Source organism: Ipomoea triloba, chromosome 4 (assembly GCF_003576645.1).
Source record: "Ipomoea triloba cultivar NCNSP0323 chromosome 4, ASM357664v1".
Taxonomy (NCBI): domain Eukaryota; kingdom Viridiplantae; phylum Streptophyta; class Magnoliopsida; order Solanales; family Convolvulaceae; genus Ipomoea; species Ipomoea triloba.
The window spans coordinates 11,483,906-11,555,780 of record NC_044919.1 but is presented as its reverse complement, the minus strand read 5'-3'; the positions used below and the strand labels follow the sequence as shown (position 1 = coordinate 11,555,780).

At 34.9% G+C, this 71,875-nt stretch overlaps 7 protein-coding genes across 8 annotated transcripts in view; 6 read left to right on the top strand and 1 right to left on the bottom strand.

Annotated features, from left to right (window-relative positions):
* LOC116016953 (mediator of RNA polymerase II transcription subunit 27) overlaps positions 1-2,812 on the top strand; it is a 6,721-nt gene extending 3,909 nt beyond the window's left edge. The window contains exons 3-7 of one of the 2 annotated variants that reach the window (XM_031257431.1): positions 878-1,322; positions 1,826-1,885; positions 2,012-2,080; positions 2,206-2,249; positions 2,324-2,812. In XM_031257431.1, coding sequence (XP_031113291.1) covers positions 878-1,322; positions 1,826-1,885; positions 2,012-2,080; positions 2,206-2,249; positions 2,324-2,501 — 796 coding nt within the window. In that variant the 3' untranslated portion in view covers positions 2,502-2,812. Of the gene's footprint in view, positions 1-877; positions 1,323-1,825; positions 1,886-2,011; positions 2,150-2,205; positions 2,250-2,323 lie in introns of both variants that reach the window. The other variant, XM_031257432.1, reaches the window with a different exon arrangement.
* Positions 2,813-4,612: 1,800 nt separating this feature from the next.
* On the top strand, positions 4,613-10,508 carry LOC116015434 (protein TIC 22-like, chloroplastic). Its single transcript, XM_031255500.1, has 7 exons — positions 4,613-5,208; positions 5,712-5,786; positions 7,285-7,344; positions 9,643-9,702; positions 9,787-9,867; positions 9,958-9,993; positions 10,212-10,508. The coding sequence occupies exons 1-7, from the start codon at positions 4,717-4,719 to the stop codon at positions 10,290-10,292; spliced, it is 885 nt and encodes a 294-aa protein (XP_031111360.1). The 5' UTR covers positions 4,613-4,716; the 3' UTR covers positions 10,293-10,508.
* Positions 10,509-32,126: 21,618 nt separating this feature from the next.
* LOC116016894 (xyloglucan endotransglucosylase/hydrolase 2-like) lies at positions 32,127-33,820 on the top strand. Its single transcript, XM_031257338.1, has 3 exons — positions 32,127-32,523; positions 32,770-32,963; positions 33,279-33,820. Exons 1-3 carry the CDS (start codon positions 32,239-32,241, stop codon positions 33,640-33,642), a joined length of 843 nt encoding a protein of 280 aa, XP_031113198.1. The 5' UTR covers positions 32,127-32,238; the 3' UTR covers positions 33,643-33,820.
* Positions 33,821-34,221: 401 nt separating this feature from the next.
* LOC116016677 lies at positions 34,222-38,462 on the bottom strand. Its single transcript, XM_031257041.1, has 7 exons — positions 37,842-38,462; positions 37,525-37,627; positions 36,884-37,413; positions 36,614-36,707; positions 35,453-36,486; positions 34,714-34,812; positions 34,222-34,584 (listed from the first exon to the last, which is right to left on the bottom strand). The coding sequence occupies exons 1-7, from the start codon at positions 38,418-38,420 to the stop codon at positions 34,477-34,479; spliced, it is 2,547 nt and encodes an 848-aa protein (XP_031112901.1). The 5' UTR covers positions 38,421-38,462; the 3' UTR covers positions 34,222-34,476.
* A 3,876-nt stretch (positions 38,463-42,338) lies between these two features.
* Positions 42,339-43,901, top strand: LOC116016678 (UDP-glycosyltransferase 75C1-like). Its single transcript, XM_031257042.1, has one exon. The coding sequence runs from the start codon at positions 42,414-42,416 to the stop codon at positions 43,809-43,811; it is 1,398 nt and encodes a 465-aa protein (XP_031112902.1). The 5' UTR covers positions 42,339-42,413; the 3' UTR covers positions 43,812-43,901.
* A 3,210-nt stretch (positions 43,902-47,111) lies between these two features.
* LOC116015808 (UDP-glycosyltransferase 75C1-like) lies at positions 47,112-48,236 on the top strand. Its single transcript, XM_031255976.1, has 2 exons — positions 47,112-47,510; positions 47,832-48,236. The coding sequence occupies exons 1-2, from the start codon at positions 47,112-47,114 to the stop codon at positions 48,234-48,236; spliced, it is 804 nt and encodes a 267-aa protein (XP_031111836.1).
* A 12,533-nt stretch (positions 48,237-60,769) lies between these two features.
* On the top strand, positions 60,770-69,051 carry LOC116014818 (receptor-like kinase TMK4). Its single transcript, XM_031254772.1, has 2 exons — positions 60,770-62,901; positions 68,422-69,051. Exons 1-2 carry the CDS (start codon positions 60,801-60,803, stop codon positions 68,892-68,894), a joined length of 2,574 nt encoding a protein of 857 aa, XP_031110632.1. The 5' UTR covers positions 60,770-60,800; the 3' UTR covers positions 68,895-69,051.
* Positions 69,052-71,875: the final 2,824 nt, after the last annotated feature.

Below are 71,875 nucleotides of genomic sequence, written 5' to 3'. Positions count from 1 at the left end.
CATTGGCCTTTAAAAAATAAAATAAAATAAAATATATCTGGGGATAGTTTCTGGTTAGATTAGATATGCCAAGTTTATGTTGACTGCAACATTCTAGATTGGACATTGTGAGTTTGTCACAGTTAGATTGTCATGTGGCAGTATACAATTAGTTCATTAGTTTTCACCAATTATTCTAGCTGGACCTTACAGCTGCAACTTTCTTTCTGTGGGGCATAATGAGGCGTGCAATCACGATATTGTAGCATCCATGTCTTATATGAATGATATATCATGGGTTGCTTTTCACCAAGTGATATAGCATTTGGATTTGTGATTAGAATTATGTATCAACTTATTTAATCTAGTTTAAGCTTATATCTCTTTCTTATAACAACTATTGTATCAGGCTATCAGCTTAAACTTTCTGTATTATAATACAACTTTATGTGTATGACTGAAGAACATATAGTTTAAACTAAATCTGGAAAGATCTACCAAATCATGCATAAGGAGATTGTTGACACTGTACGAATTTTTCCTTATAACATACCTAACTGGAGTCAACTGACAAAGATAATTACTTACACAGTTACTCCTTGTATTCCCTCTTCCACGAGATCATTGAGGAAATATAACAAAGAAGTAGTGGTAGCCAAAATATGTTGTAGAGGGGGTTTTGAATAAATGAATAGTAAATGAAGGCTTTAGATCTGACCATCAGGTATGGTTTTCCTCCGACTGTCTGACAGAAGGACTTCTTGCCTATGGATGAAATTTTCTGTGGATGGGCAAACATTCTGTTCTCTGTATCTGCATGGTGCAGTTTTGCTGCTTTTTATCCTCTTTCTTTTGATATTGTTGAGATGAATAATCTTTCTTTCTAAATGTGTTGTAGGTTAGCTCTAAAAGCATTTACTGATCAGAAAAGGCGGTTTTTCCCTCACCTTGATACTTGTGAGGAGGGATCACCAATGAAGAAAATCTGTAATCCAGTAGTGAGTGATCAAGATGATATAAGTGGCCTAAGAACAGTATCTGATATTTTGACGCATCTGGATAAAGTAATTCCAAACATGAAAGCTTTCACTTACCAGCGTTTGGATTGGTTAAAGCGGGCTTCCTCTTTGCCATCCTCTGTCAACCAAAATTCTGTTGAATCCCTGAAAGATCACAACTTTCATATTAGAAATAACTTAAGATCGGGATCAAATGACAATGCTGCTAGAGAAAAGATTACTGTGATTGAGTTGTTGATTCCCTCTGTATTCAGAGCTATTTTATCAGTACATCCTGCTGGTTCAGTGTACCCTGATGCCGTAGCTTTCTTTTCACCGGACGAGGTTGTTTTATTTTCTTATCACATATACATTTGCATCCTAATTATTCTTGAAGTAAATTTTCTTCATGATTTTTAAAGTGATCTTCAACATATTTATACATTTAAACCCAACTCCTGCTGTTAAATCCTCTGCTTATTTACAACTGTAGTGAGTTTTGTGAGTGAATTTAAGTTTCTGTAACATAAGAAGTACAGTTGGTAGTGTGAGTAGGGCTCATATGCATTGTCCTTGTTAGATGCTATTCACAAGCGTGATAATAAACATCTAATTCAAAGGCAAGGGGCAGGCATTTTAGTTGTGAACATTTACTTCAAAGGAATTGAAAAGTATAGCAACGAACATTCGCTCTGTGGTTCATGATACATTTTGTCTGAAAAGCAGTAGTTTTCATATTTCTGAGTATTGTATTTTGGCTAGGTCTGCCCATTTATCTACTTTTTTTTTTTATTTTTACATTCATTCCATCTTGCGCTCACTTTTGATGTAATAAATTGCACTTGTAGGGTGGCAGCTATATACATGCAAGGGGGCTTTCAGTTTATGAAGTATATAGGCACATTACGGTAACAGCTTTGATTACTATTTATAAAATTTACTCCACTATTGTTAGAAGGGATTTACAAGCATTGGCTTTAGGCAGGTGTTAAGCAGCTTCCTAGGATTGATATTGAATTTTATACCTTTTGCAGGAGCATGCTGGTATTGCTTTACAGCATTTTACTGGTGTGAATGCAGAAACAGCTTTATGTTCATTGTTGGTATGCTCCTTCCATTGCCTAATACTTGGATCTTTGCACTTCTTTTGGGATTAACATAATTCAAAACTGGTAAGATTATTTTATCTACAATTTCATTTTATTTTGTTTTTATTTTTTCCTGGCAGCTGTGGATCTACAGTTACCAGTCTTTGTTCACAAAGGTTTGCAGGTAAACTTCTATTCCTCACTTGTACTCACCATTGCATACTTTGCCTCAATGAGAATCTTGAAATTTCTGTGCAGCAAATGCGGCCGTCTTCTGTTGATGGATAAACAGTCTGCATTATTGCTACCTCCAGTGAATCGCTCTTACCGAAATTTTTCTGCTGCTAAGGTTTTATCAAAAACTTCCTCAACAGAGGATAAGAATGGGGATTCTAATCGGGCTTTTCACATCAGCTGCTTTTCTGAGGAAACCTAGAGACTGTAAAAAGAACTACATTGTAGGCCATATTCTGAACCATTAGTATTCTTACTTAAATTTCTTGCACAAGCGAACTTTTTCTGTGATGGTTCATCACAGGCAGGCAGGCTTCTTTTCGTCCATTCTGCTAGTTGCATTTGCTCAGTAACTGCCTTGGTATAGACTGTATTATGTTAGGACTTAGAGGAGTTCTCATCTTATAGAGCGAAAAATGGTAACCTTTATGTTCACTGATTGCCCCTCCCTATCTCATCTATTTTACTAACTATATTGTTGATCTATAGAAATATGGTAACTTATTATGTGAATTGGTAAAGCATTTCTTTCCCTTTTATTTTCCCATTCTTGACAACAAAATATTATGAACAAAAACCTTTTTGGTTTAAACTTTGACATTTTTGGATTTTGTTGTTAGGAAAACTCTCTTATTTCCATGAATAGTACTTTTGGGAGGTAATAGCCCTTAGGTGGATTTTTTCAAAACCCAGTCCTGCACCTGGTGTCCACTATGGGTACCTACTATTTATTATCTTATTAGTTTTTTAAAAAAATAATTATGTATACATAATAAAATTCATTAGTTATATTGAACACATAAAATAATAGAAATAATCATATATAATAACCAAATTATTAATTTTTAAAAAATTAACTTAAAAATAAAAATAGTAAAAAATTAACAAATGTTATAGGCGAATAGAATTTGAATTCAACCTGACTTACAACATGTTTAATTTTCTAAGACCCACCACCCAATCACCCACTATGTCAAAAAGAAAAAAAAAATCTCAAAATAGGGTAGATTTGGGTGAATATCCGTGCGATTCCTAAACTAAGCCCGTCATTTTTTCCTAAATAATACTTTTAATAAATAAATAACTCAAACGAAATTTCTGGCTAAAAGCTAGTGCTTCTTTACTTTAGCATTTAAAAAAAAAAAATTAGATTCAAAATTTTAATTTTTTTTCGAATACAACTGATCATATTACATTGTAGTATCTGTTCATCTATACTTTTTAACCTATAAATTTTCAGATTCAAAAATTTAAAAATATTTGATAGTACTTTTTTAATGTAATTTGTTTTTGATAAGTAATGCTAAATTAAATATTACAAAAAGTAATGATACGGTGTACATAATTTGAATTAAAAAATGGTTAACCAAACTACCAAAGTATATCCGTAAAATATGATAAAGGATAAATTCTAAAAGAAGCAAATAAAGTGTCATCGGCCACCATGAACTACATTGGATTATTCATGTCGCACCTTGAACTTTCATAAGGTCTATTTTGATACACAAACCATTAATTTTTTTTATCTAGCAATTTTTACAGGTTACTTACAAGTTATAGGTAATCTATGCTGACTTTGACTTTTTTTATGTTTTCTTCTTCTTTTTTTTTTTGATTTTTTTTTTTGTTTTCTTCTAAACCTTTTCCAGCCCAACAACCGGTACCGGAACCGTAAAATAATAATAATAATAATAATAAAATTTCTTATATTTAGGCATTTAGCTAGTGGCAGTAGCCAAAATAATAATAATAATAATAATAAATTTATAATATGGTTTTTATAATAACAAAACATATTATATATGATTATATATACTAAAAAAAAATTTCGGTTGAATCGTAACCGGAGGTTCTGGTTTGTGTAACCTTGGAACCGTGAACTGACAGTTCGGAACCGAAACAAACCGCGGTCACCCCTAGGCAGGTCGTCAATGAACTCAGCGCACGCCGCCACAAGCGAGGGGAGGAGCAGTGGATTGTGGAGGGGCTGTGGTGATTTGGTCTAGTGAGCACTCGTCCGACTGAAGGCAGAGGGGAGGGGCAGCGTGAGGCGTTGATTTTTGGGGTTTACTTAAAAATTTTGGGTTGACTAAAAAAAATCCACATAAGCTAATTACATGTGCCATGTCATCATAAAAATGCTAGATGAAAAAAAAAAATTAATGGTTTGTGTATCGAAATGGACGTTATGAAAGTTCAAGATGCGGCATGAATAATTCAATATAGTTCATGGTGCGGAATGACACTTTAGCCAAAGTATTTTGATTTGTAGATTATGTATTTTTGGAAATAATAATCATTTTCCAAAATTCCCTCCGCCACGGCGCCACCACTCTCCCAAAACCAAAAACCCCCCGAAAACCCTCCCTTTAGCAGTAGGCAGTAGCAGAGTAACAGTGTAGTGGGAGAAGAACACCATGAATTTCTTCAACAAACCCAAACAGCCACTCACCAATTCTTCTTCTTCTTCTTCTTCACCGCCCCAAACTCCTCACCTCTTTCTCCAGCAAGCCTTCACTTCCCTCCAAGCCAACGTCTCCAATTTCCTCCAAAACGCCCTTCCAAAACCCCCTTCTCCTTCCTCTTCCGAATCCCCAGCATGGGCCCGTGTTTCCAACTTCAATAACATTCTCAACACCGCCGCCGCCTCTTCGGCTACCGGTCGGTCCACTCGGGGGAACGATGCTATGTCTTCGGCGGCAATTAAGGAGCGATTGGCCGGAGTACCGGTCTACGCCCTCACCAGTCCTGGCGAAGAATTTGTGTTAGTTTCTCCTGTCAGAAGCGAAACAAGTCTCGGCCTTTTTTGCCTCAGTGAAGCCGATGCCACGGCTCTACTTAACCAAATGACCTCCATTGACCCTTCTATGCGCAAAGGCTCTAGAGTCGTCCCTGTGGCTCTCAACGAGGTAATTATTACTATCTTCTTTCACGCCAAAATGAATGTTCCAATTTTATTACTCTGCCCGCCCCATTTTGTCTTCTAATTCGGTTAAAAGGCTTGACTGAATTTAGTTTTAATTTTATTTTTCATATTATTAAGTTTAGTATTAGTATATAAAATTTATATATTCATAAACTAATTAAATTTAAAAGTAATTAAAAATTACTAAAGAAAATAAGCAAAGATGAAAGAGTTGGTATGAGTAATGAATAGTAAACCAGACAGGCAAAATGGGACAAAGGGAGTATTGTTTTCTGGTTAGCTTGGTTTATGGCTCCACCTACAAACTAGGCGTTAGTAATTTTGACAGTAGATATAATGTTATAATGATTTGGGTTTTTAACATTGTTTTGGACATTTGGCATGGAAAGTTGAAAGGTGTAATTGGGAGAATGTAGACAAGCAATTCTGTTCATTAGTTGCATGATAAGCTACATCATGATGTCCAATATGTTGATGGTAATACAGGTCGTCCAGCTTAAAGTTGATGGTGTGGCTTTTAGGTTGATTCCAGAGGCGTCTCAAGTAATGAATGCAATCAAGGTAAAACTGTAGCCTTATTTTGAATGGGGAATAGTTACCACTTGTTTCTACTTCTTTAATTTTAAATAAAGTTCCTTAATGTTGTTGCTAAACAGGGAAAGAAATTGATGCTAATGGACTCTGAATAAATCATAAATGTGGCATACAAATCATTCTTTATTTATAATGTGAATTTTGATGAAGGTTTTTTAGTTGTAAGAAACTAATTTTCTTACAATAGTATAGCTTGCTCTCTTTTCCAATATTCTTAGACTTGGGGGATCTAGAAGAAAAAGGAGCTGGCTAAGAATTCAGATGAGTTAATGTCATAATGTGTGTAAGAGCCTGATTTCAGCATTTTTAGTTTTGGTTTGGACATGAAAGGCAATTATTTTGTTGATCTGTCATCTAGTTATTGCCCTTATGAAGTTTTTGGTCTTAATATAATAGTTTGACCTTTCTGATTCTTTTGAAGTGATAAAATGTACTAAGTGCAGTAATGCACCACTGAAATTATGGGGTAAGGTGGTATAATTGTTTTAGGATGTACAATGTGGGTAACTGATGGAAGAAACATGAGGAGAATGTTCTAGGTCAAAATTCTACAAGAAGAAGATGAAAGTGGAATCAATAAAGGTGTTAGCTTTTTCCTTAACATCTCAGAGGTATTAGCATTGCATTATTCAACACACATAGAATGGGGAGAATATTGGAGAATACATCTATTCCACAAATTAGGGGTATAATCAAGTCAAGCTAGAGCACTGTAAGGTTGAAGCTTGGGCTTGGCTCGACTCAAGCTTCAAATGGTCAAACTGTTGTAGCGGCATTTTGTAAGTATATAAATATAATACGGTTAATTTATAAATTTATATTTATATTATGTATAAATATATACAGAATGCAAAAGTTTGGTTATGCTCATAAGCTGTTTGATCCAAGTATCAAGCATTAAGATACTTAAACTTGACTTGTTTCTTGAACTGCTCAAGCTTAGCCTGAAAATACCAAATTGACTATTCACATAACTTAAAATAACTGACTTGTTTCTACAACTGCTCAAGCATAGCTCAAAAATAAACCATCATTATGCTATTCATATACATTTAGTTTAATAGTAACTATTGACTCCGCTAGTGTAAAATTCTGAAAAGTCACCTCCTTCTATCATCTATTTTGTAATAACTCTGATTAAGAGTTTCTAGATCTATTTTACACAGTACTTTGCTGTTATTAATACTGTAGGATTTTTAACTTTAAGGATGAATTGAATACTTCGCTGTCCTGTCTTATGTATCATCTGGAATTCAATTTATTATTACTAATTGCAAGTTTCCTCCAATGTAGTGTGATGTGAATTGGACAATTGCATTTTCATACTTCAGCTTCTAAAATTTTATACTAATATTTGTCAAATAATGATTATTACTGTTAAATGTAGAATCAGTATCTTGCCAAATTATTTTCTTACTAAATAGATGTTTGACATCTAAGGATGATTTAATTTATTTTTTAATAGGAGCGTAAAAGGAATGGTACATCTGATAATGAAACCTTTCGTGGGGTTCCAGTTTTCCAGGTTTGTTTCCTAATCCTTCACTTGGCATTATTAATGATATTCGGTGTGCTTCTAAAAAGTGCCTTGGGGACCGGGGGTCCATGTCCTCGAAAAGTTTCCTTGGGGTTGGTTAGGTCGGTCTAGTACAGTGGTCCATAGATTTGGTTTGACTCAAAGTAAAGGTGGACACTCTGACATCACTTGGGATAAAAATTCCTATTTCGTTCTGTATGTTGGTCATATTGTTATTACCTGTGATGGCATAGAAGGAATAACTTGATTAAAGCAACACTTGTTTTGGCACTTTGAAACTAACACCTAGAAAAGTTCAAATATTTTTTTGGGGATTGAAGTTTCACAGTTGAAGCAAGGAATCTGTGTGTAACAAGATATACATAAAATGGACAAATATACTGGATTGCTAGCCTGTCCCCACACCCATGGATCCCAATGTTAAGCTTCTACCAGAACAAGGGGAGCCTCTATCTGATCTCAATAGATACCTAAGGTTAGTTGGGAAATTGCTCTACCTGACCATTACCAGCCCTAATATTTCATTTGCAGTGTGTGTTGTGGCTTGTGAGTTAGTTATTGACTTATCCATGTGAAAGTCATAGGGATGTATTTATTACAATTCTAAGATATGTCAAAAAGTCCCTTGATATTGGTTTGTTATATAAGAATCATGGAAATATAGAGATTGTTGGATACATGAATGCATATTGGGCTGGACGTTCTTGGGATAAGAGATCAAAATTAGGATATTGTCTTTGGCGCTAACTTGATTCTTGGAAAAGTAAAAGGCAGGATGTGATTTCAAGCTCAAACACAGTGGCTAAATCAATTAATGTGATTTGGAGTGAGTGTACTGATCAGGTTAAAGCACCTAATATAAGGTTAAAAGTTTTGTAATCTAGACTAGGATCTATGAAACTTTTTTGTGACAATTAAACAACATTACTACAATTGTATCCAACCCAATTTTTTATGAGAGAACAAAACACATTGAAGTTGATCGCCATTTCGTTCAAGCCAAGATTTTGGGAGATTATTACCACATTTGTTGGCTCAAATGACCAGTTGGCAGATATATTCATCAGCCTCTTAGGGGGCCTAGGGTTTAATACATTTGTAACAAGCTTGGAGTTTATGATATACATAGCTTGAGAGGGAGTATTGAGAATAAACATGTGATACTGTCCAACCTGTCCAGTTGTGTGTTCTCATATATCTAGATTGGATTGCCTAAAGGTTGTTTTCTTTCATACACACACACGCTCTCATTTGTGGAATACAATTTTAGAGTACTTCCTCTTATTCAACACTGTGCCTACTAAATCTTTTATTGAGAATGATAAATAAATTTCTGTCCATTGTGTACAAGAGGCCTTTGTTTTTTCTGTAATAAGTAATATTGCAGTGTTTTATGTGGCTCTTCAATTGTGTACAAGGAATGTTTTCATTTTATGAAATAAGTAGTAGTAGAGTATGTCATGTGACTCCAAAATGCAGTTCCCTACCTGGCAATGACACACTTTTAGTATTTTGAACTTTGAAGATAAACATGTTTAAAATGTTACAAATACCTAGTTAAGTTGGTTGATGCCATAACGTGTTAAAATTATGTAGAACTAGGAACAAGTTTTGCTTCATTATGCAAACTTCATTGTGTTGTAGTGTGGGTTCAAACATCTCCACTGTCAGATGGTGGGAGCCTAGGATTGAGGCTCTTTTCTTTTCTTAACGTACTGATTAAGCAAGCCCATAATCCAAGAAGAGCCCAATTTCCCAAACCCAACTCTACCCTAGTGAAACCTTACTTTATTCTCTCTACCAACCAGCAATTTTCATTGTGGTGCTGTCTCCACTGTTGCCACTATCAAGTGAACCCAAGGCCCATAATCCAAAAAAGGGCCCAATTTCCCTCCCAAACTCAACTCTACCCTAGTCACCTAGTGTAACCTCAGCTCTCTAGAAGTGCAATGTCGAAACATTAGAAATTTCAGGGATTTTTTGAATTTTCTAGAAATATGTCAATTTGATGCTTTAGGTCATCATTTCATAATGAATTTAAATGGAGCACGAGTCAAGTTTCATGAGTTTATAGTCTGATGTAGTTAAGTGGTGCAGACAAATGAGTCATGCATTCAGTTACTTGGCCTTAGGTTCAATTATTTTCCCCTCTAATTGATAAACTTCAACCAATATGTCAATTGGCACATATTTCTGTTTGATTACTACACATTTTTACATATTATGTTCAAACCTCAGTTTTCTTTCAAAGTGTTTTTAACCGTGTGAGTATGTCACTGATTGCAGTCAAAAAGCTTAGCCCTGAGGAGCGACGATAAAAGATATCGTCCAGTTTTCTTTAGGAAGGTTAGTTGACTCTTTGTAGTATTCTGCTTATATGATGCGATGTATGCTTAAGTGCTTAACTTCTGTGATAATTCAAATGTGTAGGAGGACCTGGAGAGGTCTCTTTCTAGAGCTTCCAAAGAACAGAATTTACTGAACCCCACCTTAAAGGGAGGAGATATTCAGGTGAAACTTTCTTTTTATTTTAACCTAATCTAAGCCCTATAATTTGGATTTCAGATATCTCAGAACAACATTTTGTTTTGGGTGTGCTAGGTTTCTGTTCTTGAGGATATAATACAAGGGATGAAGGTTAGGGTTCTTTTACTGTCTTGTGGAGTTTGAGACTTATTTTTTTGTCATGAGATAAAAATTAGTGGTTCAGAACTTTTACTTTCTATAGAAAACTTCTATTTCTTGTCTATTCTTGAAATGATTCTTTTGAAGATTCTCTAGCTTTCAAGTGCCAATCACCTTTGATTTACAGCTGTACAACATAGAAGCTGATACTGTATGAACAAACTTTGCAGGACAGCTCAACGTCAACCTGGAACGACGTCGTTTTCATCCCTCCTGGTTTTGATGTGTCAACTAATCCTCCCCGCGGTTGATTTCACCTTTTGCCTGGCCACCGATTTTGCACTTGTTCGAAAGAATGCGCTCATCTTTTACACCCAAATCCAGACTTAATAGCAGTGTATCCTTTCTCTTATCTCCAAATTAGAGTGTGTATTACATTCTCATTTTCTCACCTCAAGTTGGATTGCCATTTGTAAAGTAACTATGACCATATGTCAATGAGACTATTAATATTCAATGTTGTCCAACGGACTCTTGGGCAGGAGTTCTGGGGGCTTAGCATTAGTCTCGCATAAGCGGGAAAACTTAATGTATCAAATATAAATATATATATATATATATATATATATATATATATATATAGCAAATACCAATTTTGGTATTACGAGTATTAGTAAAATGACAGTTTTGGTCTACGTGTTTAATTTTTACCAATTTTCATCTATGACTATTGTTGTAGTATCAATTTTTATTCATGATTATTGTTTTAGTGTCAATATTCATTGCACCAGTCATCCATCCATTTAAAGCGTGTCGAAATTTAAAATTTTCAAGGATATTTTTGTTCATTTCAACTTAATATCCCAATTTGAGCATGAATAAATGGATTTAAGTTCTAAGATAGATCATAGCTCGTAGTTTTCCTCCTCGTCTTACCTTAATTTGAGGAGTTTACTGTGAATTGTGATTAATCTTAGGGCTTAATTCCTTTTATTAATGCTCAAATTGGGATATTGAGTTGAAAAAGATGAAAATACTCTTAAAAATTTTAAATTTCTGCACGTTTTAAACAGATGGGTGACCAGCGCGATGAATTTCGGCACTAAAGCAATAGTTGTGGATGAAAATTAGTACTAAAATAATAGTCGATGAAAATTAGTAGAAATTAAACATGTGGATTAAAACTGTCATTTTACTAATACTTGTCGGATAAAAATGATATTTGCTCTCTCTCTCTATATACATCGAATACTGAGAGTCATAGATGACTGCTGCAATTGCTTATTCATGTTGCTTTGCTAACTGTCTGTGCTGGTGGAGTTCAGCTGTTATGTGCGATTTTAGAAAATAGGAGAATTCTCACCTTTCAAGACCTCACCTACTAATTTCTTCAACATTATGCATTCGCCTAAATAAAATATTATATTATGAGACTGTGATACTACGTTAGTAGGGATGAAAATAGGTTGAGCCGAATTTTAGAAAGTTAAATTTGAACCTGTTACAAAAATTTAAGGCATGAACTTGGACCTGGGCCTGAGCCTATAGGCTTTATATTAGGCTCAAACCTAAGTTTACAATTGATCTGGTTTGACTTGAAGTCTTTTTAAAAATCTGTTTAATATTTAGGCTATTAAAAAAGCTTCAAAGTAAGTCGTATTTTGAGTGAAAGTCACATATTAACGACAGTATTTTATCTGTTGGTGCTGTTGTTGGTAGCATTTTTTCAGAATTATTTTGTACCCACTCTAAACTTCTTAATGCTTTACCAAATCTTTTAACTTCATTATTAGATTCTCAGCATTAAGAATATGTTCCAGGAGACTTAGGAATTAAAATAAGAAAAGAAAACAAATCATTTTTTTTTCATTTCTTTTATAATTATCAAAGAACTGAAAAGGGCAGGAAGAAGGTTCCAATATAATTACTCTAGTGTGCTTTAAGTCATGCAACATCATAGTGTAAATTTGTATTGATTGTGTTTTTACTACCGATTTTCTCGATCAGTTAACTAAGACCTCTAGTTAAGTTGGAAGAGACACAATACATATAAAATTGTGCCATTAATTACTATTGAGCATATATAATACTCCGTATATAATATATAAACATAGCACATGTTTCAATTTGGTATCAAAACCAACCTTATGTCAAAAGTTATGGGCTTGAATATCCACGTAACCCGATAAAAAGAGATTATGGTCCATGTGTTGCTTGGGACCCATCAAAAGTTAACCGGCTTGCACACTTGAGAGGGGGCTTGTTGAGCATATATATTTTATAAAATTAATGTGTACTTCAACTATCAACTTAGACTTTTAATCGATATGAAAAACATGCTTCAATTATTACCTCAAATGACATCAAATGATCCAAGTTGCAAGTTTTAATACTAAAAAATCTTGGTGCAAATTTTTATTTTTTTATAAATCTCTGAAAATAGTTATTCCTATTGTTCCTCATTCAGAGGAATAGTTCTTTTTTAAAGAGTACTATTTTTGAGAATTTAAAAAAAAAAAGTAATTAACAAATGGTGATCGAAATAAACCTATTTCTAAGAACACTATATATTTGTTTTATTTAATTAAGGTTTATTCAGGAATTAAACATGATGTAAATGTTGATCCAATAATAAATGATATAAATGGAGATATGGGATGGAAATGAGTTGGCAAATGTTAAAAGAGAATTAAGAGATGATGATTAGTGGAATCAAATTGTAGTTAGGAAGATATTTTATTCTCCTGTAATTATGATTAATATGGGATATGATGATTTGCATAGGCAATAAGCTAAACAACTTTGGGCCCAAAAAGCTATAAGATAATGCTGATTCCAATTCACTTCTCACCAACCCTTTTGCTCATTATCCAATGTGTGTGTAATTAATTATAAAGTGATCAACTCGTGGTTGTAATTGTTCAATGAACCTTCCAACTTGCAACTGCACCTCATGAAAACAGAAATCCCACCAAAGCTTCATTCAACTTTAAACCATGAAAGGTTGAATCCCAACCCAACGTCGCTACACATTCTCACTCGACAGAGCATGTGGGGGGATATAAATACTAGTAACTCAGCTGAACATAGAAACTAGACATTTACTTATTGTGCACAAGAAGCCCACTTTGAGAAGTTGCTCCCACACTGAGATTGGTGAGACTCGATCCCTAATCTTATTTGGGAAGAACTATAAACCATGAAAACAATAAGACCCTATTTAGTAACATAGTTAGCTTATCAACCAATTTTGACTTATTTGATTACTATTAGTTGTTTGACTTAGTTAAACATTCAATATAAATGTTTGATTAATTAGCTTTTTGTAACAACTTATTGCTCCAAAATGCTTAAAATTCAAAAAACTGCTCAAAACATTTTTTTTCGATAAGCTTTTTGAAAAAATCATTTTTGCATGTAATCAACTATCAGCTGACAGCTAATTTACCAACCATCTTTCTACAATCAACTAATACCATCAAATGGTCAAACTGTTAAACCCACTAACCCAATCAGCTAACAACTATTTACCAAACACTCCCTAAAAAACTTGAGCGATTGGTAAACTTATGATTAAACAAAAAAAAAGATCAAAAGTAACGATACAAACAATTAGGAAAGAAATGAATTGCAATTTGGTGTGAAAAAATAAGGTAGGAATGAGAAGGAAAAAGTGATATAAGACTAAAATATTCTTGTGTAATAATAAAAATAACAATCACCAAGGATATTTTTATCATTTCTTCTATTTTTCATTTTCCCACAAGCATTCAATTCATGGGGATACCTCCAATTCAACAAAAGAAGTGAATTTCAATTCGGTGGAATTGCAATTCCTCCAACCAAATAATGTAAGGAATTATAACTCAATTACATTCAACCAAACGCCTTGTTAGAATAATCATGATCTATTCACATACCTATATATAATTGAATGATTAAAAATGTTATTTTTCTTAAGCAATTATACTTAAAATTTGATAGGTTTCAAACTTATATGACATACAATATTAGAGTAAAAGATTCCCAATAGTAGTTTTGAAATTGAGAATTAAAGATAAAACCAAAGCAGGGTACGGTGCTGATGCCTATACTATCGGCTATCTATCCTATCCTCACCACCTTCCCGTGAACACTAATTTATTTACGGAGTATTACTTAACCCAAGTTGGTACTACACACAAGGCCGCGCCGTCTTAAATTACATTAACTAACCAACAACTAAATCTACTTGGTTTTTGCTTTGATTTTTCGAGAAAGCATGCATCAATTATCTGAATGTTGGTTTTGAGTGAAATTTGTTATCTTATTATCATAGTTAGTAAATGATCGTAAGGAAATAAATCGGATAAAATTTCTTATAACTAAGACCAATAAAAAACTCACGTGCAGAGTCAAACTTAGAACATTATGATTACCAAACTAATTATTTAGTTGGACCAATTCGGTTGGAGTTGTTCCATAGTTAATTTTTGCTTCATATATACAATGGTAAATAATTTTTGAGTAAGTTTTCTATGAGAGATCTGTGTGATGGGTTGGGTCAAGATAGAAATGTAATACTTATGCTGAAAAATGTAATGCTAAACATGAATAAGTTACGTTGTTTGTTACTTATAAAGAAAAGTGTAATACTTTTGAGAATAAATAATGTAATAATTTTAAATCAAACTGTAAGGAGTTGAACAGTTACTTATGTGAAAAAGTGTAATATTAATAATGTATAAATTGATTGGTTGTTATTTATGAGAGAAAGTATAATATTTATGAGAAAAAAATATAATACTTTTGATAAAAATAATGTAATATTTATGAAAAATTCGACACGCCTCACGGATGTTATAGGAGATTTTCCCATACTATTTTACTTTAATGTTGGATCTGTTTGCTTGTGAAAAGTGGTGTTATTATTTGAATGTTGAACTTTCCATTGTTATCCAAGTCATTTGTACAAATATTTCATGCCATGGCGTTTGGGCAACTTGATATGAAATCAATTTTTATTCTTCAATAAATTCATACCTAATAGTCTAATACGAGAGACTAAGATTAAATACTAACCGTTTAAATTAAAATAAATAAGAAATATTGACAATATAATTCCGTAAAGCTTTTGTGATATTAATGGCGAAAGTTAGTTCAAAAATTTGTAAAGACGGTTGCTGAGAGCAAATCTACTGAGTTTATGAATAGAATAGATTGTTCATATTTGGGTGTCAAGATCCCTTTTATATATATATATATATATATATATATATATATATATTACAAGCTTTAAGGGTGGATTCAAGATTTTTGTTGAGTAAGGCGAAGTTAAAATAAATTTAAAAACGTCTATGACAAAATATCAAAATAATTTGATACAATTCACAAATATATTAAATATAAAAAAGGAATAAGGTCTCTCCCACTTGTGAAGTTCAAACCCATGACCACTGTTGCAAAAAATTGGCTTAGACGACCCGGCCACCTAAGCGCCTGACAACTATTGTAACCATGCCCATGACCCATGCAACCAAAGACCTAACAATTAAATTACCTAAACATCTATAATAATTTCTATAAGCATTCTGTTTTATATATAAGTTGATGGGGTGGGGGGTGGGGGTTAGTTTCTCCTCTGGATCCACCCTGCAAGCTTTGTCATCTAGTTAAGACTAATCAACGAGATTTTTTTTGGTAAATCCACAAAGTGTTCGAGTCTTTCTCCATTCGTTTAACAGTTCGGATTCACCCAATTCCTGCTTACTTCGGGAGGAGGTACAGGAACTGACACTTGAATTACCCTATTGAGTTAATCAAACTGATGTTGTTTGAGCATGAAGTTTACGATCCGACTTGATCTCCAATAATCACATAGGGAGTACTAATTTATGATTTGTACTGTGAGCCATGCTTGTGTGACGCTTGTTTGTGTAGGATTATTTTGTCATAGCCAGGCTTTTCAAACTAAGCGAAGCAACTCAAGTAATTTGATATAAATCCAGATTTCAATTTAACCCTTGTATTAGATTTGTACATTATAACCTAAACAAAGATGTATCTCTTTTCAATTGGGGGAGTGTCTAAAAGATTTTTATTTTTAAATTCATTTTCTATAAAATTAATTGTTAGTTACTATAAATTAAAATATTTTCTATTTCCCTTTTATTTTGTATTCATTTATTTTTTCTTTTGTTATGCTTGAAGTTAAGCAGACATTTGTACGTGCACGGTGCACCAAACTAGGATAAGTCAAAGTGTAGGCGAATGTAGGTCATTTTTATAATAAAGAATGGTTGGTCTTTATTTTTTTTTTCTTTTCTTTTCTTTTTAATACTTAATTAAGTGATTCTTCATTCTTTTTTTTTTTGAAAACCTTCTAATTTCACCCGACTAATTTTAAATTTATAGAACCTCACTCTCAAAATTATTGTAAAAGTAAATCGCGGGTCACACAACCAACTCACTGATCGGACCCTAGTCTTCAGCAATTACAATTCAATCCGAAGCATCTTAACTTGGTTTAATTTTGTACGGAGTAATTATTAACAAAGTAGAATTCTTCTCTTTTAAGATTAGTCAATTAATAGAATTATGTTTTGAAAGTTGTTTTTTTTTTTTAGGTAGGATTGCAACTCAATGTGAACCATCTTAATTTGTTTCATCTTGCAACGGCTAATGAAGTAATTTTAGTCATGTGTTGATTGGTCAATTAGTTAAGATATGCATGTTTTGGGGCTGATCTTCTTCTTTTTTTTTTCTTTTTTTTTTTTAGATCATATATCATTGGTCTTTAATGATTTTTATTTGTGATTGTTTAAAAATATTCGTTAAATAGTTAAATTTTAATAAATAAATCATAACTTATTATTTCAAATAAAAAAATAATAAAAGAATAAATGAAAGTGCGTTCGTGCATGCATGCATGGCAATCAACATCAACACAATAACATAATTGGAGTGAATGGACCACACTCCTTAATGAATAGCGATGGCGATGGGCTTAATTAATTTAATCATATCCTCTATATGCTCTCCACCGCCACCATATTATCTCATTTCTAAAACATGCCATTCCATCTGTGTATTTTTGTTGGTCATCAAGTTTTGTGTCGGTGAAAAGCTGGTTTAATTTAAATTTGAAGATTGAAAAATTAAACTGTTAGAAATAATTGAAATATTTTTTTATATAGATAATTAAGATTAAAAATATTTGATAAAAGTAGTTGTTGAGTAAGTTGATATAGGCAAAACAACATAAGACAACATTTTTATAATACAAATATAATATAGAATTAATTCAATTTTTGGTCTTAGATTAATTTATATAGGTGATAATTCACTTTTAGGGCGTGTTTGATTCATGGATTTACACATTAGGAATGTGAATCAAAATCATAATTAGTGTTTGGTTTATTAGGACTCTCTGAGTTTGAGTCACGTTAGGACTAGCTATTCTACTCTACCTGAGACTCCCCTTGTATATATATCTTCTATTCCTCATCATTGTAATGGTTCAATTGAATCAATACAATATTCAGTTCTCATTTGGTATCAGCTAGCCTAGGTTTATTTTCCAATGGCTGACGGCTCTGTTAATTCTTCCGAACGGACCGTTTCTGATGCAGCTATTTCTTCTGCGGTTTCTTCAGCAGCCGCTTCTCTGTCTGCTGCGCATCACTATGTTAGCATTAAGCTAACGAACAAGAATTTCTTGTTTTGGAGGACGCAGGTTATTCCGTTTCTTCGTGGGCACGACCTCATGGGTTTCGTTGATGGCACGAACTCTTGCCCTAATCGTTTTCTTCCCGTTTCTGAAGGCTCCTCCGCTGCTGCTGCTCTACCCAACCCGCTGCATGCTCCATGGGTGCGCCAAGATCAGGCGGTCCTTAGCATGTTAATCTCTTCACTTTCGTCGGAAGTCATGTACCTCGCAATTCGTTGCACTACGTCGCGTGATCTCTGGTTAGCGCTTGAGCAGGCTCTCGCCTCTTTCAGTCAAGCTCGGATTATGCATATTCTTGGACAGCTGCAAACAATACGCCAAGGTGATGCCTCCGCCGTCGACTACATTGCTCGTGCGCAAGTTATGGTGGAAGATCTAGCTCTTGTTGGCCGTGCGGTTCCTTTGGAGGATCAAAATATGTATATTTTCAGGGGTTTACATCCGGAATATCACTCTGTCGTAGCCTCTTTGAATGTTCGAGGTCAGCCGGTGCGTCTTCCCGAACTCGCCGATCTCCTTGGCTCGCATGAGTTCGCTACCGGTGATAGCTATGGCGGTGTTCCAGCCCCTGCAACTACAGCTTTTGTTGGCCAGCGTGGTAGTGGAGGTCGGTCGCGGTCTTGGCGAGGCAGATCGAATCGTCGCGGTGGGACTCCGTCGCGTGGCGGTGCTGCTTTCGCCGACCAGCAGCAGCAGCAGGGCGGTGGTGTGCAGCGTGGATGTGGCTCGCATGGTGGTGGCAAGTCACGTGGGCGACGTGGTGGTAATTGGCAGCCTCAATGCCAATTATGTGGCAATTATGGCCATCTTGCACCAGCCTGCTTTTCTTTAATTGGCCGTGGACTCCAAGCTCATTTAACATATGCTGAGGATGCGCCGAATCTTGTGTCTGACTCGCATCTTTGGATTCCAGACACTGGGGCGACAAATCACGCGACCCCTGATATTGCTGCGCTCTCTACATCTGAAGAGTACACTGGTGGTGATGCTCTTCGAGTTGGTGATGGTACAGGTTTGCTTATTAGTCATACTGGTCATGCTTCTTTTTCTACCCCGTCTAAAGTATTTAGGATGTCTGATATTTTACATGTTCCTGGTTTGTCTTCCTCTCTTTTATCTGTGCAACGCTTTGCAAAAGATAATAAAGTCTTTTTTGAGTTTTATCCATCCTTTTTTGTTGTGAAGGATATAGCAACCAAGGCAATTCTTCTTCGCGGCAATAGTTGCGGTGGTCTCTACACGCTGCCCATTCCGAAAAACAGTCCCCGTGCGTTTATCTCGTCCTGTGCTTCCTCTTCCGTATGTCATGATCGTTTGGGACATCCTCATCAACGAGTCTTAGATCGTATTCTTCCTTTTTTGTTCTGTTAGTGGTTCTAGTCGCAATAATTGTTGTACTTTTTGTTCTGTTAGTGGTTCTAGTCGCAATAATTGTTGTACTTCTTCTTTGTGTTCTGCGTGTCAATTGGGCAAGTGTTGTACTTCTTCTTTGTGTTCTGCGTGTCAATTGGGCAAGTCTGCTCGTTTCCCTTTGCCACGTGTAGACTCTGTTAGTTCGAATATTCTTGATTTCATTTATACTGATATTTGGGGACCAGCTCCTGTTTTGTCTTCCTCTGGTTATCGTTATTTTGTTCTTTTTGTTGATGACCATTCTCGTTACACGTGGTATTATCCTATGAAATTGAAGTCTGACTTGTATGCCATTGATCGTAGCATAAAACCACATACAAATGCCCGGAGTATTCCGGGGTTATCGAACCACAGGGAAGTGGGGTATCAAGCACTAGTTACTAATTATATTCGCAAGAAGCTATTCCTACGTTAACAATGGATGATTATCTATGAATATGCAAACAAGATAGTTAAAACAAGGCAAACGGGTTTTTGTATTCAAAGAGGTAAAAGCGGGATTTTTGGGAGTTGAAGTGTTTAATCACCTAGTGCCAATCTAAAGTGAAATAATTATTTGGGTTAAACAAGTGTGGAGAATTGCCATCTAAAAGGGAAAGGTTACTCTCGTAACTCAAACCCAAAATACGGTAATTGGAATACTCACTCTCGTGAGCTACTCACAATCTAAAATCGGAACTAAGCAATAAATGGAATACCCACTCTCGTGGGCTATTCACAATTGGAATACTCACTCTCGTGAGCTATTCACAATATATCCCTTAACCAAATTGTCCTCTCTCGAGGTACAATAGTCAAGTGCAATTGCGGGTGCTCTTTGATTCATAGACAAATCTAGCAAGGGTACAAGCAATCATATGCATCTAATTACAAGTATCAATAACATAAATCACAATTGCAACACAAGCAATAAACCCAAATAGATATTTCATTAAAACAAAATAAGAACTAGGCACATAGGTTCATAAACACTTTTATACCCAAAAATCCCAAAAGAAAGTTTAGCCTAACATGGCTAAAATAGATCCAACAAATATTCAATAAAGTTCAAAATAGAAAAGAGAAAGGAAGATATTCTCCCAAATGATGCCTCCAAGCTCTTTTCTTTGATCTCCTTTTCAAAAGTTGTGATGATTTCTTCTTTGGCTTTTGGAGATGATGAAGCTTCTTTTCCTTGTTCTTTTTCCTCTTTTTCTGACAAGAACCAGCAGCCAACTCTAGGGTTTGGAGAGAAATGAAGCATTATATAGTGGGATCCAAATCAGGGACAAAATGGGAATTTCTGCGCTGAATCCGCTGTCCAGATTCTGGGACTTTCGCCGCGGCGAGAATGTTACTGCCCAAAAATTGGGACTCTCGCCATGGCGAGAATGATTCTCGCCGCGGCGAGAGTCCGGTGAACAGTACTCTCGCCATGGCGAGAATAGGCTCGCCGCGGCGAGAATCCGCGGTGAATAGTACTCTGAACTGATTTTTGGCTCTCCAACATTTTTGGTTCCTTTGCATTGGCTTTTTGCTCCAAAATGGTTATAATGCACCACTAAACACATCAAAGACACTCAAACCAAGCATTATACCACTTTAAATAAAATAACAAGGAAATAAACATTGGAAACAACATTTTAACACACAAATAACTATAAAACATACATAAAAACACAATTAAAATAGGTACAAATGAGAGTGTATCAGCCATTTTTGACAAGTTTCGTGCCTTAGTTGAACGGTCATTTAATCGCAAAATTAAGGCTATTCAGTCTGACTTAGGAGCTGAATACAAAAAGTTACATACTGTTCTTCTTTAGTAAGGGATTAATCATAGACAATCCTGTGCCTACACTCATGAACAGAATGGTCGTGTTGAGAGGAAGCACAGACATATTGTCGAAACTGGTCTTACTCTTATGGCTCGTGCGTCTGTTCCATCTCGTTTTTGGGACTTTGCTTTTGAAACTGTTGTTTACTTGATTAATAGAATGCCATCTAGTGTTTTGCAGAATTCCAGTCCTCATTTATTGTTGCATAAATCTTCTCCCTCATACTCTTTTCTTCGTGTGTTTGGTTGTCTTTGTTATCCTCACTTGCGTCCTTATAATCGTCACAAAATGTCATATCGGTCATCTCCTTGTGTCTTCTTAGGTTATCTTGAGTCTTTTAGGGGGTACAGATGCATGGACTTAACGACTAATAAGATTTATATCTGCAGACATGTACACTTTGACGAGAATGTGTTTCCCTTTGTTAGTAGGGTTGCTGTGCCATCTCCTCCCTCTGTGCAGAAGCCGTGGGCTGAATCGATTTTACAGGTATTGCCATCTTCTCTTGCTGATTCTGCTCAGGCTGATTCTCTTATCACCACCACTGCTGCTCCTACTCGTCAAAGAGGACGACTCCGTGGCAAGTCCACACGTCCGACTGTTCGCTCCCATGCAATGGTTACGAGGAGTCGGTCTGTGGCTCCACTTTTGGCTCTCTCTGCTCAGGCCTGTCCTACCGAGCCCACTTGCTACACTCAGGCAGTTAAATTTTCTGAATGGCGAGAGGCAATGGATCTGGAGTTCAATACGCTTTTGCACAATCAGACTTGGGTTCTAGTTCCTCCTCGCCCAGGTATGAATGTGATTGGGTGTAAGTGGGTTTTTCGTACTAAACGTAAAGCTGATGGTTCAATAGAGAGGCATAAGGCGAGACTTGTGGCGAAAGGGTTTAATCAAGTTCCTGGTCAGGACTTTTTTGACACCTTTAGTCCGGTTGTGAAACCCACTACAGTCAGATTGCTTTTGAGTTTGGCTATTTCCTCAGGTTGGGTGGTTAGGCAGCTTGACGTACACAATGCATTTTTGAATGGTGATTTGGCTGAGACTGTTTATATGTGTCAACCACCCAGGTATGCTGATGCTCAATTGCCTGATCACGTTTATCTGTTGAAGCGTTCCTTATATGGCTTAAAGCAAGCTCCACGAGCTTGGTTTAATCGGCTGCATACTTTTTTACTCTCTATTGTGTTTATAGCTTCAAAGACTGATGTGTCATTATTCTATTACTCTCGTGGTTCTGCATGTGTGTATTTTTTAGTATATGTTGATGACATTTTGGTAATGGGGACTGATGAGCTACTAGTGTCTGATTACTCTCTAAACTGTCTACTGCTTTCAAAATTAGAGATCTTGGTGAACCTGGTTTCTTTCTTGGAATTGAGCTAGTCAAAACTAGTAATGGTGTTATTCTTTCCCAGCAGCGGTACATGTCAGACATCTTGAAACGGGCTGGAATGACTGATTGTAAACCTCTCGCAACTCCTATTTCTGCATCGAAAACTCCATTGCTTAATTCAGATTCATATGAAGATCCAACGAAATACAGGAGTTTGGCTGGTGCTCTCCAGTATCTCACAATTACACGGCCAGACTTATCCTTTGCGGTCAATCAATTGTGTCAACATATGCATGCTCCAACATTGTCTCACTGGGAGCAGCTAAAACGAGTGCTCAGGTATGTCAAAGGCACCCTCTCATTCGGCTTGCGTATAACTCAGTCAAATTCTAGAGAGCTTCATGCTTTCTCTGATTCTGACTGGGCTGGTTGTCCTGAGGACCGTAAATCTACTAGTGGGTATGCAGTGTTTCTTGGCACCAATCTTATCTCTTGGGTGTGCAAGAAACAGAAGACAGTTGCAAGATCATCCACGGAAGCTGAGTATAAAGCCTTGGCTGATGTTTGTGCTGAGGTAATATGGATCATGTCCTTGCTGTGTGAGATCAAAATTGATGGCATCCCTACTCCCAAATTATGGTGTGACAATCTTGGTGTTACTTATATGTGTGCGAATCCAATTTTTCATGCAAGAACTAAGCACGTGGAGATTGACTACCACTTTGTTAGAGATAGGGTTGCCAATGGAGATATTCAGGTTAACTTTATTTCCACAAAAGATCAATTAGCTGATATCTTTACAAAAGCTTTGCCTAGTCCTAGATTTTCTTTTCTTAGGGACAAGCTTCAGGTTAGTAGTTTACCCTGCGCTTGAGGGGGAGTATTAGGACTCTCTGAGTTTGAGTCACGTTAGGACTAGCTATTCTACTCTACCTGAGACTCCCCTTGTATATATATCTTCTATTCCTCATCATTTAATGGTTCAATTGAATCAATACAATATTCAGTTCTCATCTGGTTGATAACTTTTTGAAACAAACTATGTGTTTTGATTAATTCTTCAATTAAAAACTCCATTCCCTGATTAAAAGGGGTATAAATATTCCATCTTATTGGTAATCTAATTTTTATGTTTGGATTAGTACTTTTAAATTTTATTTAATTTTAATTGTTTTTGGTTCATATTGATACTTTGGATGTCATTATATTATGATCAATTGTCTTAATTTTTTTTTTTTTTTTGTATTTTTAAAGCATTTATTCCTGTTATAGGGTCATGCACAACCAAACATCAATATTGGTAATCATTCCAATTTCACCTTACTACCAAACATGCAAAATATTTTCACAAAACTTATTACCATTACTAATTATTTGATTCCCTTTCCGATTTTCATATTTCAAGTTTGTAATATTTATAAAATTGACAGTATCTTTTTCTCATTATTTTTCAACAAATCTCAAATGTTGATCTACTCAAACGAATGGATCAGACCAGCGCATGCACACACATATACGCATGCACGCGCGTGCACACACATGTATATATCATCATTTTGTTTTAATGGTTTGAGATAGTATGTATTTTATGTTTATATGTGGGAGTATATTTGAGATTTAAAAAATTTTCTCAAGAAAGTTTAAACAATTAAAAATGTTTGAAATACTCCGTAACTTACATGATAATTTAATCGTACGTTTTAATTTCCAAAGTAACACCAAACATGTTAATTAATTTTTCAACAAAATTATTCCAATAAATATATTCCTTACAATCATTTTTTTTAAAAAAATTATAATAAAAAGTAATAAACGGCCTCTAATGGTAAAAGCAAAATTGTTTTAAACTTTTAATTATTTATTAAATACACTGAAAGTTTAATTAAATTTTAAAATAAGTTAATAGAGTATTGAAATGAACTTTCCCAACCATGAACGCTTATGTTTGGTTGAGATAGTTTTCTTTTTAAAAAAATATGGTGTTATTTCTGTTAAAAAAGTTTTATATATATAAAAAAAAAAAAGTAGTTTGCAATTACGTACATTATAGTAAATTTTATTATTTCAAAGGAATGTGGTAGTGATAATGCAAATTACTTAAATCGTGGGGACAGGGACAGTCTATGCGGGTACAACCACCCAATAAATTGATTGATATTGTAAATACATCATTTGTTTGAAAATTGAAATAAGTTATGTCTATCAATTTTAGTCTTTTTGTATGAAAAAAATATTAAAATTTTTAACATAAAATGATATTTAAGTGACTATTTCTTATGCAGATATATGTGGGTTCAATTTCGATTTGGATCGGATCAAAGTGAATTTAGATTCTATGTAGTAAGACGGTAACTTGACCCGGGAAACATATAATAGCATGTGTAATTTTGTATACGTAATCTAGTCAATAATTCAGTCCTCATTAAAAAAAAAAAAGTGTATCAATTTCACCAAACGAAAATAAATAAAATAAGGGGGAATCTAATTGAACTCAAAAAAAAGGGGGAATCTAATTTTATCTAAGGAGCATGCACCAAGGAATTCCCAATATATGTAGAAAATTATGAGCAATATTATATTATATAATGTAGGGAATATTTCAAACTTCGTACAGCAAAAATATAATATTATTATTAATTTTCTTCTCTAAACAATTATTTATTTACATTTATCTTAAGACGGATAATAATGAAAGACTAAGTTGTAGGCAGACTGCATGGAGTATAGCTTACGAGTATGACTTTAATTTGGCCCCTACTTTAAATTATAATATATAGAGGCCCCTAGTTTATATTCTATAATTGGACTACATACTAACTAAAGTTAAATATAAAGACTTTGTGATCAAGTAACATACATGCGACTCTCTTAAATTGAAGGTCACAAATTTAAAGTATGTATGAACAGATATTACAATATAAAATTACCATTTTAAATATGTGGTCAAACTTTGATGATGAACATACACTACCTTGTATAGAACCACGAGTGTTGTAAAAAAAAATTATATAATATTTGTTACTTAGCTTGATATTATTAATTAAAAAATATTTATTAACAATTTGTGAATAGACTGATCTCATTAATAATTAGTAAAGAGTTAATACAATAATTAAATATAAAAAGTTACGGAGTATATAATAAAACAATAGGTAAATAATGTAATTAATATTATATACGGAGTAGTAATTTTCATAAGAAACATAAAAAATTTCTCAATTATTAAAATAATAAATTATACTCTCTCCATTATGTATGGTACCTTTGGCAAAGAATAATATACAACTTTGTAAAGAACAAAAGATTACAATTTACAGCATTGCAAAATTTTCTATATATAATCTTGAATATGACCATTTGTCATTAAAATTCAATGTTACTATTTTAAAGAGTCATAATAGCGGTTTGTAATTTTCTTTTTCACTTTTTATATTATCTGATTGATTGATATCAACGATTTGGCGTTAGTTGAAAAAACAAAATAAAAGTTGTTAGAATATAAAAAAAATTTCCATTTTAATTGTGTTTGGAAAAAGGGTAGGTTTTGTCCAAACAAAAATTTTAAAAGGAAAAAAAGTTGAAAACCACAAAGTGAAAGGGGGTGGGATTCCAGATCCGTGAATTGGAGCCAATAAAATAAAAGAAAAAATAAAGAATCTGAAAATGAAACCTATGGATGTTTCTTCTTGAATTGATGAAGCCCATCTTTAGCATGTGAACTTTCTTAGATTCTAAGACATGTATGGACTACCTTCGGACGTTTAACATCTTTTTTGTTTCTCTCTTTGTCTACTTCATTTCATCCTTCTATTCCATCCTCAAACTTCATTTACATCTCCATATATCACTTTCAGTTTTACTTAATTAATTGAATAATACAAAGACTAAATCGACCAATTTTAATGAATAAACATTTTTATAATACTAATAGAGTCTTTAGTACAGCTTGTCCAAAATCATAAAAATCATCCATCTACCACGCACTTATAACTATTGGCAAAAATATAAACTTTTGTAGGCAATCCAAATAAGTTGGTCATACTATTGACTTATAACTACAAAGTTTTAAGTCATCAGTTGTGGACAGCTTAAACTGCTTTACATTGTCTTTGTGGTCCTTTGTTAGATAGGGAGGCGGGATTTACTTAGTACACACCCAAAAGAAACGTTCATATAAAAAATTAAGAGATGAAAACAAGGTTTTAATGCAATTAAAGAAGAAGCGAGGGTTTGAGTGTTAGTGAATGGACGGGGAGAACAGAAGAAAAAAAAAAGGGTATTGGGGATTTGGGGGTAAGCATTAATGGGTGAATTGGATGCTTTGAATATTTGTGAGGGGGAGTCGATTTCATGACAGCTCGGGGGGGAATTTGGGGTTGCGTATGAGGATGGGTTCTGCAATCCAATAATACACTCATCAGCCATTTGATGGGTTTGTTTGTTTGAATTAGGAAACGTTGTCAGCGTAGTCTGTTTGATTTCGTAGGATGTCCCACAGCCCCAGGATGTTTGCTCACACATTCAATTGAATTGGATGAGATCCAAGTTCACGACAATCTATGACTCTGTAGACTCTAGGTGTATACGTAATTTTGTGATGAAAATAAAGAAAAAAAAAAAGTGAATATGGATTAGGTTGGAAGTACGATCGGAGATAATGGTACTTCTGAGCAGCCGGGCCCGGCCACGTAGACTACAACCTATGCGGGGATCCCGAAGGGCTCGGAGTTTGAGTAGTTGAGTCTCATGCATTCACCTGCACCATTTTCAAGTTATTAATCAAGTTCATCTGGTTTACTTACCAAAAATTTTAATTTTAATTTATGTAAGAATTCTTTCTTTAGCTTCCTTTTTTTTCTTTTTCTTTTCTTTTTTTTTTTTTAAGTTAGTCAGTTATATAAAATTTAAATTGATTCATTTATATGAAGTTATTTGTCGATTATGGCTAAAAGATAGTTTCACTCAGAACACATTTTCAAAAAATGCTTGTGCGCTTTCCAGTTAATCAAAATTATTGATCAAAAACTTTCGTCAAAAAATTTTACTATCTAATATAGTAATATATGATTCTTATTTAATTAATAAATAAAATTATTTTTTAAAACTTGAGATGAATTGATCAATTCATGATATCTAATGAATAAAATTAGTAATATTCTAATGAAAATCATAAATATATTAGACTACAAGACATTAAGCTTCATACTTCCCAAATTACCAAGCATAGGGTTGAAATGCATTCTCATAAGTTAAGGGTTGATGTACCATTGTCATCATCAAGCTATGCACTTCTCAACCCTTCAACCAAGACATTGATAATAACAAGCTAAATATCTTATTGCAACTTAAGCAACAACTGTTAAATAAACAATCAAGATAGCAATGTACATGTAAATAAATGAACATATGTTGAGGAAAAAGAAAAATAAAATTAATGTAAAACTAATACGCACATTTTTATACTCCATATCATTTTATATGTCTGATTTAGTTAAGGAAGTTGGACTCAAGTTATTTACAATTCAATTTTTATAACATTATTATATTGCAGTTAGTTTAGTGTATGTTAATTAATATATAAACTGTACTATATATATTTAGAAACTACATTAAAAATACTATTAAACACATAAAATAAAGTAATTTTAAAAATAAGAAGGATTGGGTTGATCAATAATATAATGGTAAATCGGTTAACACTACACCAATTGCAATCATGAAGTGGCTTCAACCCTTAGCTTCAACCAAGATATGGATTAGAAGCTAAATAAATGATTGAAAGCTAAGCAACAGCTGTTAATGGATAAAAAATCATGTCTTTACAAGCAAAATGCAGCTTATAAGGAAGCCAAAACCAACTTTGTTCACTTAAAGAGCTTTCAATATAATGGTCAATTCAAAAAACAGTCACCAAACTAAAGCCAGCGACTTAGGCATCATTTTCCTTTGGCTTATAGTGTGTGGTTTATTGATAAAACCAGTAAGCAATATAATGGGTGCCCAGTATTTCCTCAACAATTTTTGATATGTGCCAGAAAAGTACCCCTCTTTTAGGGAACACCAATTCCTAAAACCTAATCTGCATGCACCTTCATTATCTAATCTACATCATCATCATACTTGAGAACTAAGATTCACATGATTGTACCATGTATAATAAAAATATCTCCAACCAAAAATTTTCACAGGATTGCACCATATTGTGTAATTTGTGTTACTATTAACGAATTGATTGGCTTTAACTTGAGCTATCAATCTATCATATTTTGTATTTTAGTTTTATAAAAATAGCATTAAATTATTATAAATAAATTAGTATTTCATTAAATAATTTGAAAAAAAAAAAAGAGTGATCATATTAGATATGTTGTGATTTCACCTAGCCAAATTCAAGTAGTCAACTTGGTAATCACAAAGTTCTAAATTCAGCTCTCTATGAGAGCTAAAGCGCACTTTCGACCCATTAGATAAGTCAAACATCTAAAAACATAATAAGTGTCAATCAAAGTTATATCATTGATTTATGTCCCACTTTTTCTATGCTAATAAATGTATACATTTTGCTTTAAATGTTGTACACTTCAATGTTATTAGACAAAATTGTCCCTACTACATTCTTGTTATACACAACTATCCTTACACCGTTAGAACACCGTTATTTTTTAACTCCATCATTATTACCATACACCTATATCTATCATATCTTTTTCCTATTCTTTAATTATCATTTTATTAAAATCATTATATAATTAATTTAATTGTTGATTATATTTTAATTAAATTTTTATTAATGGTAAATCATATATGTGTGTATAAAATACATATATTATTTGTGTATATATAATTTGAATTATAAATTTAAATTATTTATATTTATTAATGTTTTAATATTGGGCATGAATTTTCGCGCATCGCGCGTACAAAATACTAGTTAAAGATATAAAGAGATTTCTCTTCAACCCTTTCTTTTTAACCCATCAGACTAGTATTATTCATGAATCGCTCAAGCATCATTTTAATTTATTTTTTTTTTATATTTTTTAAAAAAAGTTGGGTTGGACTTTTTTCCTAAAAATGTATACTTTGTCTCCGACATGGGAGATGAAGGCTATGTTTGGCAAACCTAGCTGAAAAGATAGCTGAAAGCTGAAAAGTAGCTAAAAACTGAAAAGCTATAAGCTCGAAGCTGAAATTTGAAGAGCTATTAAGCTGGCTGTTATGCTTAAAAGTGTTTGGTAAAATTAACTTTTTGATAAGCTGATAAATGTAAAAATACTAAAAAGGACATCTTCATACAATTTAAATAGTTTTAAATTTAAATAAGTTTATTTATATATTAAAATATAAAATAGTAAAATCAATATATTTTAATAAAAATATAAAGTAAGAACATATATTTGAAAACATATAAAGGAAAATAAAATGTTTATAATTCATAAGATTAGTTCATACAAAAATCAATGTTCAAACACAAATGTCAAATTGAAATTACAACCAAACATATTGAAGAGAAAAAGTCAAAAAGGTTTTAATTGGGAAGGGGTAAATGATGTCATTTCTTTAAAATAATAAGGTTAAAGATGGAAAAAAGTTAGGAAGCTACTAGCTTATTTTGAAACGTTACCTAAGATAGCGTTCAAAAATAAGCTCTTATTTTAAGCTACTAGCTTATTTTAGGAACATTACCAAACAGAGCTTATAGCTTATTAGTAGCTTAAAATAAGCTATAAGCTCCTAAATAAGCTCTGGCAAACAGAGCCGAAGAGCCTTTCTTCGTTTTCAATTGGAGATGAAGATTCGTCTTCGGCACTAGAGATGAAGACTTCTCATCATCTCCAGTTGGAGACAAAGATCCAATGCTGAATATGAAGACTTTTCTTCATCTCCGATACATGAGATGAAGAAAATAAACAATCGGTAAAAAAAAAAAATTAAAAGCAATAAAATAATCGATTTGGCCAGGTAACCCGTAGAACCGATCAATTTGGTTTAATTGTACGAATTTGACTTAGCTTGTTTGAAAAATTAATTACACATTTTTTCGAGTTAAATGATGAAATTGTATTTTTGTATATAATTGATGAGCAATTTTAAACATTTTAATTTTCTCATATTTATACTTGCACCTTTTTTATTTTACATGGTAAAGAAGGGTTGCCAGCCAACTAATGGGAAATTAAATAAGTTGGAGGAAGATTCATTGTACATATAAATGTGGTGAAACCTAACCATGGGTTTTCTGAGATTTGAATTAAAGCACACATGAAAATAGATGGAGTAGATAAACATCAGAAAGGACCACCCACTGCTCATCCCCTCAAATAACTACTTGTGCTTTATTACATTCTGTCAGCACCCTACCCCCTACCCCCTACCCCTACCCCTACCTAGTCCGGTTGGCATCCACTTACTCGTCCAATCATGTCCAATGAGGTCTCAGGGGCCATACCAGGTTTCCATGACATAATCATTCTTCAAACCTTAATTTCCAAACCTCAAGCTAAGATTATTACATTATTAATCTCAATTAGGTGGTACAAACAATTGACCAGTTGATCAATTAAAAAAAAAAGTTAAAAAAAGTTTTGCTTTACATATTAACACTCACAGGATGTAGGTGGGATTGGATTGATTTTTACTTGGAAAAAGATAAATGGAATTAACCGTATGGTAAGTACTAGTGTATAAACACCTTTTGGAAACTTATAAGTTGTGATTTACCATTTCCATCAAACTTCTAGAGTGGGGCATTTAGGATTGGGCAAATTATATTTCGGATGTTGATAAATGTTCATTTTTAATATATGGGATGTTCATTTTAAAGTAATACTTAAAAATGAATCTTCAAACAGTGAACAATATTCAGTATACTAAAAATGAATTTGTATATTAGTGATCCACGGTATGATGATTGGGATCCAATTCTTTTATTTTTTTAAAAATTAGAATTAGGTGGGTATGGAAGAGTGATAATATTTTTTTTGATAGATAAGTCATATTTTTCAGTTTCACCAGATTGTATCATGTGCCCCATGAACCTGTTCACAAACTCATAAGGATGTAAATCGAGTATATTTAGTTTTATGAGACACCAAATTGTGAAACAACTAGAATAATAATGGGAGTGGGTTCGAGCCGGTGTCCCGGTTTACACTCCCACATGGATGATGGGAGTGGGTTCGAGCTTCAATGGAGTCAACTGTTGACTCTTTGTGCTTCAGTAGGTTGAGAAAGTAGCTATGAACAGATACTACATTGTAACAGAGTCAGTAGTACTCAAAAAAAGAATAATAATACTGCAATTAGATTAATTCAACAATTTCAATTGAATTTTTGCAATTTGAGTTGTGAAATATTTCAATCACTCAGATAATATTTTGTCCAAACATCATCGTTTCAATAGCTTTTCCAAATGGGGTATTATAATTTAAACTATAGCCCAAAAAGTATTGGTGTATGCATATTTTATTTTTATTTATGCAACTTGAAACACAACTTTATCCACAAAGTGTAGTAAAAGAGTTTGGTTTGAATTTTGCCTTCATATTTCAGTTTCTGCACTACTGGATAATGGTTGCATTTTACGAAGTTAAGCACACAAGTCACAAGTACCTCATTGGGACATCCAAAAAAAAAATGTAAAGAATCTTAAACCATCCAACTCCAAGACAAAACAGACTCCGATCCCTCTCATCATATAGTAGTGCTAAGCTGGCAACAGCTCTAGGCCTTTCCACCTCTAGTTGTTCCCTTACCCAACCATAGTTAAAAAAGGGGGGTTTGGGTTTAGGGTCACAAGCATTATGCCCTTTCTTTTATAGCTTCCCATCTCCATTCCCCACTATATATACTTCCCACTTTAAACCCCCAAAGCCTCACACAACCAATCACACTTTCAAAAACCAGAGCCAAGAACCATAAAGACTCTGATTTCTACATATTTCTCAACAACCCATTCATCAAAAAACCTTAATTTTGCTGAAATGGGGGGTTTGGAGATTGGGTCTTCAAAGATGTGGGTAGTGTTGGCTACAATCTTGATGGGTTTTTGCATGGTTTGTCATGGTGGGAATTTCTACCAAGACTTTGACTTGACTTGGGGAGGGAACCGTGCCAAGATTTTTGGGAAAGGGCAGCTCCTTTCCTTGTCTCTTGACAGAGTTTCTGGGTCTGGGTTTCAGTCCAAGAAAGAGTATCTGTTTGGTAGGATTGATATGCAGCTCAAGCTTGTTGCTGGCAACTCTGCTGGCACTGTCACAGCATACTATGTATGTATTTTGCATTTTTACCTTCCCTCTTACTATTATATTCTAAAACAAAATTATACCCTGAATCCTTACTGAACTGGTTAATTATGGGTAATTTAAGCTGGTTTATTTTTTGTGGTTCTTTTAACGGCTAAGGCCACAAGACATGGATACTTACACTCGAAAGGGGTCGTGGGGTTTTCTCGTGATTAAAAAGAAATTAAAACTTGAATTGGTAACTGAAATTGATGTTTTTTTGATGAGCAGCTATCTTCTCAAGGGCCAACCCATGATGAAATTGATTTTGAGTTCTTGGGAAATGTGACTGGCCAACCTTACATTCTCCACACTAATGTCTTCACTCAAGGGAAAGGTGGCAGGGAGCAACAGTTCTACCTGTGGTTTGACCCTACCAAGAACTTCCACACATACTCCATCATTTGGAAGCCCCAACACATCATGTAAGCTACCAATTAATTAATTAAACACAATCTTAAATATATACCAATATATAATATAATATAAATCTCGAGACATAGCTCAGTGATCGATGGATTGGGTTAGTGTTGTAGTCCAACAAATACTCGGGTTTGAATCTCAATGGGAAGAATCTCATCTCTGAGGCAAAATAAAAAATAAAAAAAAATTCAAACCTGTTTCATTGAGACACATCCTACAATTTACTTATTCTCATAATCACAGGACACGGGATTAAGGGGTCATCGGGTTTACGGTTTTAAACCTATATAATATAATGCAAAATTATGGTTTTGCAGTTTCTTGGTGGATAACACCCCCATAAGAGTATTCAAGAATGGTGAATCAATTGGAGTGGCATTCCCCAAGAACCAGCCTATGAAGATATACTCAAGCCTGTGGAATGCTGATGACTGGGCCACAAGGGGAGGCTTAGTGAAGACTGATTGGTCCCATGCACCCTTCACAGCATATTACAGAAACTTCAATGCCCAGACATTTACAGCTTCCCAGTTTAATGATGGGAAATGGCAGAGCCAAGAGCTTGATGCCTATGGCAGAAGAAGGCTTAGATGGGTTCAGAAGAACTTCATGATTTACAATTATTGCACTGATTATAAACGTTTTCCTCAGGGCTTCCCTGCAGAGTGCAGACATTTCTGATCATTCCTCCTCAAAACAAAAACAAAAAACAGGGATGTATAATTGGGCTGGAGATTGTATCATAATTTGTGTTTGAAATTCTTTTGTTTTTGTTCCTAGTTTTACATATATTACTTGCCCTTGTAATAAAAAATGTCAAATAAATGGGATGCTTTGCACTTTGGGGCCCTGCTGTGTATCTATGATCTAAATAGTTGGTTTAAATATTTTTTTATACATTCACATTACGTTAGGCTAATCTTAAATTCTTAGAACTCCTATTCAATAATTGATAAAGAAGATAAATCACGAGTTGCTCAAGAAGTCTTCAATTTCTAAACTAAGAACTCCTAAAACTACTTAGGCTCCTAACTCCAAGATGTTGGTAGGGGTCGAATCCTCACCCTACCGCGAGAGTCGTGACTTATAGAGTTATAGTCAACTTGATCTAAAATTTTAAATATTTGCAATTGCCTCTCAACTTCACACAGGCCCACTAGATTTATTATTCTTTTCTTTCATTTTAACATTTTAATGGAGATACAAATTTGTGTAGTACAAAAGTTGAGCAAAGATTGACACAGTCCAGTATAAAGAACAAAAACCCATCAAACAATGCAAAAACAGATAATAGAAAAAAAAATTAAAATTGTGTTCCTTTGAAATACAAATTACAAATCAACCTCAATACCATGCATCATAAAGATATAGATGTCACAAAGAGCTAAAGTAAGTAGTTTCTTAAATCTGGCAGCTTAAAGAGCAGAGCAATTGAAGCTGCTTCTATCACCAATTAGCATTTTCATCTTGTTTCTGATGATCTGTACACGCAAATAAATAAACTCACATAGAAGCTCAGGAATTGCCGTTCCTCTTTCTTTTGTTATCTGTTGTGTTCTTGGCGGCGCTGGTTGACCTATCTGCTGTTGAGACTGAAAACGTCACCCTTGGCCGCTGCAAAGGCTGTAAATGATAAACATGGATAAGCAAGTAAGAAACTCATGCTTGCATGATCAACTAAAGAAATTTAAGCTTTAAAATGTGACTGGATAATTTAAAGAGGGACATTTTAGAACAAGCATTGGTACTAACTGTTATTCTGCAATGATAATGGAGCTCATCATTCATTTGGACGAGTCGTTCTTTTGCTAGTTGTTCTGCTTGCAGTGCTTTAGTGCGTGCTTCTTTAACCTGAAACAAATGCAATGGAATTATAAGAGATGATAACATCAATCTCAACTTTCTCCCTTGAGAGAGAGAGAGAGAGAACTTAGAAAACCATGGATCAAACCTCCTAGTATATCTCTTTGTTGAACTTAGATATTTGATGCCAAAGAAAAGAAAATAATTCTGTATTTAGCATTAATGTAAGAAGAAAACACTTGTGCAATTAAACCCAACAGAAATGAAAAAATGGGGAATTGTAAATTTAGCAAGTATCTAGTATCTCTGTATAAGTACCAGCAACTTTGATCACAGATGAACAAAAATTGTTGGCAAACCATTGTGTAGCCCAGCTACCATTATATAGGCTAGAAGTTCAAAAATTATGTCCTCCAACTGTTGTCACTTGAAAACATAAACTAAAAGATTTGGATCAGTTGGTTATAGAATAACCATAAATACAAGATCCTCTCTCTCCCTTTCTCTCAACAAGAAACAAATCATATTTGCAGCATCTCAAACTATGATGAAACATATGAAGGAGAAAGATAGTTAAATGTACAATGGCCATTAAGTAGTTATTGAGAGGGAATGCAATCATAAATAGAGCATGAAACAGGAAGACCTACAATGGTTGGAGACTCGGAGATAGTTCATGTAGCTTTACCTGAGTTGGTTCAAATGCAGCAAGATTATTCTTGTTAGATGCAGCATTCTCCAGCAACTTCCGAATGCCTGATAATTCCTTGATCAACTCAAGAGCAACTTCTTCAGCATCCTGCATCTGATGTTTTGAAAATTCAAATGCTCTTTCAGCATGCAAGCGGAATGACATACAATTCAGACAATCACACCGTCCTCTGCATCCTCTTGGGTTTCTCCTCAATACTCCTTTCATGGTACCCTCAGTTTGAGTAACTGAATGGTTTGAAGCCTGAACCTCAGATGGCTCTTTGTTGATAGTAACTGTTTGAATCATAGCTCCATAGTTGATATGGTTTTCCTCAGAATGCTTAGACTGTAGGGTTGCTAACTTGCAGTCCTTAATAAAAGTTTCAGCATGACCAACAGTATGAACTACTGGGAGATTGGATTCTTCAATAGGTGTTGAGCTTTCATCTGAAGTGCTCTCTTTAACTAGATTACCACTGCCTTCTTGACAATCTGCCTCCATCCGCACAGAAGACTCATTTAGAAGAGTTTCAGTAGGAACAACAGTATGAATTCCCGCAAAAGTAGAGGTGTTGGACTGCACATCATCTGAAACATCTCTTTCATCCACATGTTTGTTATCTTCATGGTAAACTGCTTGGATGTCCCCTAATTCACAATTAACTGTTTCAAGCTGTGAAATTTCTGGCACTTTGGGTAAAGATTCAGCATTAGCTATAGGACTTGAGGGAACTTCACCATTTTCCTTTCTATCATTGTTTGCAAGATCTGGCTTTAACTGTTTGGTAGTATCTGACAAAATATGTTCTATTTGAGGTGTCCCATCCATCTCGGAACTGTGTGAAATAATGGGCTCAGTAATGTCTTCCGATGGTGCAAGAATTGGCCTTTTTATGGCTGAATCACTAGTAGAACTTGACATGGCAACCGATAAATTTGAAGTATGGACTTCAGATGCATTGTTAGCTGTAGATGCTTGTGAGTTCGGTGGAATAGAATCTTTTGATTCTAAAGGCTGGTCTTTGTTATCTACAGGAAATTAGCATCACAAGTTTAGCTTGACAGCTAAAATGTTCAGATGGCTAGTTACATCTATATAGATAGTAATGTTATCTATGTGTATTAGAATGAAGGACATAAAGAACAAGAGGATTACCATTTGCAACATCCATCAGATATGGAAGCAGTCGTCTATACATAACTGAGCTTGGAGGTTTGAGAACCTTCTTTCTAGAACAAGGATTCAGAACCTATACAGACCAAATCATCTTAAATTAGGACGCATAGAAAGAGAGGTGAAGGAGTGGAGTGTGACTGCTATTCCCCAAAAATCTTTACCCAAGATAAAATAAGGCCTCTCTAAGCTCTAATGAAAGTAACGTGAACTTCAAATTGAACTGAAATTCACAGGATGACTGTCACTTACCATTTTGGTTTTCCAACTACTGCCATTTCTCTCAGAAGGATTCTGATAAGACTTCTTCGAGCTGGAGGCAATATTGCTTCTGCACCTTCCATTTGAGGGATTACCAAGAATATTATTCTCGATCTGCTTAGCACTTTGATCTGTGCTGGCCTTATAGTCATTTAAGTCAAATTTACTGAAGATGTCAGGATCAGGTGGTGTCATTGAAATGTTATCTCCCATTACATCATCAATTCCATTCGGAGTATTATCACGCATTGTGTCAACACTATGCAATCCACTATTGACCTCAGTTTGAGTCAAGTGAAGATTGCCACAGTTTTTCTCTGGTTGTTTGCCCGGAGAGCTGATACCAAGATTGTCAATTCCTCCTCTTGCTAAAGGTTTACTATCATCTGAATGTGCAACCGTAGGTTCATTTTTAGAAGCATCGCAGTTGCTATTGTCTGGCGAAGAATTAGGCTTCAGATTGTTCATATTCTGAACTTCGGGATTTAATCCTGTATCATCAAACTCAATTTCAGAAGCACCTGAATAATAGACAGATGTCAGCACTATTTGATAGCCTTCAAATTTACACACAATACTAATTATTAGTTCTATTATCCAATAATAATAATCAGTAAGGGCCAGAAAATTACAAGAATCATCTTTTTCTAAGCTCATCATAAATGGCAGCAATCTTCTATAGCTGAATGAGCTTGAAGTTTTAAATACCCTGCTTAACAAGCCTGGCTTCACAACCTACACAATCATTTGTTTTCCATTAGCATCTGGCCACCATCCTCTCAAGTCTCATCATTAGTTCAAATATACATACAAATAACTTATAAAGAACGCCATTGCTACTCTCTAACTAAAGATCAGTTCTAATAATTTAAAACAGCCAAAACCACAGTTAAGGAAGGAGCATATATAGTTCTCAAGGTGAAATTCAATCAAAAGGAAAATTCAATACCGCTTTATTTGTAGTGCTTGATTCATATGGGCGAATAAACTTGACTGGAGGCTGACCAGTTTCTCTTCCAGTGTCGCGGTTTTCAATTGCTTCTTTTGATGCTACCTTATTGGGTTCTTCATCGGTTCCAACTTTCCTTTCGAAACCATGGTTTTCTAAGCCCAAATCAGCTTCGCCGTTTTCAAAATCCCGTTTTAGATCCTCCAATACCATTCCAATAATCTCCGCACAGCCATTTCCAGAAGAATCTGGACTCGTGCTTTTCAAACCCAGCTCCGAGCTTTCGCCATTTTGTTCAATCACAGAGCTAGTAGAGAAAACCCTCCGGACTCGGAGGTTGCGTGAGCTGTCGTTGACATCCAAAGGAGCTTCTTCATGCTGCTGCAGATAAGGGTGTTTGCGCTTCTTGGGGCTTGGATGGAGCTTTTGGAAATTTTGGTAGCTGGGACTGGATCTAGTGGTGTCTAACCTGACCCGACCCGATCGATTTAGATGGGAATAGGTCTGAGACTTGCTGCGAGTGAACATGCCTTCCATTAATGCGTGTGGTTTGCTGCTCTTGAGGTCTTGCCTTTCCATGAATGGCTTTCTCGATCGTTCCCAAGCTTGGAGATTAGGGTTCGAAGAACTTGAATGGAGGGAAATGCATTGTAGAATTGGCGCGAGGGAGGCCCTGTGAAATTTATAGAGTCTACTTTCTGGCGGGAAATATTTAGCGCTTTATTTATTTATTTTAAACCTTAGGATGGTTTGGAGTTTATTACCAAAATAGTCCCTAGACTATTTGCGAAATTATTAATTTGGTCTTCAACAATCTTTCGTGACCAATTAAATCCCTCGATTTTGAAAAATTTAACTAATTTGATCCTCCGTTAAACCTGCGTTAAATAGGTACCAAATTGATAATTTTGTTATAGTCAAGGGACCAAATTGGTAATTAATTTTCACTAAAATGGTCCCTTGACTATAGCAAAATTACCAATTTGGTCCTGATTTAACTGATGTTTAACGACAAAATAAACGGAGGACCAAATTGGTTAAATTTTTCAAAATCGAGGAACTTAATTGAACACGAAAAATTATCGAGAACCAAATTGGTAATTTTGCAATAGTCGAGGGACTATTTCGGTAATAAGCTTGATGGTTTGGAAACTTGAAAAATTATTATTATTATTATTTTAGTGTTTGGATTGCAACTGAAATTGAAGTCAGCAAAAGATATCCATCCCGTCAAAGAAAAAATTACTCATTTTGACATAAATATCTTTCAATTTTTTTTTTTACTCGAAAGACATTTTTAAAATTTTTATCTCATGCTCAAATCTGATTCGCAGGAGGTCACCAATAGCATTATCCCCGTTGCTCCGTCCAAGCGATCAGATAGGCATCGTCGTGCTCCAAACAAATTTCAAGATTATTACTATGATGCCATAATCAAGAAAAGCTCATCACCTCATCCCCTACCAAAGGTAATAACCTTTGATGGCCTTGCTCCGTCACATAAGATCTTTTCTATGGCTGTTTTCTCAACTAATGAGCCAAAGACATATAATCAAGTTATCCGGCACGATCATTGGAAGAAAGCTATAAATGCATAAATTCAAGCTTTGCTGGACAAGAAAACATGAGAATTAACTAAATTGCCTACCAGGAAAACACCCATAGGTTATAAATGTGTTTACAAAATCAAGCTGAAAGCAGATGGCTCCGTGGAAAGATATAAGACACGGCTCGTAGCTAAAGGTTGGGAGTTGATTACATTAAAACCTTATCGTCAATTGCTAGAATAACTACAATCCGTACATTTCTAGTAGTTGCTTCTTCTCATGCCTGGAACACCCACCAACTAGATATTAACAATGCGTTTCTGCATGGTGATCTAATAGAAGAAGTGTACATGTTGCCTCTTGGCTTTCAAAGTGAGAAGCCAAATCAAGTTTGCCGACTACTTCGCTCCCTTTATGATCTCAAGCAAGCGAGCCGGTAGTGGAATGCCAAGTTAAGTGCTTCTTTGTCCAACTTGGGTTTTGATTATTCTAAATCTGATCAATCTTTGTTCACTAAAGGCCATAATGAGAAGTTCATAGCTTTGCTTGTTTACATCGACGACATACTAGTTACCCGTCTACATTTGTCTGATTAAAGAACTCAAACGGTTTCTTGATGATGCTTTCAAAATATAAGATTTGGGTGAACTAGGATATTTCCTAGGAATAGAGGCAAAGTTGGATGATTAGGTTTGAATTTGTGCCAAAGAAAATACGCTCGGGATATTTTAGCAGAATCAGGGTTTCTTGAAAGCAAGCCTGTTAACACTCCAATGGTACCGGGTTACCAACTAAGCTATAATGATGGAGAGATTATTGCTGATGCCGGAAGCTATAGAAGGCTTGTTGGACGCCTCCTCTACCTCACAGCTACGAGGCTGGATATCGCTTTTGTTGTCCAATAATTGAGCCAATTCGTAGATGCCCCAACTAACAAACACCTAAGTGCAGCTCACAGAGTATTGCGTTACATTAAGAACGCACCTGGGCAGGGGATATTCTACCCCAAAGGTGATTAGGCTGCTTGTTCGGAAACACGAAGGTCCATAACTGGGTTTTGCATCTTCCTCGGCTCTACCCTCATTTCTTGAAAATCAAAGAAGCAAGCAAGCCAATGTTTCCAGATCATCTTCCAAAGCGGAATACCGGGCTCTTGCTGCCATTGTGCGTGAAGTTCAATGGATAACATCCTTGCTTAAAGATTTACGAATATCATTGAAGAAACCAGCAGCTGTATTTTGCGACAATAAATCAGCGTGGCCATAGCCGAGAACCACGTTTTCCACGAAATTAAAGAACCAAACATATAGAGATAGATTGTCACATGGTTCGGGAGAAAGTGTCTCATTGATTAATCAAGCTTCTGTCCATTTCTTCACCAAGTCAGATTGCCGATGGTTTTACAAAACCTCTTCCAGTCACCTAGTTCCGATGGTTTTTGAATAATGAACAATTTCAGTTCCACCTAGAATCATTTTCCCTCTCTGTACACGTGCCATCTTCCATCAAACGACACCAATGTTGATTTTGTGATCTGGGGTAGTCACTCGACGGTCCAACATAACCGATCAAATCAATAAAATATATAAGTAATTTGGTAGTTTTTGTACATGTTGTTTTGCTGCTTTTTCCAGAGAGATGGAGCTCCCTTGTTTTTTTTCCTCAACTTTTGTAGTAGAAGAATATATGGTGAGTAGACCTATAAGGCTACAATAATGGGGTATTTATGGGCAAATAAATGGGATTTATGGAACCCAATTTTTATTGGGAAGGCCCTGTAGTTACATCTGAGCCGTTGATCAAATCTAGATCAACAATCAAAATCAATAAAAATTTACAACCAAAAAAAAACGCGCATGAAAGGAAGAAACACAAGTTAAAAATAGAAACATGCACCTAAGGTTTAGAACATTGCACCTTAACTGTTAAAATAAATTTTTATTGACTCCAATTTTTCACTATCTCCCAAAAACTCAAAAAATAATTTTCAGATATCATTTTTTGAATTTCAAAGACTCCCTTAGTTAACTGCCGCTGCATTTATGCTTTACTACCTTGCCCTAGGTTATTGCCTAGTTCATTTATCACCCTCTGTTGGTCGTTGTGTTTTTCATTCTTTGCTTTTACTTTTCCCTCACCTACTACACTACTACATGCTTTAAATCGTTTGGCCCAGGATTTCTCTCGTTAATCTTTCTTCCTTCCCAATTTCTCTTGTTAATCTTTGTCTCAAGGGAGGAGGTTTCTCTGTTCCGAGCTTTTCCTTTTCTACCCCAATTCAAGCGCTGTGTGTTTTTCTCTTTGTCTGCTCCCGGATCTGATATGGCGTCCACCAGTGGTGGTAAGGAGCCTATTCAGTATCCACGATGAAGATGACGTGGCCACTCCAACGAAGATGAGATATAATTTGACTGGTTGATGTAATCATGTATAGTTAGTGGAAATTAGTGTTTTGGGACCGACCAAAAAATATGGATTTGGGTTTTGTTACGTAAGGGACTGTGGTTGTGAATTATGGTACACAGTGCTATGTGGATCACGGTTCAAAACGACGTGACTGAATTTTATGAGTTAGAATAATTTACGTGATGTGTTAGAATAATGAAATTTTTGTAATAAGATAATGCACATTATGTGTTAGAATAATATACTTTATGTGTTAGAATAATATATATTATGAGTTTAAATAATGAAACTTTTTGAATAATATAATATATATTATGTGTTAGAATAATGTATATTGCAGCGAATCGCGTAAAAAAATTTATTCTAAATAAAGTCGTTTTTGGACCCTGGTCAATTGTGTGGACCGACTATTGAATCAATTATTAGTGTTCTAGTTTTCTCAGACTTCCAACTAACGTCATCACTAACGTAATTATTCTTGTCTTTCCTTAGCGCTGGACATGTATATATAAACACCCAGACCCTACTTTCCTTACATTAAAATTACACCTGACACCAGACATTAATATTTCATCACCATTATAGAATCATACACCTCACTCTACTCAAGGACCCAACAATGGAGGACTGCCATGTTCTTCTGGTCATCTTCCCAGGCCAAGGCCACATTAATCCCTCTTTACAATTCGCTAAACGTCTTGTCAATCTGGGAGCCAAGGTCACCTTATCAACAGGCTTCTCCGCTATGAATCACATGTCCAGGCCGCAAATACCAGGCCTAGACTTCGCCCCCTTCTCCGACGGCTACGATGCCGGATTAAAACCCGACGACTTGAACGACTTCTGGGCTTCCATGAAGACCAGGGGCTCCGACGCCCTGGCCAAGCTTATCACGGCCAGGAAGGAGGAAGGCAGGCCCTTCACGCGCCTCATCTACACCACAGTCATGGCTTGGGCCGGGGTGGTGGCGCGTGGCCTCCACGTGCCGGCGACGTTGCTCTGGATCCAACCCGCCACGGTTTTGGACATTTACTATCATTACTTCACGGAGTATGGGGATTTGTTCAGGAATTGTTCTGGGGATCAAGTGGTGGAGGTTCCAGGAGTGCCGTGTTTGGCTGTCAGGGATTTCCCTTCTTTTCTGTTCTCCACTGAGACAAATGTTAATTATGATTTGGATTGGGCTATAGAAGCGATGAGGGATCAGATTGAGGAGATTAACGTTGAAGAGAACCCCAAAGTTCTAGTGAACACTTTTGATGCCTTGGAGTTTGATGCTCTGAGGGCTATAAAGAAGGTGAGAATGGTTGGGATTGGGCCTTTGATTCCTTCTGCTTATTTGGATGGGAAAGACCCTTCTGATACTGCGTTTGGGGGAGACTTGAGACAAAACTCAAACGACTATGTTGAATGGTTAGATTCCCAGCCCAAGAGTTCTGTGGTTTACTTAGCATTTGGTAGCTACGCTGATGTTCCAAACACAATCCTAGAAGAGATTGCTCAAGGACTTGTGAATAGTAAACTCCCATTTTTGTGGGTGTTGAGAGAGACATATAAGGGGGAAAAGCCCGAGGAAAAGTTGAGGTGCAAAGAGGAGTTGGAGGGGCAAGGGAAGATAGTGCGTTGGTGCGCGCAAGTAGAAGTTCTGCAACACCCGTCTATCGGGTGTTTCCTGACTCACTGCGGGTGGAATTCGACGCTGGAAAGTCTGGCTTCTGGAGTGCCGCTCGTGGCTTGTCCGCTATGGAACGACCAGTTTTCGAATGCTAAACTCATTCAAGATGTTTGGAAGATGGGGGTGAGAGTGAGTGGTAATGAAGAAGGGGTTGTCACAGCTGATGAGTACAAGAGGTGCATAGAGTGTGTAATGGGAGGAGGGGAAAAGGGAGAGGAATTGAGAAAGAATGCTAAAAAATGGAAAGATTTGGCTAAGGCTGCAATGAAGGAGGATGGATCCTCATATTTGAATCTCAAGGCATATATGGATGAAATGCTTACTTTGAAGTCCATAAATTAGTATTGGGATCAATAATATAATCTTTCAAGTAGTTTTGTTTTGAAATATAGCAATATATTTGCTTTTTAATTAATCAATTTTTTTTTCTTACAAGTGAAAACATTGTGGAAATTTTATATTAAATTAAGTTAGTTATTAATTTAGTCAAAAAGAATACTTATTAATTAAGGACTAATAGTGATGTAACATAAGATGTCAATTTGGAATTGATGGGAGTGCAGTGTAATGTGATTATGTAAATTGTATGGAATGAGACTTTTACATACATAAGGTTGTCTTCTAGGAATGGTGTGTGGTAAAGAGTGGAAAACAAGTTAAGCACTAGTTAGGTAAGTAATGTATGTACTGTGTAGGTAGAATCTAATCCAAGCACGTGTAATGATGAGCAAGAGTAAGCAAACATAGAAGAAGTAATTAAATAAGAAAATTTACAAGGGGACAAATATGCAAGATAAAGATGCCAAACTTTGCCAAAGGTGTCTTGGGATGGGACCATGCAATGACTTAGCAGGGTCAGGGGAGATGCAACAACGGTGCCACTAGTATCCTCATAGTCATTATTGTACAAATTAAAAAGAAAAAGATGAAAATAAATTTAAAGTTAATAAAAATGTATAAAGAAGAAAAAATATGGATGTGTTTGCATGCATATTGATACATGCACCTTGGTTCACGATGTAACTGTTATTCGTGAGACATGTAATACACGGTCATAGTGGTGGAGCATTTATTAGTCTTTAAAATTTTGAAAATACTTAAACAAATTTAAAAAAAAAAAAAATACACTGACGCCTAGGCGCCGATTAATCATCATTTAGGCGTCCTAGGCACTAGGCGCCCCCCGAGCACCCAAGGAGCGCCTAGCAATTTTTTTAACCATGGGTCTAGTCAAGATCAATAGCCAAGAATGAAGGATTTGTTTTTTTTTTTTTTTGTTTTTTTTTTGTTTTATTATTTAAAAAAAAAAGTGATGACAATTTCATAATTTGTTGTGTTTCTGCATTTGTTCAAATTCTTGAAAGCACAACAATATGAACTCAAAGGCACAACAATGTGCACTCAAAGGAACAACAATGTGCACTAGAAGTAGATCTGGCAATTCGTGTATACAGATTCGTTTACAGGTCAACACAATAACGAACACGAACACGGACACGACACGTTAAGGTTAACGTGTTCAAATTTTTAATACGGACATGATTTGTTAACATGTTAAACGTATTGACACAATAGACACGTTTTGTTAACAGGTTTCGGGTCGTATCGACACGATATAACACAAAACGCGTTTAAACCCGCTAAACCTATTAATATATTTATAAAAAAATAATTACAGTTTAAAATTAAGTTATATAAAAAAGAAATAAAATCCACGTACAATTCAATCCATCAAACGAATTAAAAAAAATATTCAATTTATAACATTCATAAAATAATAAAATAACATCCAAAAATAATAATTAAAGAAGTCTATACTAGTTTTTAGAATAAAATTGGACACAATAAAAATTCAAATTTCAAATTGCTGAACATCAATAATTAGGGTAGGATTTTGGCCTAATGTAGAAAATTAATCCTTAGTCATGTTCATGATATCTTCTGTAATCTCATTTACGACAATGGTTCGATCTTAGCGGGTTATAAACTGGTTTGTGCAAACGGGTTAACACATGATAATATTAACGAGTTAAACATGTTCTTAATAGGTTTAACGAATTGACCCGTTAAGAAATGAAACATAACGGGTTCTTAAATGGTCAACCCATTAACAACCCGGGGCACGTTAAGACTAAACACTAACCTGTTATTTTCGTGTCCGGTCTTGTGTCGTATTAACGGATTGTGTTCATAATTGTCAAGTCTAACTAGAAGGAATACCAATGTGTACTCAAAGGCATAACAGTGTGCAATTTAAGGCACAACGGCACAATAATGTGCACTCCAAGTCACAACATTTAGTAGGTTCTATAACATCTTGTACCACATTTCATTCCCAAAATAAATATATTCTATGTAGATTTGCATTCTGTTCAAACCCTTGAAAGCACAACAATATGCACCTGAATGCACAAAAGTGTGCACTTGAATGAACAATAATGTGCACTCGAAGGCACAACAATGTGCACTTGAAGGCACAACAATGTGCACTTGTAGGCGTAATAATGTGTACTCGAAGGTGAAAAATTAGAATGTGATTCTCCGTGAAAAATGAAAATTGATTGTCCCAAATAATATGATATGTTGATTCAACTTCCAAACCAAAGGCGAATACGTGTAGAACGAAGAAGTGTTTATTATATCTAATGTGATAAATACACTCGGGTTTTTAATACGTCTACGTATAGCCTACGAAATAGGTATTTGAGCTCGGGTAATTTAGATAGTGAGTTAGAGGTTTCCGAGCTAAGATGTATCATTAGTGAAAAAGTCCAAAAGTCTCCCAAAGTACCTTTCAATGCGCTATTTATAGGGATAGAGTAGAACACATGCTGGGCGTTTGGCATGTCCACCACGTGTTCCACATGCACTGGTGCGGTCAGCGGCACTTCCAATAGGTACATGAGGGTGATGATTTTTGACAAGTCTAATTACGATGTGGTCGGATAGAGCGATAACAGAGGTATTTGTCCTCTAGCATAGGAAACATTCTATTAGGGATACCCGTCCAAGTGTTAAGGTCGAGACTGAGTTTAGGGTATGCTATACAACAACCAATAATCTTAATCGAATTTAGTCTTTTCAATACTTAAATTTCTAATGAAATTTGTGAATTGAACAAATCAAAATTCACAAAAAATTTGTGAGAGTAATTGTTTTAATAACACTGAAGTTGAATAACCTCATTTTTTGGTATCATAATTGCTTCAATTACACATTACACATAAATGTATAATGATTGCCTCCGCCCCTTATCCTACCCTACTATAGGTATAATTTAGAAACTATAAATTGTCACTTTTCCAAAATTTGATGTTGAGATTTATAGTTTATGATATGAATTGGATAATTTTCCCAATGAAAAATTGAAGAAATTAGTGATGTATTTTTGAAAGAACAGAAAACATTTTTGATTTTTATCCCCATCCCGGTTAACCATTAACTAATTAACCGCTAGCATTCCAGTAAAATCCCATCTTTTAGTCCTCCGATCCATGTCAAAAAAATGTTCGTGTTTTGCGCTAATAATCTTGGTTAGCCGTTAATTTCTGGCATTGTTCTGGTATATATGTATATGAACTTCAATTCAATTTATATTTGACAATTGACAGCGTTCCCGGCCTGGTCATATCCACTAGCACAATGGAAGAAAAATGTCATGTTCTTCTGGCGGTCTTTCCAGCCCAAGGCCAACTTAATCCTTCTCTACAATTTGCCAAACGTCTCGTCAAAATGGGGGTTAAAGTCACCTTTTCCACAAGCTCGTCCGCCATTAATAGCATGTCTAACCGGCCGGAAATACAAGGCCTGGAATTGGCTCCATATTCCGACGGCTTCGACGGCCAATTCCAAGGCGTGAGCGTAAACGACTTCTGGGCTTCCGTCAAGACTAAAGGGACCGACGCCCTGGCCGACCTTATCGCCGCCAAGAACAACGAAGCCAAACCCTTCACCCGAATTATCTACACCACGGCCATGGCGTGGGCCGGGCTGGTCGCCCGGAGGTTTCAGCTTCCCTTTACTTTGCTTTGGATCCAACCCGCCCGTAGGTGCAAGGAGGAGTTGGAGACAAGGCCAGATTTTAGGGGGTGCAAGATGTGCAACCGCAACGGGCCCCAAAATTTTGGGGCCCCTAGTCCAGTCTTTCTCAATAGTTAGTATATGTATTTGTGTTTATATTGGCTCAAAATTAGGTTTTCATGACTGATTTAAATTTTACTACGTATTATTCAAAAAGAAATTCTACTCCGTAATATTCACGCGAATCACTTCTTCAATTCGCAGTTTATTTTTACTTTGATAGGACCTCACTTATTTACTAGCACAGGGCCACGCAAATCAAAAAATCGGCCATGATTGAAGAAGCAAGGGAAGATAGTGCATTGGTGCGGACAAGTGGAAGTTTTGCAACACCCGTCTGTAGGGTGTTTCTTCACTCACTGCGGATGGAATTCAATGCTCGAATGCCTGACTTCTGGAGTGCCGGTCGTGGCGTGTCCTGTATGGAATGACCAGCTTTCTAATGCTAAGCTCGTTCAAGATGTGTGGAAGTCCGGGGTGAGAGTGGGTGTTAATGAAGAAGGGGTTGTCACTGCTGATGAGTTCAAGAGGTGCATAGAATGTGTGATGGGAGGAGGGGAAAATGGAGAGGAATTGAGAAAGAATGCTAAGAAATGGAAAGATTTGGCTAAGGCTGCAACTAAGGAGGATGGATCCTCATATTTGAATCTCAAGGCATATATAGATGAAATGCTCCGCAGCCCATAAATTAGCAATACAATTCGATTGGATCAGAAACTTAATTATGAGCATCCGATAAATATAAGTCACAACAGTAGGGAGTGAAGAAAATTTACATTTTAAATTGAGCCATAGCCAAGGACCTTGTGGTCTAGTGGCATCAAACCCTTCCCTTTATATGAAAGGTGGTGGGTTTGAGCCTTAGTGGAGGCAATACAATCTCTTGTGCTTCAATAGGTTGAGAAAGTAGTTATGAACAAAAAAATTTACTTTTTAAATTTATCAATTTGTAGTTTGAAATTTACTCACTCTTTTTTTTTTTTTTTTGAAGTAAAATTTACTCACTTTTTTTTAAGACATGCATTTATCAAAAATTTTACCTAACTACCTGAGAGTTTGTGCACCACACTAGGAAGACAAAGTGTGACATAGGGATGTCAATTCAACTCGCCCCGACGGGGGCAGGTTCGGGGAATTAATTCGGGGAACGGGGGCGGGGACGGGGAGAAATCCCCAATCCCCGCCGGGGACGGGGACGGGGAATGTGATCCCCGTCCCGATCCCGACCCCGTTCCCCGTCCCGTCCCCGATTCCCCGAAAATATTTATATTATATTATATTATATTATAATATATATATATATATATATATATATATATATATATATATATATATATATATATATATATATATATATATATATATTAATATGTAAAAGTATATATGAAAATAAAACCCTAGAAAGGAAATTAATTTACTAATCTCGCGCCGCTCTCGCATCTCTGCCTCTCCGCTCTACTCTCTACTCTCTGCCGTCTTTCTGTGATCTGCGCCTCTGCCCTTACCGTCTCGCCGCCGGTCGTCTAGCCTCACCGCCCAGCCGCGACTGCTCACCCTCGACAGCAACCACCGAGCCTCACTGCCTCACCTCCCAGCCGCTACGTCTCTCTGCCGGCCCCTACTGCTCACCGTCGATGGCGACCCCATAGCTACTAGAGAGGGACTTGGTCGAATGATTGTTAAGCACGAGTATTCACTCAATATGGTTGAGCATTCCGGTTTTAGGGAGTTCATGCAACTTGCTCAACCTTTGTTCAAGGTGCCTAGTCGGAATACAATTAGAGCGGATATTCTAAAGCAGTATGAGGGTCAAAAGACCACACTTGTTGAGTCTATGAATAGAAGCGCAAGTAGGGTTGCATTGACGACGGATATGTGGACTTCATCTAATGGAAAGAAGGGGTACATGGCTATTTTGTGGACAACAATTGGAGTCTACACAATTTAATTTTGAGGTATGTACACTTTATGAAATTATTTATCTTGCAAGTTGATTACTTATTGTGAAATTTTTTATTGTGTATTTATGTTAGGTTTATTATGTATTTATGTTAGGTTTATTTATGTCCCGGATCCACATACAGCATCGGCTCTTTCAAAAGAAATGTTGAAATGTGTTTAAGATTGGAATCTTGAGAGAAAGTTGTCTGCGGTAACTGTTGATAATTGTTCAACTAATGATGCTTTAATAAATAACATGTTGTCCAAACTTAATCGTAAGCATCTTTTATTTGGGGGAAAATTTTTCCATATGCGTTGTTGTGCACATATCTTGAATTTGATAGTGCAAGATGGGCTAAAAGTTATGGGGAATGGATTGGAAAGAGTTAGAGATAGTGTTGGTTTTTGGTTAGCTTCGCCAAAAAGACAACAACTATTTAAAGAAAGTGCAACACATTTGGGCATAGAATACTCAAAATAGTTAGTTCAGGATTGTAAGACTCGATGGAATTCTACTTATTTGATGCTTTCTGTTGCATTGCAATACAAAGATGTTTTTTACCGTTTGGAACAACAAGAGTCTTCTTTTGTTTGTGCACCATTTGAACAAGATTGGGAGTTAGCTGAGAACATTTGTGATAAATTGGAAGTCTTTTATAAAGCATCAAATGTATTCTCTGGAAGAAAATATCCAACTTCAAATGTTTTCTTCCTATTGATGTCTGAGATTAAGGTTAATTTGTGCGATTGGGTTGAGTCAACTGATTTGGTGATAGCAAATATGGCTAAGAGTATGCTTGCAAAGTTTGATAAATATTGGGAAGTGGTGCATGGGATTCTAGCTGTAGCTAATGTTCTTGATCCAAGGTATAAGTTAGGAGTTGTTCAGTTCTTCTTTCAAACATTTTATGGAGATAAAGCTGCATCAGAAATTGAGAAGGTTAAGACATATTGCAATGATTTGTGCCGTGACTATGAGTGTTCTTCAATAGCAACATCTTCAAGTAAACACGTTCAATATGTTGTTGGAGGGGAGAATTTGACTAAGGGTGACCCAGTTAGGGATAAATTGAAAACCTTTATGGAAAGTGCAACACATTTGGCTGAGACATCAGAGTTGGACTTGTATTTAGAGGCTAAGAAGTCACCATTTGATGATGATTTGGATGTTTTATCATGGTGGCAAACTGAAGGAAAGAAATATCCAACTTTGAGTAAGGTTGCAAAGGATTTATTAGCTATTCCCGTTTCTACCGTTGCTTCAGAATCTGCTTTCAGTACTGGTGGTAGATTGCTGTCGGCTCATCGTAGTAGACTTCATCCAGATATTTTGGAGGCACTTATGTGTTCTCAAAGTTGGTCGCTTGAAAGTAAGAAATTTTATTTCAACGAATTATTTTTAATTGATTATTCATTACTTATTTACTTTACCATTCTAAAATAATATTTGTAGGTTCGGAAGATTATGAAATTGATGAAGATTTATTCCTTCCTCAACAATTAGAAGCTTAGAGGTATTTATTAAATTATGTTGTTTAAAAGTTTAACTAATTATATATATCAAGTTATTATTCAAATTATTATTATTTTTAAGGTTATTACCGAAGAGTTACTACTTCAACGCTAGCCTTGAGAAGTGAGAAATGGAGATTGAAGATCATTTGTTTTGTTACGTACTTGTATTTGGACTTTTTTGTTATGTATTGGACGTTGCACTTTGAACTTTGAAGAAGTTTGAAACAATTTTAAGTGTTTGAAGTTGGATATTTTAATGTTATTTGTTTGAAAGTTGAAAATGTTTCTTTTAGTTTTATTAATCTATAGTTTTAGACTTTGAAAGGTAAATATTATTTTATTTTTCAAATAGACAGAATTCAAAAAAATCCCCGCGGGGATTCCCCATCCCCGAAAAATCCCCGCCGGGGAACGGGGCGGGGACGGGGAACGGGGTGACACTTCGGGGACGGGGACGGGGACCCCTTCCCCCGCCCCCGCCCCGCCCCGTTGACATCCCTACTGTGACATGCTTAACATTGCGACCATCCAGGTATTAGAATCACGATTTACCTACTTGGTCAATTCTTTCGTGATAGAAATAATATTTTTAGTATATCAATAGTGATTGTAATATAAATTTAGTATTTCAATTATTTGCAATGTAGATTTCGTATTTAAATATTTAGGGAAGTTTTAGATTTGGTATGATCGATCATTGAGTTTTTAACAAAATGCTAATGTCATACCAAATTTGTCACATGACTAATAAGAATCTAGAGGTTAAATAATAGTGTGAATAATTGACAAAGTAAATCCATACCACTATGACACTATATGATGAGTTAAAAATGCCATTTTCTCATAATATTATTTGCACACAAAATTTACTACACATGTTTACACATTTATGTAATTTTACAATTATTAATATTCATTACATACTTGTAAAGTTGTGAACTCCATCAAAAATTAATTAAATTGAGAATAAATGTCAAATAAATTCTCAAAATTTCCTTAAAAAATTCATTTGAACTCTCAAACTCAAAAAAAAAAAAAAAAACAAAGAAAAATACAAACAAACAAACACAATTTAAATAAATATTTGAATTTATTAAAAAAAAAGAAGGAAAACATGATTAAATTGCCCTTAAGTCAAACAAATAATGCAATTGAGCCCCTAAAAAAGGACTCCATTCAAATCTCCTAAACTTGCTAAAATGTTCAATTGAGTTATAAATACACCTATTTAGCGAGTTAGTGCTCCCTTTTTTAATTTTTTGCTTTTTAAAGATTTTTTTACTCTTTATTTTAAAATTTTTTTATTTCAATTTTTTGTACTCTGTATTTTTTTTTAATTAATACATCCATACTCAGTGGTTGTACTGCGATAGTCATGACTATCCAAAAATAATGGTCATGAGCCCATCACCGTCTAGGACAAGTGGACAACCATGCTTGTCTAAAAAACAATTATTTATTTTTGACAACGTACCATAACCAGCTTAGTTGGTGTGAGTGGTTGTGCACTCTTTACTAGTACAAAAAATACTTTTAACGTTAGTTATTTAGACCATACGACGTTGGTTAAAATTATATGTTCTTCAAAAAGACGTTATAAATAAATGATACAATGTCAGTTAAAAAACTGTCGTTGTATATTATTTTTAAATATTTAAAATACATACAACATCGATTTTTTAATCAAATAATCGATGTCGTGAATTAATTAAATTTAACAAAATACTAGAAATAATAATATACGCCGCCGTTGTTTAAGAAAACTGACATCGTATAGTTTAATTTTTTTTAAAAAAAATATCCCTTACAATGTCAGTAATTAATAAATAATTGACGTTGTATATTTTTTTTAATACTTTAAATGTACAATAACATATCACATCAGTTTTTTTTACAAAAAACTAACATGGTATGCCATTTTTTTGAAAAAAATTATTTCCATACGAAGTCGATTTTTTGACAAAATCGAAGTTGTATATTTATTTTTAAATTTTTTAAATATAAACATATCACTTCAGTTTTTGTAAAAAAATCGATGTGATATATTTATTTTTTTGAATATTAATTTATATTTACCAATTTATATGCAAAACTTGCTCAAATCTATAAATCACAACCACGTACAAAGCCTGCATAATTTTATATTTATAGTCTCACAATTAATAATTTAATAAATCTCACAATTGATACTAATTAATAATAACAATTTAAAACAAAAATTATCAACATCAATTATTTCACATACTAAACAAGCAGGTTTCAGAACCATTTAAAAAAAAAACATAGGCCAAGTGGCCTAATAGCCTGTGGCCAGCCGGCTACTGCTCACGCCTCACTAGCATAGCCCAGTGGCCTACTGGCCACTGCCAGTAAACTGGCTCAATGGCCAGGCTCACCTCTCACGCTTGGCTTTTGCCCCAGGCCAGTGATTCAATTCAAATGAATTGAATCCTTTCTATCTTAGAATTTTTTTAAAAAAGAAAACATTAAAATTAAAAATAAATACGGTTAGAACTGGCGGATCTAACCGGAACTGCCGGTTCATGAATCGGAACCGGAACCTTAATATAAGGTTTCGGGCTCGATTTGCAATATGTTGGAATCGTGAACCGCGTGTTCGGAACTGGAACCAAACCGTGGTCACGGTTACTATAAATTTATTAATCTCTTGTTGATTGTAGCTCAATCTACTAAATCTGTTTAACCTCTACAAAGTTGAAAATAAATAAATAATCAATAAGCTAGTATTTTTTTAAATTTGAAGAAGAAATGAATTTTATTAAATTACTTGCCTTATCTATTCTTTTGTATGCTTGGGTGGATGGAAATAATTTTTAATATGAATTTCATCACATAAAATCTGCATTCGGTACTTCCAACTTATTTGGCACACTGTTGGAGGATACAGTAGCTAAGCAAGAAATAGCCAGGGGTTTTTATGTACATACACATTAATTTTGTTTGTTAGCTTTCTTCCCTTCCGTCATCATATATATATCTATATACACACTGTACTTCTTCCTTCTTCACACTGTAAGCTCTCATTCTCAATATTAATACAGCAGAGTTCCATCTTCCTTTGTTCACTGTGTGTATATTCCAACATGGTATCAGAGCTCGCCGATGAGGGAGCTATGCCGCTTCCGGCACCGGCGAGTCACGCTGAGTTGCGCTGCGTTCGTCTCTAACGATAGATCCGTAGAGGATCGTCACTCCGCAGAGGAGTAACATGATCGAAGTAGGATTTTCTTCGAATTTCCTCGTTCAATTTGTTGTTTCTACAGTTCAGCGAAGATAGGAGCGCAGTGCTCTTCTTCCAATCAAGCATTTCACGGAGCGTGAAGATTTTGAGTAAAGTGCTCGTTAGTTCATGGAGCAGAGTGCTCGTTACTCATTTGAATCAAAGTTCGCGGAGCGGATTCGCGAAAAGGATGAGCGCAGAGCTCGTCGATCCTTCATCAGTAGCAGTTCCTGGAGCAGATCCAAGGAAGGCACGAGCACAGTGCTCGTTGATCAGTCAAGTATCATTAATTCACTTTACTATCTCCTCTTGCTTTGCAATGGCGAGAGTTTGCATCGGGAGATCGCTGACGATTCCTATTCAGAATTCGGCTATGGTTATCCGATCGTAGTTTGTGAATTTTGATGTAGCTGTCTCGACACAGCTGTCGAACGTTCACTTCAATTCCAACAGAAAAGAGGCCTTAGAGTAGCCGAGGAAAGGCTGGCGTCGCCGAATCGGCGAGTTCGCCAACCTCTGTGATCGTTGTGCCTCTGTTCATAAGGAGGGCAAGTTCTGTGAAATATTTCACTTAAATGTTTTTGGTTGGAGGTCGTGTGAGTCTTATCGGAAGCAAATACATTGTGAATGCATATTATCCTTCCATACAATTGTACTGTTGAATGCATGAGGAATTGAATGTATAATATGTGCAAGGAAGAGTTGTATTTTGACGCCAAATCTTGCATGGCCACCTCTTGATTTTTTTTCCTCTGTAAGCTCATCAGCAAGCTGAAGGAATTAAAGATTCCAGAAGTTGGAATCCAATAGCTGGTTCTTGTCCAGGGGGCGTCAGGTCCAGTGCCTTAACTCTCCTTTCATTGGCCAGCAGCTTCAAGCATTAGTAATTAAAGGCAGCTTGATATTGGACGTTCTTGTTGGATGCAGTGCTCTTGATATATACAGTAAAATGAGCATTAAAGAAATTGCAGATAAGGTGTTTTAGGAAATGCCGAATAGAAATATTGCTACGTGGAATGCATGTATTTCCAATGCTGTAATCAACGGAAGACATAATGATGTAGTTAAAAGGATGCAGTTGCGTGGGAATGTGATTTGAGGTGATTATGATTTGGATATTTTCGTTCTAAATGGATTAATTGACGTTTATGACAAGTGTCATGATGTGAAGTCATCTGAGTCAGTTTTTTACAGCATGGATAAACGCAATGGTGCTTCTTGGTGCTCACTGCTAGTAGTCTATGAGCAGAATGACTTGAGGGAAGAGAACGATGAAATCGATGTTGTTGCCGAGGCTTTGCATAAGTGTGGTAAGATATCTTCTAACCTGAAGAGAGAGTTGTATGGATCAACTCCAAGTTGCAACCATTGTTTGCTCAACCACCACATCATTCACTTCACCACTGGTGGTTTTGAGGCTGGTGTTTCCAAAGATGGACAGACCAGAGAGCATGCTTTGCTTGCTTTCACCCTTGGTGTGAGGCAAATAATTTGCTGCTGTAACAAGATGGTTGTCACCACTAGAGGAATTGAGAAGACCACAAAAGCTTTAGTGTCTGAGCTGAAAAACTTGTCAAAAGAGGTGGAAGACAGTGACCCAGCAATGTGGCTGTAGTGAGTGCTGTGAACAACTATGAAGTGGGAAGTATGATTGCTGAAGCCATGAGCACAATTGGTAGGAAGGGAGTTGTGACTCTAGAAGAGGGGAAAAGTGCTGAAAACAATCTATATGTTGTAGAAAGAATGCAATTTGATAGAGTTTTGAGAATGATGAGAAGAAGGTTTAAGCAGATATTGTTAATGTTCAAGCTGGAGAAGCATATTATTCGTCTCACTTTCACTCTAAGTTGGGCATACAAAACTTGCATGCTCCAGCTTACGGGGGGGTGGGGGGGTGGGGTGTTGGAGGATACAATAGCTAAGCAAGAAATAGCCAGGGATTTTTATGTACATACGCATTAATTTTGTTTGTTGACTTTCTTCGCTTCCGTCATATATATATATATATATACACACACACATTGTACTTCTTCCTTCTTCACATTGTAAGCTCTCATTCTCAATATCAATACAGCAGAGTTCCATCTTCCTTTGCTCACTGTGTGTATATTCCAACACACACTACATTTGAATTAAAATACAATTAAGAATTTTTTTAAATAAATTATGCCTTGCATGCACGTACATGTGATGGCATGTAATCCTAGATGCTAAAGTGATCAGTATGACAAAGTATTTAATGCATGTGACGATCCAGATAAGTATGCACAAGTAAAAATATAAGCAAGTAAATAAATGGATACAGAGATTTATAGTGGTTCAGAGGTGGTGTAATCCTCCTAAGCCACTCTTCTCCTTTCACTCCAATGAGGGATTTCACTATCTTCAATCGCCCAGATAGAATAGTGACCAATTGCCCTTCTAGCACTTCTACAACTCCGAGTGTCTCGCACAAAGCTACACTCAATCCCTAGCGCCTCGCACAAAGCTATGCTTAACACAAGTATCTCGCACAAAGCTATACTCCTACACTAACCCAAGTGTCTTGCACAAAGCTGCACTTAGTTTCCCCGCGTGTTTCGCACAAAGCTACACTCCTACAAATGTTTTCTCAAGAAATAAAATAATTTCTTTCTAAGACTTGAGTTTCTCTCGTGTTTAGCTCAATACTAGCACTTGCTAAATCAGATATTTTTCTCAATCTCTTCTCTGTCTATCGTTGTGTTGCAGTGGTAGTGCTATATCTATCTTCAAATCTTCTTGGGTATTTAATGTATAGCTAAATTAGCTATTTGCCCGTTGTACATCTTCAGAGCTTTAATTATCTTCAGATGATAATAGTCAACTTTGATGGCTTTGTCAGATAAATTTGAATATTTGCATCTGATGATCTTCCAACGTCTTCTTTAATCAACATGAATTTTGTCTTGAAACTTGTAACCACCTTTCATTGACTTTAATTTATCTACTGATAATGTGAACAATTGACTTGTTCTTATTTTATAAGTCAAGTTGCTCTGAATTATCTCAGCTTGGTGATTCTTGCTTGAGCATAATTTAATACAATCGAAGGTTACTTTTGACTTTCCTTAATTTGATCTCAGCTCCAAGTAGCAAGAATCTTTGTATTCTTTGAATTATTCTTCTGGAGTCATCCTTTTGCTATATTAGGAAAATAATATTTTCCTTTTGTAGAATAAAAGTTATCCTCATAAACTTGGAAGTTAGCCTCCTTAGATATTTATGAAAATAGATCATTCAATTTTATTTCTTGATTACGCCTTAATTGGCCTCTTCATTGAAATAAACTAGTTACCCTCTTCATTGAAATAAACTAGTTAGCCTCTTCCTTGAAATAAATGATACATTGACCTCTTCTTCAATTAGAAGTGTAGGCCATCCTCTTCCTTTTATTTGCGCATAGTCAGCCTCTATCTTCATTAACATAAGGTCAGCCTCTTGGATCGATGCGGTCAGCCTCTTCGCCATACTCCACATGGTAATCCTTTCACTTTAGAGTTTGCCTCATTCTTCAATTAATTGTGCATGGTCATCCTCTCATTTGGAGTTAGCCTCTTAGACTCTACCTTGTTAAGTCATCCTCACCTTAATTCAATTAAGGTTAGCCACGCCACTTGCTTTCAAGAGGTAATCCTCAACTCCAAAATAATGCTCATCAATTTATGCTTGAGTTAGCTTCTCCTAGATTTAGCCTCATCTTGAAAATAATTTGTGAGAGAACTCATTCTTGTTGACTCCTTGATTTTGACTTTGATTTAATTGCAACATCTTCACCTCAAATTAATTCTACCAAGAGAATTAACTTATGAACTTCGAACCAATGTTGTCACATTCAAGGTTGTTCACGAAGCTTTGATCAATCATCAATTTCTTCGTCTATTGTATAGTAGAAGCGAACGATTTACAAGTATAAACTTAATTTATACTTTGGTAAATTTCCACATAATTAACTAGGCTTGGACTTATCAAGTAAACTAGTGTTATACGTGCATTGCGTAACGGGTTAATGCCCAATGTTTATATTTAAATAAATATTTGAAAGTATATCAATGCAAGATTATATAGGAGAAGTTTATACATGGGTAATTGAATGTCGAATTTTTTTATTTAAATATCTAATTCAAAATATATGAATCCAAGATAATATAGAAAATTCATTATAATTATTACTAAAATAAATATTTGCAACCTTGTAAAATCGATAGTCTAAATATTTGGTCTAAAAATGATAGTCTAAATAAATACTACTTTTCATTTGAATTTTTCTAAGTGTTCTTAATTCTCTTTTGAGTAACACTGTCATTGTCTTCATCTTTACTATTTGTTCTCTTCCTTTTTGTTGGTAGTGTGTTATTTGCAATTCGGTTATTGTTGGTAGCATAGATGACAACGTCATGCAATGAGATTATGATATAGGAGGTATGGACTTTCCTTTAGGTGTTCTGCTTGGGGTTCATTTGGTTCAACCATTAATGTTGAATGGGTTATTATTGTGGATAAAGAAATCCATAGTTTAAGAAAAAAGATTAAATAAATTAATAAAAATTTGAAAATTTAAAATATTATATATTCCAAAGATATTAAAAGGTAGTTTCTCGCTTCAATTTGCTTGGTAATGGGTTATTTGAGTACTTTCATTGTCAACAAATCCCCCAAGTAGTTAATATGATTGGTTTCAAACCATTCTTTTTTATTTTTTTCATGGTATTAAAGAAATACATATGTATCATTTTTTGGTGTAACTACTAATTTATTTAATTCAATAAGAGTAAAATAGAGCGATTCCGCTTCAATTCGTTGGGCTATTTGAGTACTCTCTTTAATTTGTCAACCAATCCCCAAGTAGTTAATATAATTAGCTTCAAATTATTTAAAAAAAATTCATAGTATTAATAAAATACTTGGTAAATAAATATATAACATTATTTTGTACTATAACTTTGATATTTAATTACAAGATATTGTAAAAATAAGATAATAAGATAATGGACAATGTAATGAATATCAATTGATAAATTTGAATGTAAAGAATCTTTGCATGAGAGAAAATAAAGACAATATAACTAATGAAATTATTTCTCTTATTTAATTTAATTTTTTGATAATGAATAATTTTTTCAAATAAAGGTATTGTAGACACATAATTCTAAATTAAAGAAATACATATGTATCATTTTTTGTTGTAGCTACTAATTTATTTAATTTAATAAGAAGTAAATAGAATGAGAAACTTAATTATGTCAAATTTGATTGAGATGAGGTTCGAACCTAAGACCTTTCTTATAGAAATTAATGGGTAAGTTAAAAGTTAACGAAATATTAACGGAGAAGGAAAATATTTAACGGAAAACTTAACGGATAATCATAAAAGTAAGGTTAAATTAGGTAATTTCTATTAATAATATTACTCTGAATTATCTTAACCATCTATTTGATTAAATAATTCATCTGAACCATCCATTTGATTAAATAATTTGACTGCCATTTTTTCTACCCATTTTAGGCCTAACTCTCTTTGGCTCTTATTAGTATAGTAGATATAAACTTAAAATAAAATTGGGGATCTAAAATTACATTTTTGGTTCATCAAAACAATTACAATATATATTCCTAACAACCCAATGGTCCTACAACTTTTAAATTATAGTCACATTTGGTATCTATAACCTAAATGCAAGTGAGTTATCTTGAAAGAAAAAATTATCATTTGATTTTTTAGAGTTCGGTTTTGGTTTCGATTTTTTTATTTAAAAAAAAAAAATTAAACCATTCGTTTAACATTAGGTTTCTGTTCGGATTTAATTCGGTTCGGTTTAATATTTCCAAATTTCAACATTTCCTAATTTTCTGAAAATACTATCAAACAATATATATTCACATAATCCATATCCAAAATCTAAACATTATATAATAAAATAGCAATTTAAAGTTCAAACATACTACTAAGTACTAATTGTGAGGTAAAAAATAATTGCGACAAACAACAAAAGTGCAAAGTAGAAAACAAATTATAAAGAAATCAAATAAAAAATTTCAAAGAGATACCGTGAAAATAGGAACTGAACGACGGAGCAGGCATCAAGGGATTTATATTTACTTCTTTTTTTATTATTATTATTATTATTATTATTATTATTATTAAAACAAAACGGTAATCGGTTCAGTTTAGTTTTTTACCAAATCATTCGATTCGGTTCAATTTTTAACCGAATCATTTGGTTTACAAGAATCTTGAACCGTTCAGTTTTCGGTATATTATTAGTTTAATTCGGTTCAGTTCGGATAAACCAAATCGAATTGCCCACCCTATACAAAAATTTAAAGAAAAAAATAAATGATAATTTGTCTTTTAGGATAAGTCATCCGTGATTGAAATCTAAGTGGAAGAAACCAAATGTAAAATAAAATAAAATTGAAAATTGTGAAACTAAAAGTTAAAAATTTATAGTTTAAAAGTATGTCCAAACTCCACTCCATCCCAGCATTCCCCTACCACATCCGCCTCATCATCATTTCATCAATCATCATCATTAATGGCCTCACTCCGTCCCTTTCACATCATCATTGTACTCACCTTCCTCTCCGTCTCCGGCATCACATTCTCCGACGACGCCGCTGTAATGTCCAACCTCCTCGCCGCCATTTCTCCCGCACCCAACCACTGGTCAAACTCCAACCACTACTGTTCTTGGACCCACGTCACCTGCGACGACGACAATAATGTCATCTCCATCAAAATCGACTCGCTCTCCATTTCCGGCCAACTCTTCTCCGGGATCACCCAACTCTCCTCCCTCATAAACCTCTCCGTCTCCGGGAACTCCCTCTCCGGACCCTTACCTTCTTTCGCTAACATGCCCATGCTCGAAGACCTCCGTTTAGACGGTAACGACTTCACCTCAGTCCCCTCGGATTTCCTCTCCGATCTTCCCCGTTTGAAGAGTTTCAGCGTTTCTGAAAATCGAAACCTTAGTTCCTGGGAAATTCCTATGCACCTGAACCGAAGCACTGATTTGGTTTCTTTCAACGCCAGCAACGCCAATGTTTTTGGAATCATTCCTGATTTCTTCTATTCTTTCCCAAATCTCGAGAACGTAATATTATCGTCCAACAATTTAACCGGGTCACTTCCCGGGTCGTTTTCGGGTTCCAAGATACGGATATTGCGACTGGATAACCAGCAGCTAGGGCTCTCCGGTAATATTAGCGTGCTTTCCTCCATGACTCAGCTATTGCAAGTATGGCTCCAAGGGAATGCCTTCACGGGTCAGATTCCGGACCTTTACGGGCTCCAAAATCTATCCGATTTGCGCCTCGGAGATAACCGATTAACCGGGTTTGTACCCGATTCGTTGCGGAATCTGATGAGAATTCATGAATTACGAACTGTTTTTCTGCAGAACAATAAGTTACAGGGCCCGATCCCCCAATTTCGGTGCCAATTCCAAATCCAGGTAAATCTAAGGAATAACAGTTTTTGCAAGGAAACTCCGGGGGATTGTGACCCGCAGGTTACGGCGCTTCTCAATATGGCTGCCGATCTCGGCTTCCCGTTAACCCTAGCCGAATCCTGGTCTGGGAATGATCCTTGCAGAAAATGGAGATTCATTAGTTGCGATGTGCAAAGGGAGGTGACCACTGTGGATCTGGAAAAGCAGGGATTTTCAGGTAACATTTCGCATATTTTGCTGGCTTCCGAGAAATTGACTACATTGAGGAAACTGTATTTGAATGACAATAATCTTACCGGATCTATACCGGACAACTTGGCCATTCTGAATCTGCTACTAATTCTTGACGTGTCTGATAACAATTTGTCCGGCTCCGTACCTGATCTTCCCGATTCTTTACGTTTCCATTGCAGTGGAAACCCATTGCTTCGATTCAATGCGTCGAATTTAGCCGGCAAGATTGCTGGTATTGTTCTAGCTGTTCTTGTGCCTGTTATTGTGCTCGTATTGTTCGTCTCTTACAGGTTCTACGCCAAACGCCTAAGGAATACATCTAGCCGGACGGCGAAGAATCAGACGACGGCGATTACCGGTACTGGAACGGACACGGGCACTATATTCCCCATCCAAGTTCTTCAAAAAGCCACCAACTATTTCAGCGAGGGGAACGTGGTAGGGAGCGGAGGATATGGAATAGTTTACAAGGGCGAATTAGACGATGGAACTAAGATCGCTGTGAAGAAGATGAAAGATGGGGCAGTGAGAGGATTGAACGAGTTCCAAGCAGAAATCTCGTTTCTTGCCAAAGTTAGGCACAGGAATTTGGTCTCACTGCTTGGTTACTCCATCAATGAGAGTGAGAGGATTTTGGTGTACGAGTATATGCCACAGGGAACTTTGAGCCATCATCTCTTTCAATGGCAAAACCATGGCTTTCATCCTCTAACTTGGAACCAAAGGGTAACAATTGCATTGGATGTGGGAAGGGGGATTGAATATCTTCATAGTTTTGCTCACCAGAGTTTCATTCATAGAGACATAAAGCCTTCTAATATTCTTCTTAGCAATGACATGAGAGCTAAGGTCGCAGATTTTGGATTGGTCAAAATGGTTCCGGATGATAAAAATTCTGTTGAGACAAGGACGGTTGGAACATTTGGCTATCTTGCACCCGAGTATGCCGGTAAGTTTTTATCTTATTCACATGCATAAATCTAACCCACAAAATAAATGATTCAAAAATTAACATACTTCTAAGTTCTAACATTTGACATATATAGTTAAGGCTAATTGGCAAAGAATTTAAACATTTCTACTTCGTAACAATTACATCCAAATTTTTAAAACTTCCAATGAGTTAATTCCCAAAATGTTCCTCCGACTATGACCTTTTCTTAATTTGGTTCCTTGACTTTTAATTGCACCCAAAGTGGTCCCCTAACTATTGAATTTTAAGCCAAAATAGTCATCCGTTAGGTTTGGCGTGAAGTAGGTGTTAAAATGAAGGGTAAAACAGGTAATTTAAGTTTTATTCTCCAATTTAATGAATATGTGATCCCATTTCAGCAGGTTGCGCAAGTCGAGTTAAATTCAATTTTCACCTTCTATAGAAATTTCAACATTTTTTCTGCTGCCTTCTCTTAGCTCTCTCTCTCTCTCCCTCCTCAAGGCTGGAGTAACAAAGTCAGGGGCAGATCTATTGTTGTTATCGCCGTCGCCGGACTGCCGGAGCTTCATACTGCCATCCTGCGTCCCTGTATCAGTGATTTGTGTTCTGTGCGTAGAAGGTTTTTTTTTTTTTTTTTTTTTTTGAAGTTCAGCAAATATCCACTCAACCAAACAATTTCGTTCAACAAAGGAGATTCTAAATTTTAAGTGTCACAATTAAGACAATGGTGATCTTTGCACAAGCTCTGCACATGTAATAGAAGGTGCACTTACACCTGCACATCATGAAAGCGCAACCAGAAACTCTCTCAACATACACCTTGCAATTAGGGCATCTCATCCATTGCTTTTGATTTGCGATATTCAGCAGCAGTATATCCTCCTCCTCCCTCTCGTTCTCATGCAGCTTCTGAAACTCAAAGCAAACAATGCCAGCATGCCATGGAACCTTACACTTAGCGCAGAACAATCTGCGGCATTCATGGCACTCAGATTCCACAACTTCAATCTTTTCATCGATGAGAAGCGCTGAGCAATCCTTGAAGGGGCAATAGAATTTTTTCAGAAGCCAACACCAAAGCCTCGCATAACGCGTCCCCCTAACGATTAAACACTTGAGGCGGCAAAATCGAGCGGCAGTTATGAGGCTCCACCACCCCCGTGCAGCCAGAAACAGGGCAATTGATTTTGGGGACGTTTTGTTGGAGCTTCGAAGCTAAGAATTTTGAAATGCAATCGGAGTAGTAGGAGTGTTTGCAGGCTTTGATTCTGAAAATGTCGCTTATTTGCTTCGCATCGCAGCATATTTCGCAGATGAAGAGGGAAGCAGAGGTCTCCATGGTGTATTCGACGTCTATATAGACGGGTTTGGAGTTGGAACATTCGGGTTTTATCCTCGCTGGCGACGGCATTGCCTCTAGAATTTGAATTTCGTCGTCCGAGTTGTCTTGGGTGAGGTCGATTACGACTCTGGGGACGCCTAGGGTTCCTTGGCCCTGGGAGAGGTCGATCACGACCCTGTTCATACCATAACCACTGGATTCCGCAACCATGATGACGCTTTTGCTCTTGTAGTCTTCCACTGAAATTGCTTTCATCATCGTCGTGCCATCTGCTTCCCTCGTAAGTGTTGTCCGTTGAGTGTAGAGGAGACAATTCATCCTATACTACCTTTTCCTATTGGATCAAACGCTGCGTAGAAGTGAATTTTGGGAATTGGGGGCTTGGGGCTAGTATCATTAATTTGGAGAAAAACACAGCTGGTCAATCCTCTAAACAAGAAACAATATAAAACCCTTCTATTTAACGGCATGTTCACGCAAAAGCTAACAGAGACCATTTTGGCTTAAAATTCAATAATCTGAGGACCACTTTGGATGTAATTAAAAGTCAAAGAACTAAATTAAGAAAAGGCAATAGTTGAAGGACCATTTTGGGAATTAACTCAACTTGCAATTTAATACCAAATATGTGTATCATTTAACAATTATATTCAATATTTTTTTTTAGTACTACTGACTCTGTCACAATGTAGTATCTGTTCATAGCTACTTTCTCAACCTACTAAAAGTAATTCAATTCAATTATATCCAAATCTTTGAAACTTGACAATTCAATACCAAACAATTATGTGTAGAATGTAATTTTGAAAATTTTCATTTCAAATTTTTAATTGTATAAAGTATTTCTTTAAATAATTCATGCCACAAATTATACTATGGACAATGTTTTAGTATACTAAAGGTTGATTTTAAATATACTAAAAATTCAATTTTATGTAGTATATATCAAATAATAATGAATGTCCAGTACATAAAAAATAAAGGTTCAATTTATTAAAAATGAACCGTATGTCGGTGGTTCATCCTATATCTTGTAAGGTGAACTATAGTATATGGTATAATGATTGAATTAATGTATTATGGACCAACTTAAGAAATCTGGTTTATGCTGGATTTTTTTATTTTTTATTTTGGTTAGATTGGGAATCATTATTGTTACATATACAAGTGTTTGATATTAATTTGTCAAAATTTAATTGTTAATTGTTATGCATAATTGAAATATTTTCAAGGTATAAATATTTGGTATTAAATTGTGTCAAATTTTAAAAATTTAGATATAATTGCAACAAGGTTAAAATCTGAATTTTATAAATACAAGTGTTTGATATTAATTTGTCAAATTTTAGTTGTTAATTTTTGTACATAATTGAAATATTTTCAAGGTATACATATTTGGTACTATTAAATTATCAAAATTTAAAAATTTAGATATAATTGCTACAAGGTTAAAAAACTGATCGAATTTTTTAACCCAGTAAGCTTATAGTTAAGGCAAAAACTTGTGTGAGACCGTCTCACCGTGAGACGGGTCGGATCAATGTGAAAATGTGATACTCATACGCAAACATGTCATATTTATATTCTCAAATGTAATACTAATCAAGAATAAAATTATTGTTACTTATAATGGTAAATGTAATACTTTTAATCGAAAATATAATACTTTTACATTTCGATTTAAAAGTATTACATTTTTTCCTCAAAAGTATTATATTTTTTCTTACAAGTAAGGGGAACATTGCTTATTATGAAAAATGTAATACTTTTACATAAAAATGCAAAATTATTACTATACATTTTTCTTCAAAAGTATTTACATTTTCCTTATAAGTGACAAAATTTTTATTCCTAATCAATATTATATTTGAGTATATAAGTATGACATTTGCATGTTGATTCAATAGGACCCGACCCGTCTCACGAATAAGGATACGTGAGACGGTCTCACACAAGTGTGACCCTATAGTTAATGATAGTGGAAAGTACAAGGATATGATCAATAAACCATTAATAAGATAATACAACCATTTACCTATGGTTGACTACTTGAACCACTTATTCCTCTTCGGTTTATTGATCTTTAAAATAAAAAAATTAATTTTTTTAAAAGAAGCTCAAAACCGTTATTCTCATGATGATTAATTGATTATATTCAAACTTTTAGAATTTTATAATTTAATATATAGTATATTATTTGAGTGATGCAAATATATTATTTTGTATATTATCAAATAATGTCCTTTTAATATATTAAAAATGTATTATGTATTCATGATCCACAGAAAATTTGCAAAAGTTAATTAAACCAATATACCATTAAGCAATCATTATACCATGACCCATGGTCCACTTTAGTCCACCTTATAAGGTGGACTATTGATATAATGTTCATTTTTAATACGTCAAATGTTTATTTTTAATACATTGAATGCTCATTTTTAGAAGGTTCAATTTTAGGTATACTATTTAAAAATAAACTTTGCCAACTATCATGTAGTGTGATGACATCCCGGTTATTATTTCAAATGGGTGGTCATAGATTCAAACCCTAGTGGTGGGGGCTTAGATACTTTGAGCTGAAATGTTTGAGAAAGTATAAAACAGATATTATCTTGTAAAGAATCATGGTAAAAATGTTATAAATAAATAAATATAGACATTACAAAAGGAACTTTAGTATTAAGCATGAGGTTGGGGGTTCGATCCCCACCCATGTGAATGGAGCAAACCATTTGGCCCGTCCCCTACCACTTAGTGTACTGACCGTTGGGACAAATAATTAGCCTTCTGGATGTCGGCTGGAGGGATACCTTTGGAAAAAATTCAAAAAAAAAAATCTTTATCCTTTATAGATTTTTTGATCTATTAGAACATTTATTTATCGTTTATAGACTTTTCGATTTGTTAGAATATTTTATATATGGGTCACACTTGTGTGAAACTGTCTAACGAATTTTTATTCGTGGGATGATCGAGTTGAATCGGGTCATGTCAATATGCATTTGTATACTTATACTGAAAAATGTAATATTAATAAGGATTAAAGTGTTTGTTATTTGTTTTCAAGAAAAAAAGTATTTGTTATTTATAATGAAAAGTGTAATACTTTTAAGGAAAACTATTACATGTTCTCTTATAAGTAATGTTGGCAAGTAGTTGTTACTTATAAGAGAAAAATATAATACTTATGAGAAAAAATGTAATGTTTTTAAATCAAAATGTAAAAGTATTACACTTTCACGTATAACTAATACACACTCTATTCATGATTAGTATTACATTTTTCATTATAAATATTGGGGTATTTGGTAAATAGTTGTTAGCTGATTGGGCAATTTGTTTGACTAGTTGATAGCATTAGCTGATTGTAGAAAAATGTTTGGTAAATTAGTTGTTAGCTGGTAGCTGATTAGTTCCAAAATGACTTTGTCAAAAAAGTTGATCGAAAACGTTGCTAGCAGTTTTTTAAATTTTAGCGTTTTAAAGCAATAAGTTATTACAAAAGCTAATTAATCAAACAGTTATATTGGATATTTAACCAAGTCAAACAACTAATAGTGGTCAAATAAGTCAAAATTGACTGATAAGCTATATTACCAAACATGGTCATTACATTTTCATATTGACTTGACCTCTCTCACGAACAAAGACCTGTGAAAATGTATCATACAAATTTTTGCCTTTATATATATAATGTTTCAGTGAAACAACATCTTCCCGTGAGACTGTGGGACACAACATGAATTTACTATAGGAATACACACATAATAAATTATGTGCACTCATGTTGGTCAAATTGCACGCACACACTTTAGATTGTGTGCAATTTGTGCATTCGTGTTGTGTTTCACAGTTTCACAAGAAGATGTTGTCCTATTTGATTATATATATATATATATATATATATATATATATATGATGTTATAAATTGTACTACGAGATAGGAATGATATAACAAATCACAGCATAGATGAAATTGTTAACCCGTCTAGAACTTTGTTTTTCCATTCATATTATCTACGGAGTATTTTATATCGTTAAGAATCCTTTTAATCCTGATAAGAATCCTTGCAACTCCCATATTTATGAATTTTGGTGGCGTAAAATTAAAAATGATTTTTGATATGATTTGATTGGCATTGTGCTTATGCAGTTATGGATGTTTTTTCTTATGGATTTTTGTCAAACAGTTACTGGGCGAATCACAGCAAAAGTAGATGTTTATGCATTTGGAGTTGTGTTAATGGAGATAATTACCGGTAAAAAAGCATTAGATGAAACTGTGCCGAACGAGACGTGTCATTTAGTTACATGGTTTCACAAAGTTATTAGCAAAGGCCACAACTTTAGAAAAGCTATCGATCCAAGTCTTGATCAAGATGAACAAACATTTGAGAGCATTTCTAAGGTTGCATTGTTAGCAGCTCACTGCACTGCCAAGACATCATATCGGCGACCGAATATGGAACATGTTATAAACGTCCTCGGTCCTCTTGTACAAAAGTGGAAGCCTTTGAAACTCGAAGAAATAGGGGAAAGAAATGGTGGCCATAACCTTCACTTGAGCCTTCCTCTCGAGTTTGATGACTTATCCACTCAAAATTTGTCCTCCACAGATGACGAATTTTATGGACATCGTCTCAATCAGAGTGCACGATTTTAATTTATTGAAAAATTCCTTTCAAAAAAAATTATAGAAAAATTCTAATGTATTAATCACTATTATAGATTTTCTTTCAATTATAGTGCTTAATGCATTATTGTATATAGGAATGTTAATTTTACCCGCATCAAATGTGTTACTCATATCTCTGCCCCAATGGGTAGATATCCACCTTGCACTTGCCCCTACACACATATATATGCAGAAGAGTTCAGGTGAGAACAAATTCACAAGTAAAAATTTAGGATAGATATAATTTATCCATTCAATAAATTAATGGTTATTGTTGAAAAATAAGGAGAAATTGGTAGGATTTATTCCTAGTATAATAAGAATTGGGCTCCTGGTTGTCAATGTAACCAGGACTCCGAATATGAGGCAATTTAAGATTCCTAAGCCTTGTAAGACTCCTAGTCCAAAATATATATAAATAGACCCTCCATATATGAAAGAGGACAAACAATATTCAGCAATATAACATTGATAATCTCTCCATATTTTCTATATTCTCATGTCTTGGCCAATCGTTGATTGTTCAAAAGTCATAAAATCAACCGAACATTTTATTTCTTATTAGTATTACATTTTCAGTATATTTATTACATTTGATCTTGATCCAACCTGCTGTTATTAGTATTACATTTTTATTTATTACATTTTGATCTTAACCCAACATGTCTCACGAATAAAGATCCGTGAAATGGTTTCATACACACTTTTGCCTTTTTATTGGAGGAAGAAGCCTTTCCATTAATGGATGACTTTGATATCTTAATTTAATTGAGAGGTGTTGGACTAGCAAACGATTGCCAATAATATTTTAGCTATTCTAATTTCTATCGTTACTTCAAAATCAGCTTTTAGCACTGATGGTAGATTGGTGAGTCCACTTTATCCAAATTCTTTGGATTCATTAATGTGTGGTCAAAGTTAGTTGCTAAAAGGTATGAAAAATAATAAAATTTACTTTATTTAGTTTACTTAAATTGGTATAGTATGGTATTTTGTAGGTAAATTTTTCTAGGAAAAAAATGCATTTCACACTATTCATGATGATTAAGAAAATGAAGAGCACATGAAAGAAATAGAGTTACATATTAAATTATAAATATAACATATATTATGTATTAAATTTAATATGATATAATGCAATCTACATGGATTATTTTAATTTATTTTAAATTTTTTATTCAAGTTTTTCTTCAGGTGGCTGGGGAAATTTGAATAACTAGTGTTAAAGTCTATAATTACTTTTTGTATTAAGTCGATGATTTATATCTATTAATTTAAAGTTAGCAGTTAATGATTTGAAGAACTAATATAATCATTGAATATTTGAAGCACTAATCGTAAAGTATTTGTATATATTTTTGGATATCAAGGCAAGGACCTAACTCATTAATATTAAAGTCTATAATTATTTTTTTTTTGTCAAAAAAAAGTTTATAATTATTTTTTAGTATTAGTGGCTAAGATTTTGATACACTAATGTTGAAGTTGAAAGTAAATGTATTATTGAAATTAATAGTAATTAGATGATGAAAATTTTGATGCACTAATATTGAACATTGTAGTTATAGAATTTTTATTAGATTTAAGTGTGGCATTAATGATCAAAGCGTGTTGAGTATTATCCGCATTAGTAATCTTTATGAGTGTGCGGTGTTGGGGTATGTAAAAGTGCAGAGATATAGATATATCCATATCCATTGCCATTGTCGTATCCGTTCATAACTACTTTCTCAAAAGTACAAAGAGTCAATATCACCTCCACTGAATTTCGAACCCACACCCTTTCACATGAGAGTGCAATCGAGTGTGATATTTGTGAATGTTATATATCTATTTGTAGTTGAATGAAAGAGAACTTGATATTTGTGAAATGTGAACAGTATCACATTGACAATGGATGTGCCCACAACGATATTTAACGTAACGTCCCTTTCATAATAACTTCAATCTGAACATCAAAATCCAAGTAACGTTGTCTGAACCTCATCTATAGCAAGAAGGCAAGATGTAGTTCTTATATCGTGGACTGTGGTCCCAAAACGACGCCGTTTCAATAAGTGGGAGACGGAGTCCGTAATTGACACTACAGTTCATCTCAAAAGATACTGCCTTACATTTGTTTTGATATTATCGAATGAAACTGTAGTTATATCGAAATGTAACTGTAGTTGTGTTGAAATGTAACTGCAGTGTATATGAAAAGATACTGAATAACAGTTTCACATTTGTGTTTTATATTATCGAATGAAACTGTAATTATATCGAAATGTAACTGTAGTTGTGTTGAAATGTAACTGCAGTGTATATGAACTGATACTGAATAACAGTTTCACATTTGTGTTTTTATATTATCAAATGAAACTGTAGTTATATCAAAATGTAATTGTAGTTTTGTTGAAATGTAACTGTAATTGTGTTGAAATGTAACTGCAGTGTATATAAACTGAAAGTGAGTGACGCGAATTCATCCGTCTATTTTCATTAATCAAAACGACGTCGTTTTGATGCGTGATCCACAATACATTGTGGACCACGGTCCACGATATAATTTGTGGATTGCGGATGAAGACGACGATAACTTTAATCTGTCCTGATTGGACAGAGATAAGACCAATTTTATAGCAAGAAGGCAAGATGTGGATGAAGACGATAACTTTAATTTTCCCTGATTGGACAGAGATAAGACCAATATGCAAAATTTGTATTCTTTAAATCACCATAGCTGCCATAGCAACCGTCTTCTTTCTTTTTTTTTTTTTTTTTTTTTTTTNTTTTTTTTTTTTTTTTTTTTTTTTTTTTCTAAATTATAGCTTCGTCCTCTATTACAAGAAGAAGACAAACTTGGAGTCTTGTACGAAGACTTCGTCCCATGTTTGGAATTGTCCATTATCATGGCAGTCTTGAAGTTATCATTAAAAAAAAGGTAGGGAAATGACATTGGTTATGTTTGGCAAACCTAGCTGAAAAGG

Coding starts and splice junctions, on each gene's coding strand:
- LOC116015434 (XM_031255500.1), top strand. CDS start 4,717: ATGAATTTCTTCAACAAACCCAAACAGCCACTCACCAATTCTTCTTCT. Junction 7,345..9,642: donor GTGGGGTTCCAGTTTTCCAG/GTTTGTTTCCTA, acceptor CACTGATTGCAG/TCAAAAAGCTTAGCCCTGAG. Junction 9,994..10,211: donor ATATAATACAAGGGATGAAG/GTTAGGGTTCTT, acceptor CAAACTTTGCAG/GACAGCTCAACGTCAACCTG.
- LOC116016894 (XM_031257338.1), top strand. CDS start 32,239: ATGGGGGGTTTGGAGATTGGGTCTTCAAAGATGTGGGTAGTGTTGGCT. Junction 32,524..32,769: donor GCACTGTCACAGCATACTAT/GTATGTATTTTG, acceptor TTTGATGAGCAG/CTATCTTCTCAAGGGCCAAC. Junction 32,964..33,278: donor TGGAAGCCCCAACACATCAT/GTAAGCTACCAA, acceptor ATGGTTTTGCAG/TTTCTTGGTGGATAACACCC.
- LOC116016677 (XM_031257041.1), bottom strand. CDS start 38,420: ATGGAAAGGCAAGACCTCAAGAGCAGCAAACCACACGCATTAATGGAA. Junction 36,708..36,883: donor GTAGTTGGAAAACCAAAATG/GTAAGTGACAGT, acceptor TGGTCTGTATAG/GTTCTGAATCCTTGTTCTAG. Junction 36,487..36,613: donor TCTGATGGATGTTGCAAATG/GTAATCCTCTTG, acceptor AATTTCCTGTAG/ATAACAAAGACCAGCCTTTA.
- LOC116016678 (XM_031257042.1), top strand. CDS start 42,414: ATGGAGGACTGCCATGTTCTTCTGGTCATCTTCCCAGGCCAAGGCCAC.
- LOC116015808 (XM_031255976.1), top strand. CDS start 47,112: ATGGAAGAAAAATGTCATGTTCTTCTGGCGGTCTTTCCAGCCCAAGGC. Junction 47,511..47,831: donor CTTTGCTTTGGATCCAACCC/GCCCGTAGGTGC, acceptor CCATGATTGAAG/AAGCAAGGGAAGATAGTGCA.
- LOC116014818 (XM_031254772.1), top strand. CDS start 60,801: ATGGCCTCACTCCGTCCCTTTCACATCATCATTGTACTCACCTTCCTC. Junction 62,902..68,421: donor TCTTGCACCCGAGTATGCCG/GTAAGTTTTTAT, acceptor TTTGTCAAACAG/TTACTGGGCGAATCACAGCA.